The 72,089-nt window shown below is 36.9% G+C and overlaps 3 protein-coding genes, 1 non-coding gene and 1 pseudogene across 9 annotated transcripts; 2 read left to right on the top strand and 3 right to left on the bottom strand.

Annotated features, from left to right (window-relative positions):
* The first annotated feature begins 32,270 nt into the window (after window positions 1-32,270).
* On the top strand, window positions 32,271-33,582 carry LOC113286445 (formin-like protein 14). Its single transcript, XM_026535066.1, has 2 exons — window positions 32,271-32,520; window positions 32,741-33,582. Exons 1-2 carry the CDS (start codon window positions 32,433-32,435, stop codon window positions 33,454-33,456), a joined length of 804 nt encoding a protein of 267 aa, XP_026390851.1. The 5' UTR covers window positions 32,271-32,432; the 3' UTR covers window positions 33,457-33,582.
* Window positions 33,583-33,758: 176 nt separating this feature from the next.
* On the bottom strand, window positions 33,759-33,832 carry TRNAT-AGU. The gene has a single exon. It is a non-coding gene; the product is annotated as a tRNA-Thr (tRNA).
* A 12,267-nt stretch (window positions 33,833-46,099) lies between these two features.
* On the top strand, window positions 46,100-46,615 carry LOC113291831 (F-box/kelch-repeat protein At3g06240-like). The gene has a single exon (XM_026541319.1). The coding sequence runs from the start codon at window positions 46,100-46,102 to the stop codon at window positions 46,613-46,615; it is 516 nt and encodes a 171-aa protein (XP_026397104.1).
* A 1,120-nt stretch (window positions 46,616-47,735) lies between these two features.
* Window positions 47,736-55,589, bottom strand: LOC113290157. 6 transcript variants are annotated; one of them, XM_026539700.1, is made up of 13 exons: window positions 55,312-55,589; window positions 54,487-54,769; window positions 54,243-54,350; window positions 53,973-54,080; window positions 53,348-53,893; window positions 53,085-53,192; window positions 52,837-52,929; window positions 52,213-52,758; window positions 51,946-52,053; window positions 51,698-51,790; window positions 49,829-51,619; window positions 49,406-49,728; window positions 47,736-47,907 (listed from the first exon to the last, which is right to left on the bottom strand). In XM_026539700.1, exons 2-11 carry the CDS (start codon window positions 54,592-54,594, stop codon window positions 49,877-49,879), a joined length of 3,561 nt encoding a protein of 1,186 aa, XP_026395485.1. In that variant the 5' UTR covers window positions 54,595-54,769; window positions 55,312-55,589; the 3' UTR covers window positions 47,736-47,907; window positions 49,406-49,728; window positions 49,829-49,876. The 6 variants fall into 6 exon arrangements, with proteins under 6 accessions (XP_026395485.1, XP_026395486.1, XP_026395488.1 ...); XM_026539701.1 differs by having other exon boundaries at window positions 47,736-47,902; XM_026539703.1 differs by having other exon boundaries at window positions 47,811-48,163; window positions 53,973-54,083.
* A 3,710-nt stretch (window positions 55,590-59,299) lies between these two features.
* Window positions 59,300-61,156, bottom strand: LOC113290156 (annotated as a pseudogene).
* Window positions 61,157-72,089: the final 10,933 nt, after the last annotated feature.

Below are 72,089 nucleotides of genomic sequence, written 5' to 3'. Positions count from 1 at the left end.
GATATTCGCATACCAAGGTAATTGGGTAACAAAGAAAATTTTTTCATCAGGAAAACTATCCCTTATATGAAGGGAATCATCAGGGGAATCAACAACTAGCCTAGACAAGTGGTCTGCTACTACATTTTCGGCACAGTTTTTTGTCTCTAATGTTTGGAGAGAACTCTTGCAACAAAAGGATCCACCTAATCAATCTAGGTTTTGTATCCTTCTTAGACAAAAGATATTTCAAAGCAGCATGATCAGTATATATGACGATCTTAGAACCTAAGAGATAGGGTCTAAACTTGTCTAAGGAAAACACAATGGCTAACAGTTCCTTCTCGGTAGTGGTATAGTTCCACTGGGAATCATTCAGAGTTTTGCTAGCATATTAAATCACATGAAGTAATTTGTTTTCTTGCTGACCTAGCACAACACCAATAGCATAATCTGAAGCATCACACATGATCTCAAAAGGTAGGTTCCAGTTGGGTGCCTGGACTATGGGGGCGGTAGTGAGTAAAGTCTTAAGCTTCTCAAAAGCCTCTAAACAAGCATAATCAAAGACAAACTTAACATCTTTTGCAAGTAAATTGCAAAGAGGTCTAGAAATCAAGCTAAAATCCTTAATGAATCGACGATAAAAACCTGCATGCCCTAAGAATGACCTAATATCTCTTACGGTTTTTGGGACCTGTAAAGTCTTAATAAGGTCAACTTTGGCTTTATCAACCTCGTCATATTACCAAAAGACAAATTCATAATACCAGTTCGACAATTAATGATCGCATTGGATGTTGCTAAAAATGGGCGACCTAAAATCACTGGTATCTGGTTCTCTGGGTCAGGTATAGGTTGGGTATCTAGGATAAAAAAATACACATGATATATAAACTTGTCGACCACTATAAGAACATCCTCGATCACACCACGAGGAATTTTAACGGACCTATCAACTAACTGAAGCGTCATCTGGGTAGGTTTCATCTCACCAAGTCATAGCTTAAGGTACACATGATATGGAAGTAAGTTCACACTGGCTTCTAAATGAAGCAACGCTTTCTCAACACGGTATTTACCTATTGTGCAAGAAATGTTAGGGGACCCTGGGTCTTTATACTTAGGAGTAGTGGTATTCTGAATAATAGAACTCACGTGACTAGCTAAAAAGGCTTTCTTCTGGACACTAAGCTTTCGCTTTCGCGTACACATATCCTTAAGAAACTTGGCATAAGCGGGAATCTGCTTAATCGCATCTAACAATGGGAGGTTGATAGTAACCTGCTTAAAAACCTCCAATATATCATTAAAGTTGGACTCCCTCTTAGTTGGAACTAGCAGCTGTGGGAATGGGGCTCTGGGAACAAAGCCGGACTCGTTAGGACCCTCATTGGTCTCTTTAGAGACTCTATCAGTCTCCTCATTTTCTGGATGAGAAGGGTGAACTACAACATGTTCACCATCAGGCATGGCAACCTTATTGTCGACTTTCTTTCCATTCCTAAGGGTTGTGATAGAATTCACGTGATTGTACGATTTCTCTTCTTTTGGATTAGGATCAGTATGACTAGGGAACCTTCCATCTTCTCTCTCAGTAAGGAACTTAGCTATTTGGACTACTATAAGTTCTAATTTAGCAAGAGACTGAGAATTATTCTTGAAATTCTGTTTGGTTTCCTCTTGAAAATTAACCTGGCTCTTTACTAACGTTTCCTGACTTTGTGATAGCATATCCTGGCTCTTTTTTAGTATACTAAGAGATTCCTCTAAGATAGTCATTCTATTCTCAGAAGGGTTCTGGAACTGGGCTTGACCTAAAGAATTCTTATTATAACCAAAACCTGGGGGAGGCTGAGGATTACTAGACTGTCCTTGATTCTGACCCTTAGACCAAGAAAAATTAGGATGGTTTCTCCAACCAGGGTTGTAGGTCTCTGAGTATGGGTCAAACTTCTGACGGTTTTCAAACCTAGAGTAGTTATAGACAGCATGGGCTTGTTTTTCACTAACCTGACCTTCCCAAAACGAGTTATCGGGTTCTACTCCACAACTAGAGATTTGAGAGGCTCTAATCCTATCATCAGTTTCAATAAGAGACCTATGTTTCGGCTGATTCAATTCCAAAATTTCTAACCTTCTAAATAAAGCAGAAAACTTAGCATCTGACCCGAAGCTTGTATCTACCACATTGGTGCTACTTCTATTGACCAAGAGTCTTTTAGGGGGTTCAACACAAGACTCCCACTGTTGAGATTTCTCAGCAACAACTCCTAAGAAGGTAAATGCATCCTCAGCACTTTTACTAGTGAATTCACCAGTGCACATAGACTCGACCATGACTTTGGTCGAATAGTCTAAACCATCATAAATAATCTCTACAAGTTTCATCTTACCATCCATGGTGAGGACACTAGGATAGGAGATCATTGAATCTCTCCAAAAACCTATAAAGATACTCTCCCTCTTGTTGCACACTAGCACTAATTTTCTGCCTAACAGCTGCAGTTTTATGCTTAGGGTAGAATTTCATATAGAAAGCAGCAATAAGTTCCTGCCATGTTTCAATGGATTCAGATGATAGGTTGTTTATCCAGGTCTTGGCTTTATCTTTCAAGGAAAAGGGGAACATCTTAAGTTTCAAAACTTCATCAGTAAGGTCTTTTATTCTAACTATCCCACAAATTTCCTCAAAGTCCCTAATATGAAAATAAAAGGGTTCTCATCATCTTTTCCTAAGAATATAGGGATCATCTGAAGAATACTAGGTTTTATCTCGAAATTAGCCGTATTGGCTGGCAATTTAATGCACGAAGCTCGGTTGGTCCTAGGTGGGAACATGTAATCTTTCAAAGTTGCCATTGTTGGCACAGCTGAAGTACTAGGGGTACTTTCCTCACGAAGAGACAGATTTTCAAAACTGAAGTTTCCAAAAACAGGGCTCTCAAAAGAAGAGTCTTCGAGCTCCCTGTCTTCACAAGAAGAACTACTAGGTTTTTCACTAATCAAACGACTTAGAGTGTCTCTTTTCCAAGCCCGTTCTCTAATGACCTCGGGCATACACTACAAAAACAAAAGAAAAAGAAAAAGAAATCCTAAAAGGAAGGGAAGTTCTATGCAAACACAAACAAGGATGACTCTACCACAGCAAACCTACTGATTTCTAGCAAACAAAAAGCATGATGGCTCCACTTAGATTGTTTCTAGACCAGCTTCTAATCCTTCGAAAGGGAATTCGTTACAATTTAAGCAAACCCCTCTGGAATCAATCCGAGTCAAAGTAAGTTGAATCGAGACGAGGGAAGATCAGTGGATCTTTGATACCCAAGGTCTCACCGGTATTACAAGGCGGCGCAGTCACGCATTCAACTCACAGAAACCATCATGAACTTCGAAGTATGCTAAAAAGAGTAAACAATATTTTTCGAATGACTTTACTATTAAGCTCGTTACCCTATGATGTGATTATAGAAGTGGTAAATAAAGTTCGTTCAACTCGGACTTGATGAGATTGGTTAAGACTTAAAAATAAATACAAGGAAAATATATATACATGATTGTCACGATATCGAGAGGTACCGAGACTCAGGATTCCACCAAACTCATAACATAAGGTTCAAATATTAATTCTTTTAACAATTATAGCTCAATATATAAAGACATGGACTCTTATTTTTTCCAAGGTAGATTCTCAAAATATTAGTTGTAAATCCTAAGCATGGGACATCAAAACATCTAAGCAAGCATGACCCATCAGATGAGATGACAACTAATTAATCAAAATCATAAATAAATTTTAATTAGTGCAAAAGTCATATAAGAATTAAATATACTTACCCACGTATGATTTTAGGCTTTCTCCGTCATCCCAGTGTTGGGGTTTAGCTCTTCATGGTGAAAACACGCTCCAAAGATATAAACATGGCTCAAAAGGTGTTTTATTGAAGAAAAATAGTATTACAGCGAATCTGTAACAAATATAATTGTTACAGAGTCAACTGTTACAAAAATTGTTGCAAACTGAAGAGAACAGTTACTAATGGAGTGTTACAGGATTCTGAATTTAAGACCCTATGAAACGACTGTCCTTTACAGCCTTATGTTCTTCAGCTTAGTCTTCTTCCTGCTGCTGCTGCAACTTCTCCTGCAGCCTGATTCTTAGCTCTGCAGCGTACCCCCAACTCTCGATCCCTTCTCAGACCTCCCATCAGTCTATATATATATTCCAACAGGTAACATAATGACTCGATTTATCTAGTTTTCTTCTCTCCAAAGTCTCGGGTTTTTCTTTCACCGTAAGTCACGATAATATCTCCTCAAATCTCTTTACGCGTCTCTGTGTTTGATACACTCGAATCCTGGAAGTCATATGCTTGCACGTGTCTTCCATATTTACTCAAACAAATCCCGTAAACAAATCCTCTTTCCTTCCTTAACACAAACAATTCCCGTAATAAGTTATCTTCCTTGCTTTCCGAGAATACGATGGAATCTACCATTTTTATCGCAACCAACTTCCTTACCAACCTTGTTTTAGTGTAACAGGGACATTCCAACCAATTTCCGTTAAAATCTCCCATAGAATCTCGTTCAAATTCTCGCCTGAAGAATCGACAAAGCTCATACCCCTATTTTGTGTCGTCTAGATGATCCAACCCAACTCAGTCGGATTTAAACACCATATCAAGCCTGTTAATCACTATCAGGCCCAAAACAGTCCTTACCCGTCATTGAATCTCGTTAAAACTCCTTCAAAATTCGATCGAAATGTTACGCAGTTGAAAGCTTCCTTTTCCCACCAATTTCAAATTCAAACCTAGGAAATGACGACCTCCCCTTAACAGCTGCTGGTGTGTGAATAGCAGTAGGGTGCCCCTTAGTAATTGAAGTGCCCCTTATCCAAACTGAAAGTACGAATAGTAATTTTCTCCCACGAGCACAAATACCACTTTTCGAGCCAATTTTCCCGCAAAAGCTTATTTCTCCAAAAACACCTACAAAGACATAAAATGACTAAATAAGTACAAAATCGAGCATTATAATTACACAGAATTAAGATCATACCAGACACATAAATGTGTCTATCACTCTATCGGTCTCATTCTATTCCAAATTTTAAAGCTTAGGTTCGCGTTAAGTATCGTTTTCCTAAGGCGGGCAAGAAGAGAACGGTGATGACATCCGAACCCTTATCTTGTATGGCCAACCTTGCCCTTTACTAGGAAATTAAAGCAGCTGTTTTCAAGTCCTCAGCATATATTCACACGAAGGAAGACATTAAACTCGCTGACAGGGGATTCGCGAGTGTTTCGACAAACTTACCTCCCGTTCCAGACGGGGATGAACCGTTGTAGTCGACTCGGGCCACGACTCCTATGTCATGTACGAACCCTAGGGGCCGAGACGATATCGTAATCGTCGTCCTTCTCTGCACAAAGTTTATATTTAAACTACCCTTCCGTAGGGTTTAAAAAAATAATGTCCCAAAGTTTAAAGTCCAAAGTCCAAAAATAAAGTGCAAAAGAAAACGAAAGTCTAAAAAAAAAATCTAAAAAAAATTAAAATGTCTCTTTTTTTTTCTCTTTTTTTTTATAAAATAAAAAAAAAAACTTCTTCTTTCGCTCATTTCGCTTTGCCTTTTACTCCAAGTCTTTAAGTATTCACCAAAAGCTTTGGCAAAATTTTCTTTCGCTCCAAATTCTGCAAGGAAAAGAAAAAGACCCAAATACGTAAAGAAGAACAAATAAAATAAACACAAATAAAAACCTAAAAAAAAGAAAAAAAAAATCTAAAAAAAACCTCTAGCCTAAAGACAAGCCCGCGTCGGCGGCGCCAAAAATTGATGTGATGTTCAATTGAGTTGCAGTAAAAGGTTCGTTGAGGCTTGTGAAAGCAAAAGATTCTAGACTTAATAAAACTTAAAAGTAAAAAAAAAACTTAGATCAAAATTTGATTTCAAGATATTAGAAAATAACCAAGACACTAGAATCCACTATTACACATGAATGAATGATGTCAAATATTTCATAACTCTAATTAGCCCTTTAATCCTTTATTTCTTAATTCACAGATAATCAAACATATTCCCAAATATTAATTGTATCCCCTAAGCATAGATTATCTAAACAAAGCGTAACCTATCTTATTGAATCAAAACTAATGAAGAAAATTATGTAAACTTTTAAGAACTCTGCAAAAGCAGTGATTGAGTGAATTATAATTAAATATTAGAGAAAATGAAATAGTTACCCATTATTCATGTGTGAATAGCTTCATCCATTGCCTTGGTTACGCGAGAATTTAGCCTCTCATCATGTTGGAAACACGCTCAAAAATCATTTTTATTGCTCAAGGGGTTTACAAATGATGAATATGGGAGAAAATAAATAAAACAGGGTTTGTAGCAATTATTTTAGTTAAAAACCGAACTGTTACAAAGAACGATAGAAATGATGTGTTACTGTCACTGTAGATATACGACCCCCTCTTTTGTGTCGTTGTTATAGCATGAACGACAGATTTTTGTGGGCCAATGTTCTTCGTGTTCTTCGTGCAGCAGCAGAAATGGCAGCTCTGCAACTTTGGTTTCTTAAGATCTGTGGTGTTCTGATTCTCCCCAAACTCCCCGTCCTTATAATCTCCAGACCCTTTTTATACTCAACAGGCTGCGACAATCTCTGTATCTTCTCATAATAAATTCCGAGAATAATATGCTATCAAACACCTTTATTCTTCACTGCCAGTTATGGAAAGTCTTCTCTGTTGTCCGATGAATTGTCTCCACTGTCAAAGAATGAAATCCTCTAACAAAATATTCTCCCCTTCAAAGCATATCCCCCAAATACAAGGAAAGAATATCTGATGCTCTAATGGCTCTGTTTGTCGAAGGGAACTTTCTTTTCTTATCAATTCCACACGCCTGCATCCTCTAAAGACGATGAGACTCCTTGAAACCACACACAAACCTCTGTGAATCACTCACAAAACACGGGAACGCACAACAGAATCTTGTGTCCCTGTTTTGCCGAGATTTGAAGAAATATGCCTCCCTTATCGAGTCCGACCCATATACCAACCCTGTTTCGATGAAACAAGTGGATATCAATCCAAATCCACGAAGTACTCGAACAGAAATCCCGTTAAAATTGTCTCCAAAAGTTCCGCAGTTGAAAAACCATTTTTCCCGGCAAAACAGTTTGTAGTGAAGAAGAGATTGGTAGCCCCCTATCCAACGTCCTGGGTGCCGAATAACAAATGGGTGTTGTGGACAAATGGGCTACACATAGCCGTGGGTGACACATAGCAAAAGTGGGGGTTCGTATAGAAAATGTCCTCCGGGGTGCTCCAAGCAACTTTTCGAGCCGAATTTTCCAACAATATTTATTTCCAAAAAATACCTACAAACACACAAAACACCATAATAAGGACGAAAACGAGTACTAACAATATGAAACATTGAGGAAAAATTAGACACATAAATGCGTCTATCATTAGGCCCCCAAGAAACTTGAATTTTGATCCTCGAACTTGAGGTCCTTGATCATATAATTAAACCTGGTAACTATCTCAACTCTCAGCTCTAGGACTCTACAACTGTCAGTTAATGGTAGATGATATATTTTGTCATCTACATCACCAAGAAGATGTATATATGATGAAAAAGTCTTTATCCATGTCTAACATAACTCTACCTTCATCACTTTGGTTCCTGATCACTCTTTTCAGAGTATCAAAGATAAAGAAGTGTAATATAGTCGTGTTCGAACCACAGAGACTGTTGTTGTTCAAGAAAATTATTAAGCCAAACAATAATGTAAAGTTGATTTTTAATTGAGAACAAAACAGAAAATGATTGTAAAAAGTAACAGTTGATGTAAATCTACTAAGACACAAGGCTCCACCTAATGGCCTTCAAGTCTTATATCATCAAAAGATAACTCGAATAGAGACAAATAGTAATCTGCTCTACCAGAAGATACGACAAATATAATTCTCAGTGCAACTAAAAATACCATTACACAAGATTGATATTATGTTCTAAATACAAAGCCCAGTTGAGAAGTGTCACAGGGATTTCATAGCATTCAATGTATCCGGAAATCACACTAAATCTAAGAAGTTTATAGACACACTCAACACAAAACAGCAATCAAACAAAGATGAAATGGATCAAGCATTAAAATGATTTATTGATGATAACTTAAGAACATTGAACCCATTAAGTTTCCCCTCTTGTCTTGGCAGAGAGGGGTTTAGCTTCTCATTGTTGTGTAGATATCCATTAAAAGTATTGAATCAAAAACTCTCACACACAACACAAGAGAACTAAAAAGAACTGAACTAAATAGAAAGTAAAAGAAAATTCAGATTGCGGTATTCGATCGCACCCTCCTTGGTTGATTAATCTCATCCTTTATACAACAACAACTTGACTTCTTCTCTAACTACTTGATTCAACACTTCCTGGATTTGGGGAAAACACTCCACATAATTTTATCTCTTCCTCATATTTCTGCCTACCACAGCTGAAATCAGTTACCTGCATTTGACTTGATAGAAACAGCTCTCTTCCTAAACTGACCACGCACCAATTCTGATTCTGACCATTTCACCATGGACTGCACCCTTCTCGACTCAACTTTTGTATACGGCCACCACCAAAAATCCATTGTTGTTGCTGTTGAGACATTCGCAGCTCAAACAGTCGTGTACATAATGTAGATCGAACTCATGACACCAGCACCACTTGCCACGACCATTTCAGACCCATTAAACCGATGCAACACTGCCATTTCACTCTCCATCCCGTTAAACCAACAAACCCTATCTTCTTCATGTTGTTGTTGCTGCAAATGAGATCAAGCAACCAGTACTTCCATTAAATTCAGTCACCACACTGGTTTTAATTGATGCTTACATCTCAAGACTGCTCCTGTTTCATTTAACTTCAAAACCCAAGAGTTGCTGATGTTAAACCCTCACGAAATGACGAGACTCCAACCTGATCTCCATCATTAATAATCCATTGCTGCTGTTGCTTTCTCAATTGAGAAATTTCACATAAACCCAAGCTGTTGATCCATTAACCAAGTCATATGTCTCAAGAACTTATATTAACCCAAATTCCATCCCTTGAAATCTCAATCTCGCACCACAGATTCATCTCCATTCCTTTCAAGATCTAAACAACAACCATCTAATACCAGCACTGCCTTAATTCTTCACAGATGAATTCAGTTTCGAACCCCTAGATAATTCCCATCGTTGTTGCCTAGAAACCCCATCTCGAACCGCATCAAATCAACATCACGACCTAGTTTTTGCTGCCAATCACTTGTATCAACACCTTCAGCAAATCGATTAACCATAGAACTCATCTTAATCCATTGATTACAGCCCTGGATCTGAAGGAATCGTCATCAATTGATGTTGTAAGAACCATAGTCTTGAAACCCTGATTTCAGGTGCCTGGTCGAAATGTAAGTGATAAGGAGGAAAAGGATAACTATATTTGGTGTACGCCCAGGTGGTTTGTCCTCCCTTTAGTCAAGAATCACACAAATGTTTTAAGGACTACCAACACCTTGTGTGTACCGTTTTTAACTGTTACACGGGCTTGCACGTATCTTCTGGCCTTAACTGATTAGATTGTGCCGCAACATCAGTTAGGTGACCCGCAGTTAACTCTTTCTTCAGTGAAAATATATGTAGCACCGGTGATCCTAGCTGCGTACGCCATTTAGGCTTCCATTTAGCCATTTATCTTCTAGGTGATCGAATTCAATTGTAATTCCTGTAAAAGGCTTAAAACAGTATTATTAGACAATAAACGAGACCTAGCTAGTGTAAATATGGGTGTAAAAATTGTAGCACATACGTGCTTATCAGTTCCCAAAAAAGACCATATTGAAACTATCAAAGACTGTAGGCCTATATTCCTTCTTACAAGTGTTTACAAGATCATTGCAAAAATTTAGCCACTAGACTAAAGATAGTCATGGGTAAACTCATATCTCCTATATAATGTGCTTATATTGAAGGTAGGCAAATTTTTGATGGCACTCTAATTGCCAATGAATTGGTAGATTCCAGACTCAGATCAGGTAATGCTGGTATTGTTTGCAAAATCGATCTTGAGAAAGACTTTGTTCTTAATCAGATGGGTTTTAGCAGAAAGTGGTGCAAATGGTTGAGGTTTTGTTACTCCACTTATTTTTTTATTCTGTCCTCATAAATGGTTCTTCTTTTGGTTACTTCAGTAGTACCAGAGGTGTGAGACAAGGTTGTCCAGTTTCTCCACTACTATTCAATATTCCTATGGAAGGTTTTCAAGATATATGGACATAATCACTCATTTAAATCCTTTCAGTGGTTTTCCCTGTCTCCCACTAGTATTATTGTGAATCTATATTATGCTAATGATACTATCTTTTTTGTGGACAAAAAAAATGAGGAATTACACAATCTCTTCTCTGCACTTCAAAATTTTGAGTTTATTGCAGGATTAAAGGTAATTACCTCTAAAACAAGGCTTATAGCAATTGGAGATGTTCCTAACTTGTCTATATGGGCTGAAGAGTTTGGTTGTGCAGTTGACAATCTTCCTTTTAAGTACTTGGGGATGCCACTTGGTGCAAAACCAAATTCTACGCAACTTTGGGACCAATCATTGAAAGATTTGACGCCATTTTATCTATTTGGAGATAAATTTCCCTTTGAAAGGGTGGTAAGCTTGATCGGTTGAAATGTGTCCTGACTTCTTTACCTATGTACTATTTCTCTTTATTTCGTGCTCCTATTTCAGTAATTAAAATTATGGAAAAGAAGATGAGAAACTTCTTATGGGAATTTAATACTTGGTCAAAACTTTCTCATATTACCAACTGGAATTTGGTTAGAGCTACTAAATAGAAAGGTGGTTTGAGAATTTGTAATCTCAAGATAATGGATCAAATTATGTTGGCTAAATGGTGTTGGAGATTCGGAGTAGAAAAAAATAAACTCTGGTATAGGATCATCGCTGATAAGTATGGCATTGATTTCTCATGGTGGATACCAGAAAAATCAACTCAAATTTACGGTATTTCTTGTTGGAGGGAAATAGCCAATACTTCACATCTGGTTAGTGAAAAGTCTAATTTGATTTTGCATTCGGGAAGGAATATCACATTCTGGAATGACTTATGTATTGGGAAGGATACTTTATCTTCTATCTTTCCAACTCTTCATAAACTTTCTAGAAATAAAAATATCACAGTCGCAGAGATGGTTACTAATGATGGCAACTGGAATCTTGGTTTTAAAAGATTGTAATCTAACACCGAGACTAATCATTTCATTGAGATTCTAGTGCTAATTGATCAAAATCCTCGTACACTGGATACTTTACCTGATGTAAGAAGATGGTCACTGCACAACACATGTAAAATATCCGTCAAGACACTTTACCCTAAGTTGGTTGTTGAAGCTAGTTTAGATAACTTCCCCTATCTCTTTATTTGAAATTCTGCAATATTACCCCCTAAGATCAATTCTCTGATGTGGTGCTTGATACATGGTAAATTGAATACCAAGGAAATGTTGTTGCGAAAAGGTATGAGTTTATATAACTTGTGTGCACTGTGTGGCAATGGTGTTGATACACAAGATCACTTATTCCTGCATTGCAAAATTGCGCATAAGATTTGGTCTGCAATCATCTGTAGTAAGTGATGGTCTTAAGCTGTTCCTCGTTCCATGAATATGTTGGCAGAAACTTGTCATCACATCCATTTTTCTAATTCCGAGAATTATATTTAGGATCTAATCCCGGCTGCTGTAGTCAATACCATCTCGAACGAAAGAAATGGCAGGAATTTTGATGAAAAATATCAATAAGACAGATTTTGATTTAATTTTCGATGCTAAGTCTTCAGTTTTGACATGGGCAGCAACAATAGGCCACCAAATATGCCTGAACTTTGCAAATTCAGTGATGTCTAGCTGGATACAATTGTGATGTAATAAGTTTTCTGTTTTTTCTTTCCATCTACCTCTGGTAAAACCACCTATACATTCTTCTCTTTTTAATATATCGTCTCTTTTTGATTAAGAAAAAAACAAAGCCTTCATCCAATCAATTTTCACAGTACTATATAAACTAAGTATAGTTACTAATGTATTTCATTTTTCATTTGTACACCCAACAATAATAATGTGAATGTCTCTGTTGGGACAATTGGATCGCTCTGATACCAATTGTAGTGCCAAAGCCAGCGAAAGCGTTAGGTTTGCACTACTACGAGGTATCTCAATATCGCCAAGAACACAATCCCACACACAATAAGAACAAGTATTTAACAAGGTTGAATCCTCGGGAAGGAATAAGCAATTTTATATATCACACTGTATAGGTTGGAATATAAAAAGCCTAAGCAGAGAAGAAGAGAACATTTTTACTTAGTTCTGGTGTGTTTTCTCTAGTTCTCTCTATGGTTATTTATACATATCAATAGGGTTGGACACATTCCTTAATAAGGATTACTTTCCTACAAGTATAGGGTTTCCTAACTTAACTCTAAAAGACAAACCTCTTAAGTTTCTATACTTAGGACACTAGTAATTGGTTTTCCAAACCAACTAGATTTCCTAATCTAGTCTTTGACCATCCTACCAACAATTCTCCACCTCGGATCATGCATTCATCCATGAGACGATCAATAGATAAAATCACCTCCATCTTCAAACGTCGATTGAACCATCACTGGCTGCCTACATATCCTCAATAGGAATCAAACCCGACCGTAGTTCTCTCAAATGACCTTGCTAGAAGACCTCCACCAGGTTCCTAAGAACCTCTACCCCAAAAGGGCCTTTCACCAAACCGGAAGGATGTGGATCAATATCGAACAATGTCGAAACTTGATCCCAGATATTACTTTAGCCAATATATTAGCCGAATTTCTTTGGTATCGATCTTCACAAGTAGAATGTCTTCTTCTTCAAGAATTTCTCTTACAAAGTGAAATCGTACGTCTATATGTTTGGTTCTAGCATGATGCACTTGATTATTAGCCAAATAAATTGCACTTAGACTATCACAATGCACATGCAGTTGGTCTTGCACAACTGCTAAGTCATCTAGCAAACCTTGTAACCATATAGCCTCCTTAAATGCCTCAGTCACTGCCATATACTCCGCCTCCGTAGTTGAAAGTGCCACAATAGACTACAAGATTGATCTCCAACTTACTGGTCCCCCTGCTACAGTAAATACATACCCTGTAGTTGAACGTCTCTTGTCCAAATCACCAGTATGGTCAGAATCCACATACCCAACACACAACTGATTGTTACTTCTATCCTTCACAAACTCCAAGCCAACATCAACCATACCGTAAAGATACCTCAAAATCCATTTCACAGCTTGCCAATGTTCCTTACCAGGATAATGCATATAACGACTGACCATACTAATGACATGTGAAATGTCCGGCCTTGTACATACCATAGTATACATCAAGCTACCAACAACCTCAGCATATGGGACTTGGGCCATATACTTCCGCTCTTCTTCAATAGTGGGAGACATACGCGCATTCAACTTAAAATGAGCAACAAGGGGAGTACTTACAGATTTAGTTCCTTCGTAGACATCAAACTTCTGTAACACTTTCTTCAAATATTCCTTTTGAAACAAACAAACCTTACCCTTCTCTCTGTTACGTTGAATCTCCATACCAAGAATCTTCTTAGCTTCTCCCAGATTTTTCATCTCAAACTCAGATGACAACTTGTACTTCAAATTATCAATCTCTTTCTTATTATTCGATGCTATCAACATATCATCGACATACAAGAGCAAACATATGAAAGACCCATCACGTAGCTTCTTAAAGTATACACAATGGTCATACTGACTTCTTGTGTATGTTTGGTCTATCATAAACTGGTCAAATCGCTTGTACCATTGTCTTGGAGACCGCTTCATCCCATACAACGATCTCTTCAGTTTACATACACAATCTTCTTTTCCAGCAACCTTAAACCCACTCGGCTGAGTCATATAGATCTCCTCTTCTCGATCACCATGTGAGAATGTTGTCTTAACATCTAGCTGAACTAGGTCTAAATCATATTGTGCTACCAAGGCCAACAAAATACTGATTGATGAGTGTTTTACCACCGGAGAGAACACCTCATTGTAGTCAATCCCTTCTCTTTGGGCATAACCTTTTGCAACTAACCTTGCCTTGTAGCGTACTTGATTCACCGAAGATCCTTCTTTCTTAGCATATACCCACTTGCACCCTATGGACTTCTTACCGTTTGGAAGCTTCATAAGAATCCATGTTCCATTCTTGTAAAGAGGCTACATATCGTCCTGCATTGAACCTTCCCATTCTTTACGCTCTGCACTACATACAACTTCTAAATAGGAAGTAGGAGTACCATATTCAACAACTGGTAATGCATAAGCAATGTAATCATTCATCCAACCAGGCTTCCTGGTTGATCTTCTCGGTTTTCTGGTTGCTATGGTCTCCGTGACCGTAGCTTCTGTATCTTCTACTGACTCTTGTTCCTCTTCCTCAACAATGTCACTATCATTTGGAAGTTCAGTAGTTACCTCTCTTGCAGACCCAATGTCTTCAGAAGTATTCTGAACAGATACATACTTAACTGGAATTGGTGGAGTTGCATCAATCTCCACCTGCTGCAAAGGCTCATTAGTACTGGTGCTTTTGTTCTCCACCTGTCGAGAACCCCAAGACTTTACCATAGACATCTCATTAAATGTTACATCTCTACTCATGACTATCTTCTTCTCAACTGGATTCCAAATCTTGAACCCTTTTACTCCACTCTTCATACCCACAAAGATTCCTTTTACAACATGTCTGTCAAGCTTGTTTTCACTAACATGATACCACACAGGACAACCAAAGATATGAATTGAGTCATAATCATAAGCTGGTTTACCAAACCACTTCTCTGTAGAAGTTTTACCTTCTAATGCAGCTGATGGAAACCTATTAATGAGGAAGCACGCATACGTAACTTCCTCAGCCCAAAACGCCTTACCTAATCCCTCATTAGATAACATACATCGTAGCTTCTCCAGCAAAGTACGATTCATGCGTTCAGCTACCCCATTATGTTGCGGTGTCTACTTAACTGTGAATTGCCTCTTTATCCCCTCATCCTGACATACTTGCAAGAAAGGATCACTCTTGTACTCTCCACCATTGTCCGAACGTAGTACTTTGATCTTTCTGCCAGTTTGAGTCTCAGTTGCCTTTTTCCACCTCAGAAAGATTTCTAGGACTTCATCCTTATGCCTCATGGGGTACACCCATACACGCCTAGAATAATCATCAATGAACGACACAAACCAACGTTTCCCTCCCAATGATGCATTCTTGGAAGGACCCCAAACATCTGAGTGAACATAGTCAAGAACTCCACTAGTTTTGTGGATAGCTGTGCCAAAGCTTGTTCTTGTTTTCTTTCCCTTAACACAATGTTCACAAAATGCTAACTTGAAGGCAATAACACCTTTCAACAAGTCTTGTTGAATCAACCTATGAAACGACTTCTCACATGGATGTGCAAGTCTCATGTGCCATAACTTCGTCTTCTCGGTAGCTGCACTCTCGATGTGTTCAGAAAAAGACACATCCCCTATTGTTGTACTCCCAATCAAGTAATACAAGTTATGATGACGTGTGCCCTTCATGATTACCAACGATCCAGAGATTACCTTTAGAACACCATTTTCAATGACTATCTTATAGCCCTTAGCTTCTAAAGTTCCGAGTGAAATCAGATTCTTCTTTACGGAAGGTACAAATCTTACCTCCTTCATCTCTCTAGCCATACCATCATGCATCTTGATACGAACACTACCATTTCCAATCACCCTGCAGGTATGATTGTTTACCATACGTACTTCTCCATCAAGCTCTTCAAAACTTGAGAACCAGTCCCGATATGGACATATATGATACGTTGCTCCAGTATCTAATACCCATGTACCATCTGTAATAGTACAAGTTGATGGTGTCACAATTAGTGAGAAATCAGAAGCATCATCTGATTCTTCATTACCTTTAGCAATGTTCACCTCGGTATTACTATTATCTCCTTCTCTTGCCTTACGTTTGGTACAATCCTTAGCCCAATGACCTAAATCATGGCACCAGGCACACTCATATTTACGCATACGTGTTCTACTCTTAGAACGCCCTCTACCTTTACCATAACCACCAGTCTTCTTTCTCCTGTCTGTTGAACGACCTCTTGCAAGAAGCACATAATTATTAGCTTCACTTGCAAGGTCTTCACGGTCCATCTTTCTGAACTCCTCACTACGCAATGTTGTAGTGACCTCAGCGTATGTCATCTTATCCTTGCCGTGTATTAATGCTTTAATCACGGGTTCATACTTTTCTGGAAGAGAATTTATAAAACACAAAGCTGGTTCCTCGTCGTTGATCTTCTCATCGTAGTTAACAAACTCAACAAGAAGTTTATTATATGAATCTAGGTGCCCAGTTAGGGTTGCACCTTTCTTCATGTTATAGCGATACAAATTCCTTTTAAGATGTATCATATTATCCACGTTCTTCACAAGGTATTCTTTCTCTAGTTTTTCCCAGAGATCCTTAGCTGAAGTCTCGTGCTGATAATTAACTCTTATTGCAGTTGCTAAACACCCTCGTATCGAAGCAGGACATAATCTATTCATCTTGTTCCACTGCTTATCAGACATCTCAACTGGATGATCTTCTAGAGCTTCTTCTAGGTCAAGATGAACAAGAGCATCCATTACGTCCGTTCTCCATAAACCAAAGTTATTGGTTCCTGTAAACTTGTCTACCTTGAGTTGTGATCTATGTGAATGAAGTATTTCTTATTTTGTTTCTTTATCTTTACTTGTGGACTCCAAATGTTCTCCTAAAGGATCTTTCGGATCAACTGGTTTATCCCCGTCAACCAGTGTTCTTAAACAACCAAATATAGATAAAAATAGAACCTTTGAGATTAGTATTACCTCAAGCAGTCTTCAGAAAAATGCCTTCACTTCAACTTCAATCTGAGTACCCGTATCCAAGAGCGTCTCCTTGCTCCGATACCAATTGTTGGGACAATTGGATCGCTCTGATACCAATTTTTGCGCCAAAGCATGCGGAAGCGTTAGATTTGCACTACTACAAGGTATCTCAATATCGCCAAGAACACAATCACACACACACAAGAAGAACAAGTATTTAACGAGGTTGAATCCTCGGGAAGGAATAAGCAATTTTATATATCACACTGTATAAGTTGGAATATACAAAGCCTAATTAGAGAAGAAGAGAACTTTTTTACTTAGTTATGGTGTGTTTTCTCTAGTTCTCTCTATGGCTATTTATACATATCAATAGGGCTGGACACATTCCTTAATAAGGATTACTTTCCTACAAGTATAGGGTTTCCTAACTTAACTCTAAGAGACAAACCTCTTAAGTTGCTATACTTAGGACACTAGTAATTGGTTTCCCAAACCAACTAGATTTCCTAATCTAGTCCTTGACCATCCTACCAACAGTCTCTCCATTTTTCTTATTACCGCCGAGGAAAAATATGCAATATACAGAATCCACAAAAAAATTAAAACCATCTTAATGTTATCGAAATAGACTAGATCTTGTCTTAAGCAAGCTATGGAGAGAAAAAAAATACTAACACAAAAAGAAGATTGACACGAGAGAACGATGGCTCCCACATAAAAGTGGGACCCGTCATTTTTTTTTTTTGAACAAAGGGGATATATTCCATTAAACGAAAGCTCTAGAAAGCAACGTTACAAGACCCCATAACAAAGTAAACCAGTTGCCGAACGGCGACCCATAAATCGACAAGCTTCCATTGAATACCAATTGAAAATCCATACTATTGGAAATCCTCAGAACAAATCATAAGGGACAACTATCATCCATATTGCAGAAAACTAAAGAAGCAAAATCGAGACATAAGGAACCAACTCTGAGAACAGATTCCACTGAAAGAAGTGGAGGCAACACAGCCAATTTACAAACAGAAGAACAAACTAGTAAACGCCAACAGAAACAAACGCCACCGAGATCAAACACAAATGAAAACAGTGACCCACTCAACGAACAACTGCCAAAACGCTGACCGGAAAACTAGCCGTCATCTATAAACAGCAACACCAGCTACTCTAGCTCCCTGCCATCGAACCAACAAGATAGATCGTCAAGAGAACCACCAAAGTTCACCCCCATGGCCAACAAAACAGGAACTCCAGAAGCTATCATCACCACCATCAGAAGCTAACACCTCCACCATAAGTAATCAATAGTATCACCACCAGTAGCTGAAATCACCAAATGAAACGACAAGGTAAAGAATAATCGAAGTTTTCTTATTATTGAAAAGCTTGATTTACAAGGAGGGATCCATGTGACTAAATATCTAGAGATACAAAACTAATTTGGTTAGCAAATCTATATGCAATAAATTTCTTTCCTAAATAAAAAAATATGCAACCATATACATACTATACACAATAAATGCGTATCTCCTAATACTCCCCCTCAAGTTGGAGCATGGAGATCACGAATGCCCAACTTGCAAAGAAGCAACTCAAACTGAGGACGTCCAAGAGCTTTTGTGAAAATATCTGCAAGCTGAGCAATTTTACGAACATGAGAATTAATAACAACACCAGACTGAATTTGATCTCGCACATAGTGACAATCAATCTCAATAAGTTTGGTGCGTTCATGAAAAACAGGATTAGAAGCAATACGAAGAGCGGATTGACTATCGCAGTAGAGGCGCATAGGTTGAGTGAACCACACCTAGAGATTTCAGTAATGCCTTTAGCCATGTTAGTTCACTACAAGTATAAGTCATCGAACGATACTCGGCCTCAGCAGAAAAACGGGATATCGTGTGTTGCTTCTTTGTCTTCCAAGATATAGGTGAGCCTCCCAAAAAGATAAAGTAACCAGTAAGCGAACGACGACTAAGAGGGCAGGAGGCCCAATCAGAGTCACAATAGGCAGTAAGCTGAAGAGCACTATCCTTGTGTAAAACAATGCCTTGGCCTGGATGACCCTTTAGATAACGAAGAACTCGTAGTGCATCTTCCCAATGACACACCCGAGGATACTGCATAAATTGAGCCAATATATGCACCGAATAACACAATTCAGCACGCGTAATGGTCAAATAAATCCAGCATCCAACAAGCCGTCGATACTGGGATGAATCAGAATACAAAGGTCCATCATCAAGATCTAAATGATGATGTTGATCGATGGGTGGAGTAGCTGGTTTGGCTCCAAGAAGTCCAGTCTCAGACAGAATATCCAATGTGTATTTTCATTGAGATAAAAACGGTCCATCATCTCCTCGATACATTTCAATGCCAAAAAAATACGTGAGATTTCCCAAATATTTCATATGAAAACAACGACTTAAATATACTTTAAAAGCAGTAATAGCAGGGGAAGTGTTCCCAGCAATAATTAAATCATCCATATAGACAAGCACATTAGTAGAATTCTCACCTCGTCGTAGGGTAAATAGAGAATAATCAACATAAGACTGTACAAAACTAAATGCCTTAAGAGCACCAGCAAACTTAGCAAACCAATTACGAGGAGCTTGACGAAGGCCATACAGAGATTTATGGAGTCGACACACTTTACCGGGAGAATTATTCGAATATCTTGGAGGAAGTTGCATATATACTTCCTCATCAAGATCCCCATGTAGAAAAGCATTGTGAACATCCATTTGATGTAACTCCCAATCACGAGCAACCGCGACTGCTAAAAATGTTCTAACCGAAACCATTTTAGCTACGGGAGCAAATATTTCATGATAATCCACCCCTTCCACTTGTCTATTACCGAGGACAACCAAACGAGCCTTGTACCGTTCAACACTACCATCAGAATTATATTTAATTTTGTAAACCCATTTACAACCAATAGCCTTCTTTCCTGGAGGCAAATTAGTAACATATAACGTGCCATTCTTATCAAGAGCACTAATTTCCTTAGACATAGCTAGACGCCAACATGGAAGGCGAACAACTTCAGCATAACTGGTAGGTTCTTTAAGAGTAGTAATCACCGCCAAAAAACGAATATGATTAGCAGAAAAATTTGCACAAGATACATAATTATTTATGGGATAAGGCGTACATGAGGACATTGACGAGTGAGGAGTAGAGGAGCTGGAGTCTATTGCTTCAATTGTATTACATACATAATCCCTCAATCCAGTATTAGGAATCCGGGACCGAGCACTTCGCCTAACTGCCGCATTAGGAGGGTCACTGATAACTTCAGAATTTTCAGAAAACACACCTTCTGAAATACTGCATGAACTGCGGTGGTGAGATATCGGACCACTATAAGATAATTCCTGGTCTGACACATTTTCAGACCTAATATCACCTAACACATCATGTGAAGGAACCTGCGAATCTTCATTATACAAGACTAAAGTGTCACCGCCTGACACGTTGCATGAAGGAACTGCAGGTGAGACATTTTCTGAAGTCCCACCGGACACAATTTGTGTAGAAACACCAGACAAGACCAAACTGTCTCCTGACGCTGCTAATGTCTCTGTGACTGTTAAACTTCCCTCTGTGTCTTTTGGACTTCCACCTGTGTCTACTGGACTTCCACCTGTGACTAAAGTGTCTGCTGACGCTGCTAATGTCCCTTTGACTGTAGAAATTCCCACTGTGTCTTCTGGACTTCTACCTGTGTTTACTGGACTTCCACTTGTGACTAAAGTGGGTGGTACTGGAGTACTTTCAGACGACCACAGTTCTGACTGTTCTGCAGAGATGTCTGACCTGTCATGCAACCCAGTTTGACAGTTTTCAGCAGTACCACCTAATGAAACAACTCCATAGGGAAATTTGTTTTCAAAGAAAACCACGTCACCAGATACAAAAAAATTGCTTGGTCTCCAAATCAAACGGTCACCAATTCTCTTTTTCTGTAAGGATAACCAACAAACATACGACGTCGATTTCGTGGATTAAACTTGTTTCGATCACGAGGGATAATACTTGCATAACATAAACATCCAAATACTCGAATATGAGTATAAATAGGAGGCTTTCTATGTAATAATTCATATGGAGTTTTACCATTTAGCAAGACAGTGGGTGTGCGATTAATAAGATATGCAGCACTTAAGATACATTCACCCAAAAACTGAAGAGGTAAATTGGCTTGAAATCGTAAAGCACGCGCCACATTCAATATATGACGATGTTTGCGCTCAACTCGCCCATTTTGCTGTGGTGTATCCACACATGAAGTTTGAAATTCTATACCATGTTTAGCAAAGAAAGGAATTAATGGAAGAAATTCCGTACCATTATCACTACGTACCTTCTTAACCTCTTTATCAAATTGTCTCTTAGCCATAACACAAAAATTCTGAATATTTTGCACCACCTCAGTTTTATGTGCCATTGAATAACAATGGTAACAAAATAATGTGCACCACAAGAAGATGGAGTACGATAAGGACCCCACACATCACAATGAACTAAATTGAAGAAGTCATCAACTTTATTCTCACTTATAGGAAAACTAGCACGTGTTTGTTTAGCCTTAAAACAAGTATCACATGGTTCATTGAGAAACTTCTGACAATCAACTTTATTCATACCAGGAAGCAAAGAAATAATCTTATTAGAAGGATGACCTAAACGCTTATGCCATAAGTAATAATTTTCACCAGTAGTAACTCGATGTGCCATAATCTGCGCTCTATTGTGGAACATATAGACCCCATATCATTCCTCACCAACACCAATCAACGTCCTCGTAGTGCGGTCCTGTATCACACACAACTTATCAGTCAAAGTGACAATACATTTCAGATCTTTAATTAAACACGCTAATGAAATCAAATTGCAGTGAAGATCAGGGACATATAAAACACGATATAATCTCATATTGTTTCCAAACACCACAGTGCCTTCACATGAAGCAGCTGTGTACGCTCCGTTCAGAAGTTTTACAGAAGAAAAACCTATTTGATATGTTTTGCAAAAGAACTCTTTACTCCCTGTCATATGCCTTGAAGCCCCTGTATCAAGTATCTATTTCCTAGAAAAAATTTCATTTGAGCCCTCCTTATTTGAAGAATTAAACATATTCACAATAGATTCCCACTGTGCATCAGTGAGTGTATTAGCAAGTGGTACTCGATCTTGTGAATAAATATAGCTTCCATTTGAGTTCGCATCAATATTCATAAGTGCGGTATTGACAACAACTTGAACATCTTGTTCATAATTATCGCCATTTAATTTTACCGGATAAATCATCATACCCATACAAAAAATTGCAAGTAATATGGTGATTTTTTGTTGGGTTATAAACAGATGTACCCCTGTTTTTGTACCCGACTTAATAATGTACCCCCGTTTTTTTCACATTTACAAATATAGGCCTGTTGGATGTTTTCCATCCAAAACTGTTAGAAAAGTCAATTTCTCGTCACTGGTCAATTTATCGTGAGAAATTGACGCCACGTTTTTAAATCGTGTGAGAAAATAGTGCCACGTATTCGTGTACCACGTCCAAAGATCTCAGTCACACATCTGGGTAAAGGAGATCTCGTTGAAAATCAAGGGTTCGGATTTATTGTATTTGTTACCTCCGCCAACACGTGTAGTATTTATGTTTTTCTCCGCCAACACGTGTGTGATATTTGGACCGTTAATCTTAACATGTGGGCTAATGTTAACCGTATATCTTAATGAGATGAGAAAATGGACGGTGTGAAATTAAAGAAAAAACTAAGAAGGGGGAAAGAAGAAGGAAGGGTCGACCTAATCTCTTTTCTCTCATCTTCTTCCCTCGTCTCTCTCTTTTCTCTCTGTTTCAAGGACCAGTAAAGATGGTGAAGCTAAGGCGTGGAAAGAAGAAGGACAAGAAGAAACCAGAAAAAGAAAAGGAAAGGTTAGGGAAAGAAAGGGTTATGGTGTTAGCAACACCAATGTTTTCTTGTACACAGAGATTTAGGGTTTTCATTTTTTTTTTCGATTTTGGGAAAGAAAGGGTTTTCTTCTATTTAATGAAATAGGGTATTCGTGTATGACAGTGATGTAGGGTTTCCGTTAATTTGTTTTTCAATTTTGGGTATTATGTAAATTGTTATGATTATTTAGGGTTTTTAATTTTTTTCGATTTTGAGTCTTCTGTTAGAGTTCATGATTATTGAGTGAAATACAGTTTTAGGGTTTATTTCTAGGGTAATTTTTTACGATTTTGAAACTGTTATTGATTTATGGGTGTTCTGTACATGTTTTTGATTATAGGGTGTTCTGTTTAATTTAGAAACTGTTATTGTATGTATTTTTTTTGATTAAATGGTGTTGTGTGTATGACAGTAGATGTATGGATTTAGGGTTTATTTTTTGATTACTGTTGCTATTACTATTCTCTTTGAAAGCTGGAATGTTTAATTTACTCAAATGAAACGTGCAAAAATTGTTATAGAAACTGCCAGTGAATAATCTGCAAATGAAAATGTCTTTATGTATATGGCTAGAGCAGATATGGGTCTCCTTCAATTGAAAAACCAGAAATGATGAAGCCAGAAAAACCAGAAATGATGACTCTTATCTTCAGTGATGACTCCTTCAAAGGTTTGGCTAGAGCAGATATGGGTCTCCTTCAAAGGTTTGGCTACAGTGATGACTCTTATCTTCTTCTTCTTCTTCTTACTTCTTTGCAGCCAGAAAAACAAGAAATGATGAAGCCACCAGTAGACATTAGAAAGCCAGGCAGGCCAAGGAAGAAGAGGATATTGTCGTATGATGAACCAAGAGGTCAGAAGAAGGCTAGAAGATGTAGTAGGTGTAAAAATGAAGGTCACTACTCATAAAATTGTGTTGGTGGTCCAGTTGGAGGAAATCCTAAGGGATTCAAGCCTAGAACATGTGTTGATGGCACAAAGCAGACAACAGTTGAAGCTCCACCAAAGAGAAAGTACAAAGCTAAAGCTGCTGCAAATTCTGGAGGTGCATCTTCTGCAAATTCTTAACCTTGTGCTAGCAGATCTAAGACGCAAACAAGCGTTGCTCAATCTTCCCAACCAGCTGCAACATATTCTGCAAAATCCAAAGGTGTCATGAGAAAGGCAGGTGATGAATCTTGTTCTCAGCCCAGTTTCAGTCAGCACAACACCCATGTTGGATCTGTTAGCAACAATATAACCTATACAGCTCCAAACCCAAAAGGAAAGAAGAGAGGAAAGAAGTATATGAAGCTTTAGATGTACCTATTTTATGTTGGTTTGTGTTTATGATGACTCTATTTTATATTTGAATGTTAAGACAATTTCTGGAATGTTATGTTAAGATAAGACAGTGGAGAGTTACTGAAATAGATAGTCTTTTATTACTATTGCAGTTACATTTGCAGATTTTTCTTGAATTCCTTGCATACTTCATATACTATTGTTTCTATAACTATTGCATCTTACACAAGTTCAATTTGAGTTTGGAATTAAAATTATCTTTGGAGCACTGTTGATTGTTAAGTGAACAATTTTGAAAATAGTAAGGATTGATTGTCTTCTCCACAGGCTGAGACTTACACAAGTTCAATTTGAGTTTGGAATTACAGTTCTCTTTGAAGCACAGTTGATTGTTAAGGGACCAGCAACGTGTACACAACTTAGGTGGAAGAATAGACGAGTTGGCAAGTGAGTTGGATGATTTAACTGCTGACATGGAGGTTAACTTTCCGTTAGCCGTTTTTTCAAAAAAACGGTCAAAACAGGAGTACATTTGTAAATGTGAAAAAAAATGGGGGTACATCTGTATGCGCCCAAAAAAACAGGGGTACATCTGTATTTCACCCTTTTTTGTTTTAGGTTAATTCGATCCTGGCTCAGATGCCATGAAACGACAAGGTAAAAAATAATCGAAGTTTTATTATCATTAAAAGCTTGATTTACAAGGAGGGATCCATGTGACTAAATATCTAGAGATACAAAACTAATTTGGTTAGCAAATCTATATGCAATAAATTTCTTTCCTAAATAACAAAATATGCAACCATATAAATACTATACACAATAAATGCGTATCTCCTAATACCAAACAACCAAGGAGTAAAACAGCAACCCCACGAACATATACCGCCACCACCATCAAAACACGAAGAATCGAGATATTAACCCCAAAAAATCACCATCTGTAAGACCTAAAATATAGATTTAGAATAGATCTAAAAAGAGGTGCACCGCCAAACGATTATTCATGGAAAAGGCAAAACAACAATAAAAAAAACCTATTTATAACTAATTACAATAATTACAGATAAATCTTACTTAATTTGATCCATAAACAACCAAATCAAGCAAGATTCAAAGAAAATTATTTGGTCGGTGAAGATAAGAAAAGAGGAAAGAGAAAGAGAGTATAAGAGAGGATGCAGACGAACACGTTTGTGTTAATGCGGTGGTTAAGGATCCCTAGATCGGACCCGCCATTAATAGTTAAGTTTTGTGAGTATAAAGCTGGATCGAATTTTTTTTGGGTTGCTTTTTGCATTGTACGTTAAAATATTTGTTCTCCAAACTAAAACAAATTAATATTACTTTTTTTTTTTAGGACCAGAGGGAGTGCCCGCCAAAACAAAGCTTTGTTGTAACAGTCGGTTCTCATGAGTTTTACTTTCTCCTCAGGATTTGAAGTCTATGTGGGCTAAAATAACACTATGGGCTAAACATTAAATTTTTAGGGGGCTATTATTATTTTTCCCAAAAATAAACATGAAAAAATGACTTTGTTTTGTAGTGGATGGGAAAGATAAAGAGACACAAGAGAGAAGAAGATTCCATTTCCTAGAGTTAGTATGTGTTACATCCTTTATATACAATAGGAATAAGGCCCTCTCTACTATTGGGACGCACATCTATGGGCTAAAGCCCTACAACACTCCCCCTTGTGCGGTCCAATAGAACTTCATACGCAGTACTTCACACACAGTGCTTCAGATGTAGGTCTTCAAACGTAGTTCTCTTCTTGATGACTATTGTATCTAAGACAATTGCTCTATTAAAACTTTAACAAGGAAAAACCCAGTGGGACAAAACCTTGGTACAACTCTTCACATGTAGTACTTCACATGTTGTCTCGTATTTTACATGTAGTCCATCACATGTAATAAGATCTTCAAAGATCGACGAGTCTAAGTTAATTGCCTCGTTAAAACTTCGTCAGGGAAACCCAAAGGGACAAAACCTGAACTAAAGAAAAAGAATACAATATTAATTAAACTTAGAACATAGTTGGATACGTATACGTTGCCTCATTAAAATCTTGAGAAGGAAAAAAGAGTACAACGTGACAGATGCAAGTAAAGGTAATCTGTTGCAGATGATCACTTTGCTTCGTTGAAGTTGACTAGTTGCTTCACAACTTCTAAGGAAGAAAATCCTCGTGGGAAAGACAATATCCTTAGCTAGGAAATTACATTCCCGGTGTTTGTTGTTGTCTCATTAAAAACCTTGCCGAGTAACAAATCATGTGGGAAAAAGTAACCTCGGTGAAGGAAAAATAGTTCAACACACCATTAGATGCTCCCCCTGATGTCAGACAATTTTCATTAGTCTAATGCAGTCAGAAGAAGTTTACCACACTTTACTTTGGTGACTTGAATGTTTATAATACCTTGTTGTTGATTCTGGAAGTTACGTTGCTTAACAGACTATCGCGTTTCATTTCTTTGATTCAGATATTTTCAGTAATATCAACGTGATCTTCTTGTCTTTAATGTTCAATATACTTGATGCTTTTAGTATTGTCTCTCTAAAAACCTTGTCGAGTAACAAAACCCTTTGGGAAAAACTATTCTCGATCGAAGGGAAAAAAGTACAACACAACTTCAATTTCAAAGTAAAATATGTCGACATCATATCCTTGGATCCTCCCCATGATTACTTTCAGAGTTTTTCTAGACAATTCCTTTAGTCATGTACTTTTGGAAACTGAATATCGGTAATAACCTAGGAAATAATCTACCATATCTCCCTCTGATTACTTTCGTTGGAGAAGAGATTATTGTTCCTTCATAATAAACAACTTTTGGATTGCACTTTCATTAGCATTCATTTTAATGTCTTTGTAGGGATAAAATAAATTTATGTCAATGGTTACTTTAAGTACATGATTACATTCACTTTATCATTCCAATGACGTTGCGTTGGCGCGGAGCTATATCTAGCTAACAAGTTCCCTGAGGATGTAAATTTTAATCGAGTAAATTATCATACTAAGTACAAAAATGCGTCTATTGTAATTAGATATGGGAATTTCATCTCCCGACACATCTTCGTCATATTCCTTTTGACGAAATGGTTACTTAGATTTGAACCTCGATTAATCATGGGAGTGCTATCAGGATGCATGTCTTTGTTAAATTGCCTGACAACTTTAGACATATGCAAACTGGTGGAATAGTATACCACAAGCTCAGTATTCGATCGAGCTTTTCCTAGATTTTTCATCTCAAATTCGGATTTTAAAAAGATTTTAAGGTCTCTTATCACATCAAGAGTACGCATCATGTCTGTACCATTAACATAAATAGCTACAATTCCAAATCAGGAACTTTCTTATGAATACGAAAGGAAAAATAACTTACTTGTCTATCCCCTCCAAATCAAATAGCCACTTAGACGGATATATCACATCCGTCTGATTGCTTGAATCTATAAGTGAGCGTTCTATCTAGCTGTAAACGCACTCCGTGGTTTAGAGTCATTTGATTTGGGAAACAAAAGTCTATCAAGTACTTTTATAAATATATTTTATCTCTTAGTTCTTTCAGAGATACGTAACAACCACATACATATGTTTCATTTCAAGTCCTTTTGAAATTACCAAGCTAACTAAGTAGCGAAACACTATAAAGTTCATTACAAGAGAACAATTCCAGGGCTTTGTGAGAAACCTCGTGCCACAAGGAGAGTCTTTATACTTTAAGACTTATTTCTTCTCATTATGCTTTGTGACAAATTAATCATGTATGTCCAATAGGCTTTACACTTGGTTGGTTAGCACTACCACTCCAAATACCTGTATATTTGTCAAAGAACCAAGTCCTACCTGGATTGTATAGGCCAAATATGCTATTTATTTGAAATTAATCAAAATAAAGCATGGTTCGATCTCATTGTGCTCTACTTCTGGAGAAACTATTTATGGATTATATCATCACTGTGCACGCATGATCCTTCCATTTATCATGTGCATTCTCATAATCTGCCAGGATTTCATTGTTCTCTAGAATCATTTAAAACTTCGGAGCGTCCTCCAATATTGATTCATGGACATAGTCAGAGACAATCAAATGATATGATTTCATTAATGATACAAATTAGGTTGTGCCTTACTCATCTATTTCCTTTCTAGGTGAGCATTGATCGAACTTGGTGGTCTCTCTATCTTCCTTTATGGAGCCACAGGATCAAGTACGCTTCCACCAAGTGTAGTTGCAACACCTTAGTCTATGGTATACCCCATACTGAGGATTTCTAACCTTGAAGGAATATTTGCAGTCGATATGTGTGATCTTGTCACTTCAGCGACATCAGTGTACATTTTGAAAATTGATTATTCTTTGTCACTTCACATTTACATTTGTGGAGTACAAGAATCAATATGAGACACAGTGGGAACACACCACGACAATTCATGTCGTTCCATTAGAAAATACGTTTTCTTATCTCCCGCTAACGACGGGAAAACTGTCTCATTAAAATGACAACCCACAAATCTAGCGGTAAGAGATCTCCTGCCAAAGGTTTTGAAAAATGCGGATAATTGTTGGGAACTCATATCCAACATGACTACTTAACAGTTTTGAAGACCCATTATAGTATGATGTGGAACCGTTATGGCACATGTATGGTGCAACCAAAAATGCGTAAGAACACGAATGTCAGGCTTAAATCCAGTTACCAACTGGTACGCAGAAAAAGGTTGACTAATATCGGGGTCTAAAAATGAATTAAGTAAAGATGCGTGTAATACTGCAATAAAAGGTAGGTTAGTACGCATAATCTTTTTCTTAGGCATCATCTGTAAACTTTGATGGTAGCCTCTGCGAGACCATTGAGTATAAGATACTCTATATTGATCTTATTAATCATGCAATATTCATCAAGTCCTTTTGATTTAATTCTCTAGCATTAACAAGGGTAGTGAGCCTTTGCCCTTTGCTTTGTGTAATATGTGCTAGGAGTTCTACAAAAATTAAACGCATCGTTTGTTATGAACAATAACTGATTCAATGCGTCGAATCATCCACCAGAGTCATAAATCACTTGAATGGCCCGCATTCTGCATGGATGTATGTTCACTAACAACACTTTATTTCTTTGGAGAATGAGGTATTTAGCATTTGCATCTAAGTAAAACAGGAAGGTCTCAATCATGTTTCACTAAAGAGAGACTTTGTAAGATGAGTGACGTGCTTTCTTACTCTAAAGAATAATGGGGAGAGGCAGTGCAAATCTAGTAACTTTAGAAATCACTGATTTTGATAGATGTCGTAACTTCTCATTCTATTAGTTCATTTTCTTATATACTCAAATGAAGTGATGCTCGTGTTAGTACTTTAAAAACGGAACATCGTGTCACAACCAATGTGCCTTATGGTTATATCAAAGTCTTTATGAATCAATCCCAATCATTTCATTGTTGGGGTTAATAAGTATTCAGTAATTCAAGTTCCAGTGATCTACGATTCACTAGATTGACGCATTAATTTTCTAAGAATATGCTTCCTTCCACATTTATTAGAATTAATTTATAGATGCAATCAAATGCATTCTCACTGTAAGGGAAGAAATATGATCTAGTTCAATTAAATAGTCAATTGGCCACGCAAAGTTCTTGTTTCCATTAAAGTTGATGTGAAAATTGGTTGCTACTATGATACACACATTACATTGTATATATCAACACCTATGGCTAGGTGCATTTCCAACTCTTTCATTTATGATGGGAGCTAGAATTACATCTTAGCTTCATCCTATATTCAGTTGATACCGGTACTTTGGTGTCATTACTACTGGGAAAAAAATACATTTCCGTCTCATGATATATATGTCCCTTTTCACATGCTTTATATGAGTCATTACGTCTAACCCTTATTACTTTGGAGTTCTTTCCATTTTCAAATTTTGCTACATTTAGCTTAATTTGAGAAATTTCTTTATCTCAATAGGCCAAGAGAATCTCACTACACATGTCAACCACTTACTTTAGGTTGAATATATTATTAAAAATAATTAATTCTCTTGTTTTCATACTTCAACATATACCGGATCGTTAGTATTATGGATGAAGTAGCGAAATGAAAATTTTCTGACTCATATCATCTTTTGCGAGTTCTTCCATAAAAATTGGAATACATGTGATTTTATTTGAACATATGTTTTGAAACAACTGACAAATTTCAACGTATCTTTTGCAAGTGGATACATTTCAAGGAACATTCAAATTTTGGGAGAAAAATATCAAGTACACAATAATGGTGCTCAAGTCCTTTTAAATCCCAAATGAATACATTGAAATAGAGTTGGTACAACCAATTGAACAAAAGACATCATTTAATTATAGCCAATATCATTTTCAAGAGAACTAAATAACATTCACCAAAATTCTTAAAGAGCGAGGTCAACAGTCATAATTTAAATCGACTATTTATATAATGTGAACTTATATTAAGACCAAATAAACAAAAATAGGCACGTTCTAAAAAAATAAATAGGCCTAGCAATTACTTAACGTAAAAACCCACATTATAGTTACATGCCTCGAATTTTGGTTCCCGTTGTATATAGACAAAATCAGAACGGTTTTGATCGCGCAAGGAAAATACTGGTACAGACATGGTTGCCACATTCCAAAGTAATTAAATGACAATTTACTGATGAGTGGATCTTACCCGGACACGTGTGTTCTGCCAAGAATAAGAACAACGTCCACATAGTCCGCCACCTTTATCCTTCAAAGTTCAAGCGGAAATCGTGTTAATGCAGTTGCACGGACAAAACCAGAACGGGACAGGACAACTTTAACCGGGACAGATGGTTGCTGGAACAGGACAGATCTGGTCGGACCGGGTTAGATCGGGACAGGTTGGACCGGACCGAGTTGGACCGAACCGGCTTGGACCGAACCGAGGATTTTACTTTCACGGCTTTTCTTCTTCTTCTCAAACGCGAAGAGATGTTGCCGATCTGAATCCTTCAAATCAAACCCCATATTACGAACGATTAGAGATTGATTAACCTGATCAAAGCAATTCGTAACCCTACTTAGTTCGTACACGGTACCAAGACAACAATCAAAATAAATCCTGACCTGAGATTGATCAAAGTAATTCCTAACCCTAATTTGTACATATACAGTGCCAAAACAATAATCAAAATAAATCCTTATTGCAAGTGATTAATCAAAACAATTCCTAATTCCTGGTTAAATCAATATTCATCCGGATTTAATAAACCCAAACAATCAATCCACTTCCAACATAGATTTAATAAACCCAATTAATTTAGATATGTTAATATCAAAAACAGGGGAAGGGAAAATAAATAAATAAGAGAAAACTGATCTAACTTATCTGGTTTAATGATAATGATTCCATCGATGATAATGATTCCATCGATCCCAACATAGTGAACTTGTGCTCGATAACGTTTTGTAGTGGATGGGAAAGATAAAGAGACACAAGAGAGAAGAAGATTCCATTGCCTAGAGCTAGTATGTGTTACATCCTTTATATACAATAGGAATAAGGCCCTCTCTACTATTGGGACGCACATTTATGGGCTAAAGCCCTACAACACTTTGTGAGTTTTGAGATTTGGGGGTGGTTGGAGCACCCCTAAGCCACCCCTAGAATCGTCCCTGTTCTCCTCCGTCCTGCATAATTATGGAAGAATTTTTCTTTTCAGCACTTATTTATTTTATCACCCAAGAGTACACTGATTTTGATCGAAGTTGACAAATGTTGTATAGAGTGATCTATACAATCTTATCTCTTATCTTGCATGTTTCCAAATTGTAAAGAGCAACACTATACGGCAGCGGTTCCTGTCCTATACCCAGTTGAGAAGTCTAACAAGGCTGCCTCCCATTATTTCATGTCGGCATAGTACTTACAAACGATTCGATGAGAGTTTCTAAGGCTACGAATGGAGCCGTACATAGTATGATTTCTAGTAAGTCGATTAACGAAGAAAAGGGAAAAACCATTGAGTTCGTATAAAGTGCTATAAGTGCAGTGTCTGCTGTTAGAAAAATTTCTCATCATTCTTAGCCCTTCTCCAAAAGGATCAAAAAAAAAAAAGAGCAAGTCAGACAGTCTTCGATAACGAAGATGCCAATAACCAGGGGAAGGTCTCCTTATTTCTTTGAGGGTTCTTCGTCTATCGTGGCGATAATCATTTGCTTAATTGCCATTACAGGTTAGTTCTAGCCTTTTCTTTTTCCCGATATTATCTCCTGTAGTATGTTAAAAGTGCAAGAAATTTGAGAATGCGATTATTGAAGGACTCCTTTCAGTAATCGTCCACTCTAATGCGATTACTATTATTATTTACCAAGTTTTAGTTTACTGAGGTTCTCATGATCTAAGACTCTTTAAGTATAATGTGTGTTATTAGCTATGTATACTTTATTTTGCAGAAAGGACATCAGCAAGAGAATATGAAAACATATGCGCTCGCGGGGACATGTATGAAGTAACGGGACACGGGACCTGCGCCTTGTGCACAAATTGGTGTAAGAGCGAATGTTCGAGGATGGGAAGTTCGTCAGTGGTTGAGGATAAGTGTGCACCTACTCTAGTCCCCGGTGCTGTTGGATTTGAGTGCTTCTGTTGCTGTAAGAATATCAGACCTCTATCAACTCCACCACCACCACCCTCTCCACCATCTTCTTCAAAATCTCCCCCATCTCCTCCATCCTCACCCTCTCCCCCACCTCCACCAAATTTCGCAAAAAATATATGTCCGCAAGACCAAACATATATGGAGATTTTTCATACCAACTCCGGAGATTGTGCTCTTAAGCCACTTTGTGCAGCAAAATGTGCTGAAATTGGAGCATCAAGTGAAAGGACAGAGTGCATGGGAAATGCACATAATACAGGTAATGGGCGTGCTTTAAAATGGTATGAACAATGTTGCTGCAAACCTTTACCGCCAACCCCTCCACCCTCACCGCCACTACCATCTTCATTCCCACCACCACCTCCGCCGCCATGTACATGCCCCTCGCCACCTCCTCCAAGTTGTCAGGTGGAAATCAAGTTTCAGATCTCCCCCCCGACACCAGGCCAGGAACCATGCATGTACACATGCACGCTATCACGACCGTCACCACAATCATCTTCCCCATGAGCGCTTGTAATCCATTCTTCTTCACAGTGTAATAAATATAGTAATAATGCTTCCGCGTCATCGCTTGATCATTGATCGATATGTACTTGCTGGAATTTCTCAAAGTAAGGTTCTTTCATCATTGATCGACATGCATTAGTGTTCAAAATGTGCTAAAAGCAAGGTTCTTTTACTATGGATTGGTGCCCTGGCAAAAATGCATGTCTGGACGTAAAATATGTCCAAAGTTAGACCTCCTGGATAAGTCGAAATGGGATCGATAACCAAGTTTTTGAAGCAAAAGCAAAAATAAGTTGCCTTTTTGCTTTCATTAAGAGTTGAACTCAAGACCTCCCGCTTACTAAACGGGTGCTCTAACCAACTGAGCTATGAAAGCCTTGCTGTTTATGCCTTTTAGCTTAGGATAAAATTATTTTAATAGTGCGCAATAAGGCATGTCTGGACTCTGGATATGAAACATTCTCCTTTTACATGGCGAACAAGTACATGACTGTGATTAAGTTTCGATGAAAGTTACAACCACTCATGTAGAAATCCATCATCAATGTCCCGAGAAACGAAGAAACAAAGAAATTTAATTTCAAAACAAATAAAAAATAAAATAACTGAGGCAACAAAAAATTTCACTTAGGGGTTGAATTTAACGAACTTAACTTTCGGTAAATAGCTCCTACAATAACTCCAGCCGCCATTATATGACAAGAGACCAAGATCTTGTCTAGCCTTTCTATAACAGCCTCCTTGGTACTAGAGACGTTCCTGGTATCATTAGAAATTTGTTCTCGGGCTGTGTTAGTAAAGCTGTGACCTATACATTCGAGAAATCCTTTTGGCTCAGTTGATGAACCTTCAGTAGCCATGAATCAAAATGGTAAGACGAAATTCAAAGGCAAGAAAAAAATAAATAATCCAGGGTTCAGAAAGGATGATACGAAGTAAGTGGAATCTGGAAAGGGAAAATTAGGCTAAGGCCCAATCCATGGATAACCCACAATATGAGGCCCCTAGTTAAAAGAGTTTTATTACTAGGCCCTGAATTAAAAATAAATTTTAATTCGGTTAAAATGACCAGAATAACCTTCACTATATAAGTATCTAACCTAGGTTTTCTATCAAACCGACACATTCATTTCATTTCAAGAGAGAGAAACTGAATCTCACCTGAGAAAACTTCCGGTCGAAAACCTTCAAAGAAGTGCAAAGAAATTTGTTTCAGAGAAATTTTTTTGCAGATCGAAGAAACGAAAAACTAAAACAGGTAGATTTCGGTCAAATCTTCTTCTTCATGTTTAATCTTTTGTTTTTCTTCGTGTTTAACATATTTTTCGATCTGTTTTTGTAACTGTTTTCGATCTGTTTTTCGATCTGTTTAATCTCAGTAAATTTGATCTGTTTTGCGATCTGTATTTGATCTGTTTTTGATATGTTTAATCTCATTAAATTTGATCTGTTTTCGAACTGTATTTGATGTGTTAAATCTCAGTGTATTCGTTGTTTTTTGAAGACGAAGAAAGAAGAAGAAGAAGACGAACTGAGGTTTTGAATCTGTTTTCAAAACCCTAGAAACAGTAAGTTGAACTGAGGTTTTGAATCTGATTTAATTACTACATCAACTGTAAGTTGATTGATGTTGTAATTTCATTTATCTCTTGATTTTGTGATTATTATTGAAAGTTAGTGTTTCGCAATTTAGGTTTCATGATTTGAAATCAAATTGATTTGTATTCTTACAATTTGCACTGTAGATTCATATTCAGGAGATAATCAAACTAATTTACATTCAAAATGCCGAGAGGAAGAAGGAATCAACCTGAAGAAGATGCTGCAATAACGGGTATTATGATTCTTTCCCTTTAAGATGCCATTTACTGTTGTGGTGTATGTTTTGTGATGATAAAATGTAAGTAAAAACATTCAAAATGATATAGCATATGTAACTTTAGAAATAGAGCATGTGTAACTTTAAGTTACACATTCAAAATCTAACCATTGACTGTATTGTGGTTTGTATATTGAGTGTGTAAATTAGAGTTACACATACAAATGAGTCTATATAACTGTAAGTTACACATTCAAGATGTCACCAATGACTTGCAAAGTGGCTGTGTAACTATAAGTTACACATTTAGAATCTCATGTTTGTAATGCATATGCATGTGTAACTATAAGTTACACATTGAAAATCTAACCACTAACTTGTCAAGTGACTGTGTGACTAGAAGTTACACATGCATAATAACATCACTGATTTTCCAATTGCCTATGTAACTAGAAAGTTACACATGCAAAATATAACCTACGACTGTATTGTGTTTGTAAATAACAGTTACACATCAAAAAATGACGCATGTAAACCTTCATATGCATGTATAAGTTAAGGTTACACAACACAGAATAGAATGATTCAGTTTGTGTACTTGGAAAATACACATAGTGTGTAACATGATTTTCATTTTGCAGTTAAAAATGAGTGTATTTGATAAGTACACAACATACTGACTCATGCTATTTTTGTGTGTGATGTGTACAGGAAACCTAAGGCAGTTGTTGAATGCAGTAAAGGATTTAGTAAAGGTGATAAAGCCTATAGGACTGACTGATAGGGCTCAGAGATATCTTAGGAGAGCTGCTTACGGTGAACTCGTAATGATGTATTACGATGACTATGATACAGCTGTACCGAGGACAACAAGACAGATAAGTACCAACAAACACTGCGTCTTGAAGCTTTTGAACTTCTTTTACATGGATTGTGAGACACCGTGTTCATTCAAGTTTGGTGATGATAAGATTATAGAGTTTACACCGGCAAAGCTGGCTGGTATATTTTGCATGTAGAGGATTGGAAGCGGAAAGGGTCAGAAGCTGTTAAAGTACTATTGTCCTAGTGATTTGACTGACAATGTTTTATACAACAAATTCTTCACTGATATCAAATCTACAAAGCATCAGACGACAGTGACTAAAACAAACATTTTAGAGAAGATAAAACAACTTATGGCAAAAAGGAGCAAAAGTGAGAAAAGAAAGAAAGTTGATGAGAAGGATCTAGTTTGCTTGATAGGTCTTTATCTTTGCTGTGTATTGTTTTTTGGCGACAAAAATGCCAATGGAGTGAACGCGAAATATCTTAGTATCGTTGAAACTTATGATACGGTGCTCAAGGTGTCGTGCCCTGATTTAATACACGAGCACTTGTTTGAAGAAATTCATAATAATCTTGGTTGTTTGTCAAATGTGAAGGCTTGTGTGCAATACCTACTGGTAAAAAGCTTGTGTGTAGTTTCTTATTCCAGCAGTTTTAGTGTTACGTGATGGATATTTTTGTTCAATCGACTAATTAAAATTTATATGTTGCAGTTATTGTTTGATGAACACATGCCAGCAGGATTAATCCCAAAAGTTGAGAACCACGAAGAAGATATCCCGAGGATTGGGAGGTGAGATATATACCAGATTTCTGATTACATTTGGAGAACAAACATGACACAGTTTTTGGTAAGAGTTATATGTCAGTTGGTTTAGGTTTCGTAAATTTATGTTAATGTAATTTAGATAAAACTTTGATGTAATCAAAATTGTCATGTGTAGCTATAAGTTACACATTTAAATGTGCTTGTGTAACTTATAGTTACACATGCAAAAGATAACACAAGTGAATGCATTTTATATGTGTAACTATAGGTTACACATTTTATATGTGTAACTATAAAATGTGCTTATGTAACTATAGGTTACACATATAAAATGTGCTTATGTAACTTTAAGTTACACATACAACTGAAAATTTGTATATTTAGAATGTTCAACTGTTTTTGCTATCTCTTTTTAACCTCTCCATTGTTAATTGCAGCCAACTCCTAGATTTGTGGATGAGTTTTCACATCTTGAGAAGCAGCTAGGTATATCAACAGTGGTACCCGGCAAGGACGACCTGCAAAGTTGGCTGAAAGCGCAAACCATTGAGAATGGCCATCTGAAAGAGCAACTGCAAGCAAAGAAAGCAATGTTTAAAGCAGTGTATGCAATTGCCAGAGAAGGGATATCAGAAGGGGACCTTTCAGGAACAGCAGAATTCAAGATTCACAATTTTAGTTGCCAAATTATGCAAGCAATGGGTATTGATCCTTACAAAGTGACCCAGGAAGAGTTTATGCAACATGAAGATGATGGACATGGAGGTACTGAGCATGGAGCTACTGAGCATGAAGAAGAAGAGTTACAGTTAGTTGAGACTGAGCAACAAGGAGATGGAAGTATTGTGCATGAAGAAGAAGAGACCGAGAAACAGACTGAGCAAGAGAAAGAGAAAGATGACGCGGAAAATTCCTTCCATGAAGAATATAAGTAGTTGTTCATTTTTAATATGCTTCTTTAACTTGATAGAGGTACCCAATTAGTTGACACTAAGGTCTTTGAACCTTTTTAATTTCATATTTTAGTTGTTCATTTTTAATATGCTTATTTAACTTGATTATACTTAATAAATGTTGAATAAACTAATCATATGGATGTGTAATCCCTAGTTACACATGTTATATGCATGTGTAACTTCTGGTTACACTAGTTAGATGCATGTGTAACTCCATGTTACACTAGGTATTCATGCCATATTCATGTGTAACATGAAGTTACACATGTTCAAGCCAGTCGATTACACATGATATATATTCTTCTTGAAATTTTATTAAAAAAATTTAACATCATCATCATCATCCTAATTCTCATTTCAATCCTTGTGTAGTTCCATGTATGAGCCTTGCAGCTGGAAATACGCCAACAATTCTGCAAGCTCAAACTGCTGCAGAGGGGCGCAAGGCTCCTCTAAAGAAGAAGCCCACTGGTAAGAAAAAGCGCACTACTGCAGATGTTGTTGATGAGGCGCAGAAGAAAGCTGATGAAGAGACGCATACTGCTGATGAGGCGCAAAAGAAAGATGCAGAAGGTGGTGGTGTGGTTGAGAAGCATGAGAAAGCCGCAAGAGATGATGCAGATGTCATTGAAGAGACACCTGCAACTGTTGGTGACGGTTTGGTTCCGACTGCTCCAACTCAGCCAACACCTGAAACTTTTGAGGACAGTTTTGATTCGACACAGTTTGAGGACTCCATGGTGATAACTGCTACAACACAGCAAACACAGCCCGACAATGCTCAGACCTACAGCTTGGTGCAATTAGAAGCTAACCCTACTGATATGACGGATGTTCAAGTGAGTGAAATGCTAGATGAGATTGTCGGCGACATTAACAAAAGTGAACATGGACCTGCAGTGATGGAGAATGCAGAACCTAGCTCAAGTGGTAATCACTCTTCCTTCTGTAACTGCTATTCCGTTTTATTTTTCCTTTATGTTTTGTTCGTAATGGAAGTGTAACTTAAAGTTACACATTGTAAAAGGCATGTGTAGCTTGAGGTTATATACAGTACATTATTATTTTGGCTTGAGGTTATCTTCTTAAGTTACATACATGTGCTAATTTTTTAAATTCTTCCTATATTTGTTTGCGCAGCTAGAACACAGGAAAACTTTTTTAGCCTTGGAATAGATAAAACTCCAAGACCTGTAGGAGAGTTACTGAAGGAAGATGCGAATACAATAAGAGAAAACCAACTAGCATTCATGCAACAATGTGTGCTGAGGAATAGAAAAATTCCAACACAAGATCTGAAGCAGTATGAAAAGAATCCAAAGAAGATTAAGAAGCATGTTAATGAAGAAAGAATGGTCGCAGTTCCAGAAGTGGAAAAAGAAATAATGGACCCAGTACCAGAAGTAGAAGAAGAAAGAATGGCTGAGGTTGCTAAGGAAGATGACGGAACAATGAGAAAGGATGTGAAAGTTTCAGAAGTTATCGAAAGGCTGGAAGTCGAGAACAAGGAGAAAGTGTTTGAATATTTCAATACTCATCCGAAAACGTAAGTAGCTTGACTCCAAGTAGGCTTGATTCTGTTATTGATTGTTGTGTTTTACTACTTGGTTCTGTTATGTAGATTAATAGTTTACTTCTTTGTAAAATGCAGAGACATTACTTGGATTGAACGCAACGAAGATGGTAGCCACCTATTTGATATATCTGGAGAACTAATGCTACATCTTACCAAGAAAGAATCCTTCTTGGAGTCAGAATTCATCGACTTCTACATTAGCAGATTGAGGACAAAGATGAACACTAACAACAAGTATGACAAAGCGATATTCCTGTAACCAAAAGCATACATAAGTACTTCGATATATTTAAAATCTAATTGCATTTATAATGTGTAGTGTGTGTTGTAAGATTATGATAACATACTCTAGAGTTTTTTTATGTCGGAAAACAGTTATAATGTGTAATCTAGGGTTACAAATGCAGTCATAATGTGTAATCTGAAGTTACACAACCATTTATAATGTGTAATCTGAAGTTACACATCCTTATTTTTCCAGTGTAAAACCCAAGGCCCTATGTGTAACTTCTGTTTACATAATCACTTGTTCATTTGTAACTTTTGATTAAAAATGTGAGTTTGACATTACAAATGGTTTTTGCAGGCCTCTTACTTGAACGATTACGGAGAATTCAAGAGATTTTGGATTCCAAAGATTGCGAAGGAGTATGTCAAGTACAAGAACGATGCAGTCAGACTTTTCGCCCCAATGTGCAACAACAACACACACTACACACTGCTGGAGTATAAATTGAAGAGCTCTAATCCTTGGTCCTACATGAACTCGTCAAGCGTTAAGGAACTCAGGGGTGAACACCTTCTTCAAGCCAAGAAATATGCATTTTCAATTACTACAGAACTGAGACTCTTGTGTCCTTATGCTCTTGGGATGAATGAAAATGCCAAGAATCTCCCTTCGCCCCCACAAGGTTCAATTCCTGACTGTCTTCCATGTGTATGCACTTACATGAAGATCATGATGAAGAATAAACCGCTTGACAAAAAATTAAGCTCGGGTATGATGCTATGGTGGAATGACAAGCTGAACCGCATGAGAGGAAGCATGTTATACAAGATTTTTTCGGATCCATCCAGAGACGTGTAAAGCAGTCATTAGGATTATAAAAAATTCTATACTCGTAAATATGTTGTTAGCCACAAGCAGATGTTAGACTTGGAAAATATGTTGTTAGAAACTTTTAAATTTCATCAGTTAGTAGATTTTAGCAGTTCTTGGTTTTGAAAATATTTTTGGATTGAAATTCTTTAAATTAAAAACTTTTATCTTATTAGAACTTCTACTGTTGTGTGTACAGGTTTCAGAAAGTATGCAACAGGTTAAGTAACTACACATCTTAACTTGATGCAGAAGGTGTAACCAGAGTTTACATATGCATTTATCATGTGTAACCTAATATTACACATGCATTCACAACAGTGTAACTTCTGGTTACACATCCATATATTTGAGTGTAAACTGAAGTTACACAAGCCATTGATCGGACTTACCCAATAAATCAAAATAAAATAAAGTTACACCAGCATTTATCATGTGTAATCTAATGTTACACATGCATTCACAGTAGTGTAACTTCTGGTTACACATCCATATTTGAGTGTAAACTAAAGTTACACAAGCATTTGACCACTGATCAGACGTACATAAATAAATCAAAAATAGAGTAAAATGCATTTCAACTGTGAAATGACAAAATATAAAATCTGAATAAAAGATCCTTGCAGATAATCAACGTTGCAGAAAAATAAAAACGTTTGGTCCATGAGAACCGAAATGAAGAAAACTAAAAAACATATAATCCAAGACAAATAAGAATCCACACATCAAATCATTACTTGCAGAAATGAACTTTGGTAGGATGAAGCTAGTGGGATGTGAACTTCCAAGGATTCCTGCAACCTGCCTTGTTGTGACCTGTTTCCTTGTAATTGCTGCAACGAACTTTCCTCTTCACCTTCTTCTCACCTTTACTTATAATCTTTTTCCCTGGTGGTCTACCTGGTTGCTTCTTCACGGTAGGCGGGTTGATGGTGTCGTCTGGATGATATTCAACAGGCCTGTTGTAGTTGGGAATCGGCTGGATGGCATGCATATAAGTTTTCCTAAAATAGTCGCTTGTAAAATAAAGTGAAATGAAATCAATAGCCTCACGTTTAATCTTGCGTATGGATGCAAGAGCATGAACACAAAGAAAACCATATACGCGCCACCTGGAATAAAACAAAAATAATCAAAAAATCAGTTAGTTGCACATACAAATCATAAAACACTCAAAATTAGCTAGTTACAGGTGCATATACAGGATGTGTATCTTTAATTTACACTTGAAAAATAGATGTGTAACTACTATTTAGACATGCATATATCTAATGTAACTAGAAGATACACATTCTAAAAAAAATGAACATACAGAGAGAAGAAAAAGCATAAGAAACCAAACCTTTGACAGGTGCAAGTCTGGTGTTCGAGGTCCACCATGTGAGACCTTTCGCTAAAAACTTAAAACACGGTAGGACTAGCAACCAATAATTCCCAATCCAAACCTTCATCTTGAAGAGCCACAAGCTTTTCTTCATACTCGGGGGTTAATGGAGTCATCATATTAGCACCAATTTCACGACGCTCCGCCATCAAACACATTATTTTCCTCCTAATCTGAAAAGCAGAAAAAAAAACTCATGAATACATAAAGTGACAAAACATAAAATAAAAAGACAACAAAACAGAAAAACACACACACACACACACACTCAATTAACATGATCAAGAAGAGCAGATGCGGGCATCTTCTTGTGAACCAGAACCCAGCTATTGACTGATTCTGCTAGAGTACTAGATGTTCGTCCATACCGACAACCTTTGAAATAGGCATTCACATATGCTTCAGGTGGGATTGTCTCGATGTAATCATCCACCCAATCGCAGTTCAAGTCTCTAATCTTCTGTATGGCTTTCGCATGGTTTTCAGGTGAGAGTGCGTATGTCGCCTCTCGGAAATGGTCCATCACAAGCGAGTACCTAGGATCTGTTCCAGTGATGGGTATATTTTTAGTCAAATGATAGTAGCAGAAGCTGTGGAACCCATCTGGATAAACAAGTGGAACACCCTGCAAGAGTCCTTCATGGCGATCCGAAAGGAAGGTGATTGGCCTCCCATCACCAACAACTTCAGTCAAATTCCTTAAAAACCACTCCCAGTTGTTGATCGTCTCAGAATCGACTAGTGCAAAAGCAAGGGGGGGAAATCCTACAAAAAAATTATGCAGAATCGAAAGAATAATAAGTTTCACACAAACAGAAAACAATGTGTAAATACAAGTTACACATGCTAAAACAAATATGTAACTTAAGGTTACAGATGATATTTTCTTAGTTACACACTAAGTAAAGTAATGTGTAACTGAGAGTTACACATGTGTAACTCTCAGTTATTTATCAACTGAAGTTGTTCAAAAAAAAAACATACCTTTACCACCATTGATCCCAATAGCTGCCATCAAGCAACCTTTGAATGTACCAGTAAGGAAAGTAGTATCCAAGTATACCATTGGACGACAAAACCGGTACCCCTTGATGCATAAAGCAAATGCGATGAAAATCCATTGGAACTGTTTATTTTCACGTTCAAACTTTATCACACTACCATGGTTGGTTTCCCTTATAGCATCAATATACCATACCAAGTGCGAGTAGGACTTGACATCGTCGCCATAAATCGTCTCATAAACCTTTTTCCTAGCATTATATGCCTGATATTACTCCATGTTAATCCCATAGTTGGTCTGGAAATCAGCAGCAATTTGCTTGGGCTTCTTGTGAGGATTTCTGCGAACTTCTTCCTCAATCAAACTAGACGAGAAGCTGGTGGAGTAAATTTGGTTCAAGTTGCGCCCACCAGCACCACAAATGTGCTCAGGGTTATAAGACCTGACCTGAAGAGGTTCATACAAAATATAAACAATTCAACCAAAACACCATATGGTGCAAAAAACATCATGTGTAAACCAAAGTTACACATACTGTAACAAAACATAACATATACTAAGCATTAGATGACAGAACACGGAAAACCTACCTGAAACATTTCGTTCCTTTCATTGATAGAAGCTGCATGGAATTTCCATCCGCATTTTTCATCTGCACACTTAGCCGTGAACCTAGAACGCTCATTGTGAGTTACAATCATTTGGAAACCAGTGCGAAGACGATACATGGTGAAAGCAACCCTGACTTGCGTAAATCCTTCAACAAGCATATGACCAATTTCACCAAGAACCTTGGGACAACCATCCGATAACAAAGGTTTCGCAGGCTTGCTTTTATCTTCCAAATACATTGCAACAGTAAGATTGTTTCTGGACGAAGACGTACTACTAGACCCATTAGAAATAGAAGAATCTTCCCTAAAGCTGGAGGAAGAGTCCACACGAGGAACATTTTGCAAGAAAATATCAACACTGTTCTTCTGTTTACTATTTGTGATGGATATAAGAGCTTGCAACGAAAAATCACAGTCAAGCGAAAAATCTTTCCCACTTTCTCGGAAGAAGAAAGTAATACCAAGTGGAGTAAACTGCTTCCATTCCCTGCAAACTTGTTCCTTAAACTCTTCAAGTTTAATATCAGTATTAACACGCAGGGTAATAAAATCTGAAGAGTAGCGAACAACAGCAATGCAACTAACAGCGCGCAACTAACTGGATCCATGACAACCTGAAATATATCAAACACACAATAACAATATCAAAATTTTAAAACGAACGCAATTCACTCGGGGCGGTGCCCCCTCGTGAGAAGTATATTCTATGCGGCAAGCTAAATATGAGTAAAAGATACAGATGATACAACTATTTACACATAAACCTGTTACAGGACATATATATGTAACTTCAACTTACACATGCTTAAAATACAACAGGATATATATGTGTAAACTAAAATTACACATGCTACAACTAAAAAACATCTGCTTCTTCCTCACACATGCTTAAAATACAAACAGGATATATATGTGTAAACTAAAATTACACATGCTGCAACTAAAAAACATCTGCACCTTCCTTACACATGCTTAAAAATACAACACGATATATATGTGTAACCTAAAGTTACACATACTGTAACAAAAAAACAGCATGTCTAACAAATCAAATTGAAGTTGTTCTACTGAAACAAAATTGTTTCTTCATACTCCTCTCAGTATCAACAAAAATTAACAGATCGTACATGCAAGAAGAACAAATAATTCAAACTAAATTTTGAAAACAGATCTGAAATCAAAAACAAAATAAAATTCTTACCTAGATTGATTGTTTTCTTACTTCTGAAACAATGTTCTTACTATTCCTCAACTCGGTATCAACCAAACCTGTGTAAGCATCAACAAAAACATACTCAGTATCAAAACCAAATAAAAAAAGTGAAAAAACTAGATCGCAAGTCCCTTTTAACAATCAAAATCAATTGAATTGAAAACTAGATCGAAATCACAATTCGTACCTACGTTGATTTCTCTATTCCAAACTGTCTTCTTCTTCTTCTCGGACTCAATAAAATCGAAACAAAACAAAAATCCAAAAATCAGTAGAAGATAGAAATCAAACAATCAATCTGAAAAAGTAATGAATCAAACCTATTCGATACAAACAAGAGATAAAATTGATACAAACCTATTTGTTGTTCTTCAATGCATCGTCTCAAACTCGTCAGATCTGAAATCCACTGAATAACATCAATAAATTGAGAAAAAGCAACAATGAATCCTTGTTCTTCGTCTCCTCTTCAACACAGCAACAGACTAACGAACTCTTGTTCTTTAATGCAACAATTTCGTGTGAAGAAAAAACCTAATTCTGTTTCTGAAGAAAAAATCAACGAGAGCAGAGAGAATAGAGAGTTGAAAACTAATTTGATTTGATTTTATGTTTCTGTTACCGTATAAAACAGCTTTAAAAACTGGAGGGTAATTATGGTATTTTCACTTTTATTAAAAATCCTGATGACGTCAGCAATCCGGGAAAATTCAAAACCAGACCCCAAAAATAAAGGTTCTGGGCCTAAAAATATTAAAAATGAAAAGCGTGGACTTGATAGTGGAGGATCCATTTATTGGGGCTTGTATATGTTGAACCCATATAATAGGGGTTCTAGTATTTTTCACATCTAGAAACCACTTTTATTGCAGGAAAAAACTGATAGTCTTGCCAAAAAGTGGATTTTATTAAGGGTAACGTAGCCTTCAAGTAAACATAGGCTTGATGTTGGCACATCCGGTGGTTGCGAACTCAGTTGAAAATTGGCCCGATAGATTTTGGTCCATTATATAGACCAACAAAAAATACCGCAAAGTATAAACCTGGATACGGATTCATACAAGTCACTAAGAAGCAAACAAATCTTGTGCACAATCTTCTATCCATCCCAGTTCAAAGACGATCATGTCTTTGTCAAGCCTTCCCGGAATTCCATTGGGATTAGTAGGTGTGTATGCAAACCCTTTTCTTCTCTACTTTCTAGCCCTCTATTTATTAAGGATCATCTTGATCATCATACTACTATCCAACATAACAAAAACCTTAGGCTCGTATTTGAAGGTTGTACAATTGGTTCTGGCTTCGGGATTTACTCCATTGATTATGCTTCAGTTTCATCAGCAACAACATCGAAGTCGGTCGAATGCATTATCCTTTCGAATATGACAAGAATCTCAGGTGGTTTGTCAGAAGTCCGGTTCACTAAGGTTGGTATTATTTGTCTTTGGAATCCATTAACTCGTGAATATAGAAGAATACGTGATCCACCGAGGGATGATGCGCACTTGATAGGCTATGGGTTTGGTTACGATTGTCAGAATGACGATTACAAATTGGTAAGACTACTTCATGGTTCGGAAGCTGAGGTCTATACATTTGGATCGGATTCATGGAATCAATATCAATGCCCTTTTGTATTTGCTTCCGCTCCCACAGAATACTATGGTGTGCGTTTGAATGGAGCGCTTCACTGGAAAGCTAAAAAGATTATAGTTTCTTTTGATGTTAGCGATGAGATATTCAAAGAGTTTCCACTTCCAGAGCAACCCTTGGACGACGGTGGTGGTGTAGAATTGGGGATATTGGAGAGCTGTCTTTGTTTGGTTTCTTATAGTACCAGTGGTCGCTTTGATATATGGGTGATGCAGGATTATGGTGTGAAAGACTCTTTGGACTAAACAATTCACCGTTGCCGATAAGGGATATATTTTTGTTACTACGATTTGGTCTTTTGAAAATGGTGAGATTCTGGTGAATGCGCGTTGCAGTTTTTTTCTACTTGACCTAAGTATTGGCAGACGTAGAAACCCAAGTAAGAACAGAAGCTACAGAAACTTGCGGGATAATGGTGCAGTGTTGTTTATAACACAGCCAACTGATTATGTGGAGAGTTTAGTTTCGCTTAACTCGCATACTTATGTGATTAAAAGTACGTAGAAAAACATTTCTTGCATATGTACATATTTTGCACGTAAACTTAGTATTTATGCACAGGGGACTTGTTCACAATACTAATCCAGTTTGATCTGTTCATGAAACAGGTGAGAATTTATCCAAATGCAAGTGAGGTCGTCAAAAGAGCATGTTAGAGTTGGGTGAAACCATGAAGAGCCTGTCTTTGCCTGCAGGTCTCTATCTTCAACTTTTTAATTTTAATATGTTTATTGTTGTCATCGTTACAACAAATCAAGTGTTCGACAAGCATTTCTTGATTTTTACCTACCCATCCCAAGTACCAAGACGAATAAATTAAGTGAACTACCAGAACTGGCTTACTTACCCAAATCAAATGAATTAGGGTCACAGTGCACATACACACATGGAAATTTGGACAAGGAGACCAATTAGAGTAGCATTTATGGTATTTTTTTGGTCATGTTTAGCTCAAAAATTCTGGGTGGTTTTTGAGCTACATTTCAGGCTTCATGCCACCGTTGTAAGATGGAGTCATCGTCCAGATTTTTTGGGGTTGCAAAGATATATTTTGGGTTACCCCACAGATTTTGGCCTCGGGTCACGAGACAGTTGGGCTGTGACCTGTGAAGAGCTATGATTGGAGGGGCCAACAAAGAGGACACTAGTACACTACCCCCTTTGTGCAACAAAAAGGTTCCATCACTTGAAAGGTTGGAAATCCCGGTCATTTTACTAGAAAGTGGGAATCAAACATAGAACACCTAACTGTATGATGGACAATCACAAATGGGCAGTGAAAGCTTAAAACAAACAACAGTATTCACTGTGTCAAAAAAAAAAAAAAAAAAAAAAAAAAAAAAAAAAAAAAAAAACAGTATTCACTTCACATAACTCATCATTTGACCAGTAAATGTTAAAACTCTGGAGAATTCGGAAAGGATTAGAAGCTGGGGTTTCTGTTTTCTGGATCATGCATCTACTTAGTGACCAAAATAAGGAATGAGATCTGTTACTTCATTTAGAATCACCCTCCATTCTTAACACTCAGCCTGCACTGATGAGATAGTAGGCATTCAAAATGGGTACTGATAGAACATAATTACAGCAGGATATATAAATAACAGAGATCTAGGAGGACCTTTTAGAACCACTGAAAACCCTTTTAAATTTAAAAAGCACCAACACAAACTTGGTTAAAACTACATTCTTAAGATCTATAGAAACTTCTATGACCTCCACTCCTCTTCTAAGTGTGGCATTATGTTGCAGGTTTCCTAGAAATGACTGGAATGAAGCCTATTGACGTTCGTCTGCAATTGAAAGAAGAAGAATATGTCAGGCTATACAACGAAGTTCCACTTGTAATAAGACTTGTAGTGTCTAAGACCTTTTAACTTGACATAAAAGCTACAAGCTAAGAGAAGACAAGTACACGTTACTGAAGTGTTTATACATACAGAATCTGAAATTCATGTGACATTGGCCAGTGAGCAAAAGATAACACACACTTGATATCAAAATTCAGGATTGAGCAATCTTCAATCCTAAAAAAGGTTTTACTGGCACCGCTGGTTTGTGTTTTGGGTTTTTATTTGTTGCCATTTTATGGTTTGCAAAACAAATGACTAACATAAGTTAACCTCTGATTAGTTTAAGTTAAAACAGGGAAACTGACTAGTTGTCTTTTGCTCAAGGTCTGGTTATGGTTTAATCAACACTAGAGACTTAGCTTAAGGTCAATGCTTGATTCAATTAAAGATAGCTATTTTGTCCTACATAGCCACGAGTCTTTAACTTATGATGGAAAGATTAGAAAGACAAGTGGAAACATGAAACTGACTCTTTTCTAGCCTTTTGCAATAACGAAAAAAGAACAGGTTTTATCGTTCAAACACGAGTAAATATAAGTAGAAGCCTAAATCAGAAACCTAACAAGTTATTATAACCTAGTTCATCTTTATGACGTTGTTTTTGTACTCTTAAGGATACTGTGCAATTCATGTGAAATGAGAATTGATTACATGCTATTGCCTAGAATAAAGAGATCGAATAAGTATAAAGTTGCTGTCATTACTGTATTCTATTGAAAGGGTATGATCTGTTCTGGTATGTATTGTGCTGATGTTATGAGCTGTACAACACGTTTAAATATGTTATCAGCATAAGGTTAGTTATTATCATATTTAGGTAAGTAACAATGATTTAAGAGCTGAAATTCTATCATTCTTAATCATCAGACTTCAGAGTAGAATAAAATTTCTAGTCAACCAGCTAAAGTAATACTCTGTAGGTTTTTGTGGAAAAATAAGTTCATACAAAGTTGGTTCTTTTACTGCTCAAGAAAATCAATGACTATGTTTTTCCTGCAATGTAAGTTTTAGTTATTCCTATCCCTGAGAGACATGAAAGTTTATTCACTAAACATTTTGTGTAACATATGTTAGAGAGTGAAAATATATTATGTCAGGTTGAAAATGAAAACCCATGCACATTTTGAATAAATATAAGGGTTTGATAATTTGCCATGAAAAAAACTAACTTAAGATGTATACCTTATCAGATTGAAAGAAGCATAACGCAAGTCAATCCGTGTCAAACCAACTGGCATGGTGTCCCCAAATTCTCCGTAAACATCAACATTGCTGTAAACTTGATGAGACTTCCTGGCATACCCTACTTTTAAGTTGGCATCCTGATTCTGATTTCCAACCTATTGCAACTACAGCAGAAAACATATCAGTCTAATCTGCAAATGTGTTCTCAACTTCAACAACTCCAGTTTATTCTTAACTCCAATTCTAGCAGTTAATCCAACCATTAACTTGAAGACAAAGTTGTGCTCCATATATCATGCTGAACGTAACGAAGGAAACATCTTGCATCCAATTAAAGTCACCAGTTCAGAAAAGAAAAAATAAATGAAAAATAACAGGATAATCATAACCACATTTTGATCAACAGAGGTTACAACTTACAAATGCTCCAACATGCATCGAATCTGAATTTCCATCATTGAGTGTCATCTAGCTATCCCAAGATGACAAGACTTCTCTCATCTTCTCCTCCATTAAGCCTCGGTCAGATTCTGACGCTTCTATCCATCTTTGTTTTAGGAGTCGCACCTCGGGTTGGGAAATAAAATCAAAATCATAATCCACTTTGAGCACCATGGAGAGTTGCTTCCATTGTTGATCAATTGCAGAAAGAGGAATAGGGCTGCCCTCCTGGGTGTAGTGAAGTACTTCATGCACACAAGGAAGACCATGTGTATAACCAATTAGACAACTACAAGAAGTTATATCAATGCTTACGAGTGTTGATTGGTTCTTCAACTCTATATCTGCTGATTGATTGAGTTCCAATTGTATAAGGTCCAACGCATGCTGAGAGACATGGTTGTTCAACTCTTCGAAGGCAGATATCTCATATTTACGATTCATACTAGACAAGCTCTTCTCATTGGAGGCCCTAATCTGTTTAATCTGGCTTGCTACAATGCCGTGCATCGTCTCCCAGCAACGAAAGAAGAAACCCATTGTACCCATCGAGGACTCCATATGCTTCCTCAAATGATCATGCTCACTCTCATCCGTAGTTATTTCAGTGTATCCGAAGTGCTTGATCTTCTGTGTCCATGCCAAAATAAAGCTCTCCTTGTGCACCATCCATGTATCACGTATGTATGTAATGCATGTCGGATACCTCGCCACCCAAGTTGTTACAAACTCAGTATACGAATCCACAAAAGCTTCCTTGGTCTCTGCTTTTACAACACACTCCCAGTCACCATAGAAATTGTTCCACATATTGTCATCTAGAATCTCTTTTCTGCAATTGGTTACAATGCTTTCTCCAATGTGCAACGTACAGAGCAACCTCTTTGCTTCAGGGAACACAACGCGAACAGCATTTATTAATGGATGCTCCCCATTCATCAAACAAACAGATGGTAAAGTATCCGACATAAATAAGAATTTTAACTGTGTCAATGCCCAACTAAAGTGCTCTTTCGTCTCCTCCTCGATGAAAGCATATGCCACTGTGAAAGGTGTTCCTAAAGATGAAACTCCAGCTATGTGAAAGAATGGAACCTTGAACCTATTAGTCTTGTAGGTGCAATCAATTATTAGTACAGAAGGGAAACATTTTGCCAACAATGTGGATTCTGGGTGAGCCCATACTATATCCTTTAACTCATTCGTCTTTTCATCCTTTCTGTGCCACACCATGTAATGGTATTGGGTTGACAACTTAACTACCTGTTCCATCACTGACATTTTCTCTGCCTCCTGACGTTTTATACTCGACCTTTTGTTGTATATTGTTCTGGCGCTCACGAGACAATCTTTGTTCTTCTCCTTCAATGCCTGAAGTACCTGTCGAGGACGCGCACCACTTGCAGTCAATTCAGCCACTAGTTGCTCCTCATCTTCTTTCCACCGATTAAAGGACGGAATAGATGTGCTTTCACCCTCATGATTATGTCTTCCACAACTAACTCGAATTTTCCATTTATTTTCAGCAAGGCGTATACCTCTCAACGAAAAAGGACAATCACACTTCTTGCTTTCTCTTGACTGACGTTTTCTGGTATCTGGCGTGACTTTAGACCTGTAATATTTCTTTTTGCCCCTTTGACATCCAATGTCAACAAAGGCACGCCTATTCGCAGGGTTCATGTTTGACCTCATTATAACAACTGTTGTATTATTCTTTCTCGCAACTTCATGGCACCACTCGATTGCTGCTTCTCGTGAGTCAAATAACTAAAAGTAACCCGAAGTAAGTTTATAAACGTTACTAAGATTATACTCGTCCAAGAATGTCAGAAAATAAGATAATACCTGATCAGTCTGAAACGATTGGGTCAAATCGATTCCCACCTCTTCTACCATTAAATTGCTATCATCCGGTGGATAATCAAGTAGTTCTTTATCCTACTGACAATGTAAACATAAAATCAAGTCAAACCTTGAGAGAAAGCTAACAGTTCGTGTTATTCAATACAGATGAACCAACCTACCTATAACCGACATAAGTTTCCATGCAACATCATAAAGAATAAACACTTCCAATAAGGTAGGAAAAATACCTGATCAATCTGATCACATAGGGTCACATCGGCCCCCACCTCCGTCATCGGAGCATCTTCCTTGTTCATATTGTTGTCTTTCTGTGGATCATTGACTGGACCTTCACACTAATGAGCAAGTATACAAAATATCAACTCGAGACTTGTGATTTAGCTATATGGATGCATTGTTCAATCTTGAAAGACTAACCAACAATTAACCGGTGTATTGTGTATAACATTCTAGATAATCACCTCTTCAAAAAGCTAGGCGAAGAAAATTAGTACCTGGTCAATCTGATAACATTGGGTCACATCGATCTCCACATTCGAGATTGGAGTGTTTTCCTCCATCATATTTACATGTTCCATCACTAACATTTTTTCTGCCTGACGTTTTAAACTTGGCCTTTTGTTGTTCTTCTCTTTCAATGCCTGAAGTACCTGTCGAGGACGTGCACCACTTGCAGTCAATTCAGTCACTAGTTGCTCCTCATCTTCTTTCCACCGATTAAAGGACGGAATAGATGTGCTTTCACCCTCATGATTATGTCTTCCACAACTAACTCGAATTTTCCATTTATTTTCAGCAAGGCGTATACCTCTCAACGAAAAAGGACAATCACACTTTTTGCTTTCTCTTGACTTACGTTTTCTGGTATCTGGCGTAACTTTAGACCTGTAATATTTCTTTTTGCCCCGTTGACATCCAATGTCAACAAAGGCACGCCTATTCGCAGGGTTCATATTTGACCTCATTATAACAACTGTTGTATTATTCTTTCTCGCAACTTCATGGCACCACTCGATTGCTGCTTCTCGTGAGTCAAATAGCTAAAAGTAACCCGAAGTAAGTTTATAAACGTTATTAAGATTATACTCGTCCAAGAATGTCAGAAAATAAGATAATACCTGATCAGTCTGAAAAGATTGGGTCAAATCGATCCCCACCTCTTCCACCATTAAATTGCTATCATCCGGTGGATAACCAAGTAGTTCGTTATCCTACTGACAATGTAAAAATAAAATCAAGTCAAACCTTGAGAGAAAGCTAACAGTTCGTGGTATTCAATACAGATGGACCAACCTACCTATAACCGACATAAGTTCCCATGCAACATCATAAAGAATAAACACTTCCAATAAGGTAGGAAAAATACCTGATCGATCTGATCACATAGGGTCACATCGGCCCCCACCTCCGTCATCGGAGCATCTTCCTTGTTCATATTGTTGTCTTTCTGTGGATCATTGACTGGACCTTCACACTAATGAGCAAGTATACAAACAACTCGAGACTTGTGATTTAGCTATATGGATGCATTGTTCAATCTTGAAAGACTAACCAACAATTAACCGGTGTATTGTGTATAACATTCTAGATAATCACCTCTTCAAAAAGCTAGGCAAAGAAAATTAGTACCTGGTCAATCTGATAACATTGGGTCACCTCGATCTCCACATTCGAGATTGGAGTGTTTTCCTCCATCATATTTACATGTTCCATCACTAACATTTTTTCTGCCTGACGTTTTAAACTCGGCCTTTTGTTGTTCCTCTCATTCAAAGCCTGAAATACCTGTTGAGGACGCGCACCACTTGCAGTTAATTCAGCCACTAGTTGCTCCTCATCTTTTTTCCCCCTATTAAAGTATGAAACAAATGTGCTTTCACCCTCGTGATTATGTCTGCCACAACTGACTCGAATTCTCCATTTATTTTCAGCAAGGCATATACCTCTCAACGAAAAAGGACAATCACACTTCTTGCTTTCTCTTGACTGACGTTTTCTGGTATCTGGCGTGACTTTAGACCTGTAATATTTCTTTTTGCCCCTTTGACATCCAATGTCAACAAAGGCACGCCTATTCGCAGGGTTCATATTTGACCTCGTTATAACCACTGTTGTATTATTCTTTCTTGCAACTTCATGGCACCATTCAATTGCTGCCTCTCGTGAACCAAATAGCTATATATAACCCGAAATCAGTTTCTACAACTTTATTAAGATTATACTCGTCCAAGAAGGTAAGAAAATAAAACAGTACCTGATCAGTCTGAAAACATTGGGTCAAATCAATCCCCGCCGTTGCAATTGGAGCCTCTTCCCCTATCAAATTGCTATCATTCGGTGAATCATTGAGTGGTTCTTTATCCTACTAACCATGTAAAAACAAATTCAAGTCAAGCGTTGTGAGAATGCTAAAAGTCTGTGCTATTCAGTACAGCTAGGACATCCTATTCTAACCGATATATGTTTTCATACAACATCATAAAAAATACACACTTCCAGTAAGGTAGGAAAATAAAATTAGTACCTGATCGACCTGATACCCTCGGGTCAAATCGCTCCCCACCTCCGACACCGGAGCGTCTTCATTGTTCATTATGCTTTTTTTCTGTGGATCATCGACTGGACCTTCGCACTAATGAACAAGAATAAATAATATCAATTCGAGACTTGTGATGTAGCTAGATGGATGCATTGTTCTATTTAACTGGTGAACTGTATACAACAATACCTCTTCAAATAGCTAGGTAAACAAAATAAAAAATTACTACCTGGTCAATCTGACAACATGGGGTCGCACTGATCCCTACCCTCAAGATCGGAGTGTCTTCCTCCATCATGTTGCTATCTATCATGTGAATCGTTAACTGCTCCTTCATTCAAAGTGAACAAGTACAAATATAACCAATTCGAGCTTTGTTGGAAATCTAATAGTGCTTGTTGTTCAACTTCAATCCCGATAGACCAAATAATCTCTACATGATAGTCTCTTGAGATATGAACACCTACTACAAGCCAAATGAATCCTAGGACATCCAGTTCTCATTGGACAAACTGCAAAAGGAACCAAACACCCGTCAGCGCATTGTTTTACTTGCAACAATCTAACCTGATACAAACCAAATCCAGTGTACACACTACATTTTGCTTGAGAGCAAAGACTCGTCAAATCCAGCGTACACACTACATTTTGCTCGAGAGCAAAGACTCGTCGAACAACATACATCTTACTTTAAACATGATGATTTTTCATATCCCAAAATCTACGCTATTTTTGTTTTGTTAGGGTAAAGAACAGCTCCACATCCAATAAACTATCAATTCATTTCACAAAGCATAACATGATGATCTACCAATACAGGTACAGAGCATATCAAATTTATTAATCCTAATGAGAACAATTATGACCATAAGTTCAATATGACGTACAACATGATGGTATTAGAAAATTTGAAAGTTGGGGGTTTACAAAGCCTGATATAGAATTTTGTAAGCCCTAATTTGAGGAGAAAAACCCCAAACTAAGTTCCAAATGCGAATCTAAACGCAAACATTTTTGAAACAAAAATAACTTGAAAAATTACTAGAAACATTACCTGAGATGGATGTCTAAATTCACAATATTATCTCAATAATTATCCGCCCACTCAACGGTTCAACTTTTCAACAAAATTTCAGAGGTTTAACTAGTTGAGATAAGGGGTAAGTGAAATCTAGAGTGTTTGTAGTTGATGTAAATTTCACATGGAAAAAAAAATTCCCAAAAAAGTAGGCTATGCACTCGATTAGAGTTTCAGAAGTAAAATTAAATTATGGAATTGGAGAAAAGAAAGGGAAAAGAAAGAAATTTGGGGGGCTTGAGTTTAGGACAACATTACCCACCTAGGTCAGTCAGGTGGGTTGAAGGATTAAAGCCTGCTAAAAACCGGTGGTTTGCATCTGACTGGAAACTGGATCTGAGTCGGTCCCTGACTCGGCGCGAGTCAGATAGTTTATTTTTATTTTATAATAACTCTTGACTCAGACCTAACCCGTAACTTGAACCCATTTCAGTTAGAAACAAAATCTTTGGGACCAAGCCACGAACTCATGTTTTGCAGACAGTTGAATCAAATCTGACATTAAATCAGCACTGGTAGTCTGGTATCTTATTAGTAATTCGTCGAATTATTCGCGAACGAATCCGAATCGTCCGAATTACTTAAACCCCGCTCGTGGTACGGGAATTATATGAAGCTCCCGAAAATCGATCCTATAACCTCCACCTCCCGTTAACTACCTCTCAACCACTAGGCCAACGGCTTTTAGCTGATATGATTCGATGATACTTAATATATATCACATTTTTAGCACAAATTTTACTACCCCATCCTAAAATTCTAAAATTTTATTATTTCATAAAGGCGAATTCTGAGTGCTGAACTCACATTTCTAAAACGAATTATACACGTATGTATCCGTTCCGTACTAGTATTTGAACAACGAACCGTTGACCGACTTTTTGACCGATTTCGACCTATCCGAATCCGTATAATTCCCGTACGTATGTCGTCCCGAACTACTTCCCGTACCCCGAATTGCTAACTACTTCCCGTACCCCGAATCGCTAACCAGGGTCTGGTATGATGGCCTAATAACTTTAGCATTTTATACTACAGGAACATCCGCCCTTTGCAAGTAGTATAAAATGTTTGGTTCAATTATCCGTCTCATGGTTAATGTTTGAGCCACACGATCAAGATTGCAAGGTCAAGACATATATCTTATATGAAGGTGCAATTTTAGGTCACTGTTGGTCACACTAATCTTTGTATCACAGATTCAGTGTAAATGAATGCTATTCCTAAGATACGAAACCGAAGCGTCTGGCGGATAAAAGTCTTAAATATGTTTGGCCTACAAAGATAAACCAGCCAATGATTTCTTGTTTTCACCAAGAAAGATAAAAGTTAACAGTTGTGATGAGTCATGACAGAAATGGATTTTAACTGAACTAGCTACCAGGTAGCTCAGTCTGGTGTGCCTTTCTAGTCTGTTCTGTCTAATAGCAGTTGTACTTGTAATTTTATTATAACGGTTCTAAAAAACAAATTTGAGACAGTAAAAATCAAGTGAACAATGTCTGAGCAAAACACTTCCACTAGATAAAAAGCTCCAGAATAAGCTGGTTCAGTTAATCGATCCATCTTCTCTGCAGGATCGATAGACAAGAAAAACTCCATAATGCATGAGCTCTTTGCCAACTAGCACTGCACGTTCCTTGCTTAAGATCTTTCCTTGGGTGATCTCTGAATCAATTACACCTGGAGACGCTATCGTTATTCTGACCCCATCAGGTTGTAACTCAACTCTGAGTGTATCGTAGAAGTTATAAGTGCAGCTTTACTAGCCTATAGTTTAGTCGGTCATAATCAACTTGAAAGAACAAGTAACATACACTTGTCTATCAATTGAAATCAAGTCTTTGATGTATTTACAGCGTGCAAGGTAAGTCTTAGTGCAGGCAACCATACAGTGGCTGAAGCAATCACAACATTGCTAACTTCACTCTTTTGAACTTGTTGAATTGCAAAATGAGTAGTAAAAACTGATCCCCAGAAGTTAACATCCTGCAAGAATATACAAAACAGATTCAATTAGCATTGACCGCGAATCAATGGAGCAGACATGTGCATGCTATAGGATCAAGTGGCAGTGTCACCATAATTGGTGCAAACTTGGGTGTGTTCTTGGGTATCAGTAAATGGGCATAAACCCATAAACTAGACAACAACTCATTTTCTAGCAAGAATTAAAACACACTTTTTGAGCAAATCTAAGCAACCAAACATGGGCCCTCTGTATATGATGGATATTAATGGCAGTTATCCTTGTTTTCTTTGTGAATAGTCGGATGCACCCCTAACAGCATAGGCGAATGAACCAAGTCAATCAACTAAAAGCTCGACTGAGTAAAAAGTAATAGTAAAGAAAACTTAATAAACAAAACACACTTTCTTTCAAAGACTAAATAAACTTGAGAACTCAACATAATACGCAGACTGAATGAGGTGAAACAAAGAACTGAAATCAACTGATATAAGTAATAATATACTGATTATAGACATATAGAAATATTCAACATTAATGTTTCAAACCAAGTGATGAAGCAGATTGATAAGTCCTACGAACTATTTCTAAAAATAATTGCATTAATCCAAGGCCAAGCAGCAAATTATTAAGTACTGAAACTAACCCCAAAATGACTTCTACCAGCAGCAAAAATACTTATCGGAAATGAAAATGAAGATATGCAAAAGAGACCCATATTCAGATAGAAAGCTAACTTCACAGCAAGGAGGAAAATGAAGAAAGATGGAAGTTGTTATTAGAACTGGGATCCACAGATGGGACATGGCGATAATGGTAGTGCTAGATGTTCAAACAAGAGCTCTAATAATACTTGACTGGTTGGTTTTCCTTACCAAATGTGGATGTCTCAGTAGGTTTGTGCTGATTTGGTTACTGAACTGTTCAATTAACTTTCACAGAGTGGATGCAATGCTATCTTTGCTGCTACTTGTGCAGCCCTACTATACATTGCCGTGGGCCCTGCTTGGTATGGTGCAGGAATTTGCAACTGCAAAGTGTGGCATGCTGCAGATTTATGCTGTGATTTTAGATCTGCTAGTAAAAATGGTAAATAACGACAACAACAATAGACATATTGAAATTAAAGCTGAAGGTAGAGACCTGCAGGCAAAGATAGGTTCTTCATGGTGAGTACAGGTAGTAAAATGTCTTCACCCAACTCTAATATGCTCTCCTACAGCTCTTTTCCAGTTGCAATGGATTCTCACCAAACTGGATTACTCTTGTGGACTATAAATCTAAAATTAAAGAATTGTGCATATAAAGAAGAAGATGTTATGCACATACATTTAATCACATAAGTACGTGAGTCAAGTGAAACTAAATTCTCCACGGTATTTGGTTGGAGGTTGATTGACCATCAACTTGCCATTACTGAATGAATAAGAAGGTGCAGTGAACTATTTCTCTGTACAAGTTTGAGGAGTCATTGCTCAGGAAATGAATTAGCTAGAGAAAGAGAGATAAGTAACTTGGACAAGATTTGCTAGAATTGATGATGATGTACCAATAAGAGCCGCTGATGGCTACCTAGATTTGGTCAGGAAAATGGCCAAAATGCTTCATAGAAGTAATAACTCTCTATTATAGCCACGAATTTAGTCGCCAGAGCACATGTGCCACAAAATTTCCTATTAAATTCAAATCTCAAAATTTATGTGTTCTTTTTTCCTGTTAGGGTGAAGGATATTAGAACCTGCTCTCCCATGTGTGGGTCATTTTGAGAGGATGCAAGAATTCACTTGTTGGCATTTAAGATATCATCAAAACAAGAACCCTTATTGATAAACCAAGAGGGTTTCACATTGAATAAACCATCCATATAAAATTTTATCTCACAAAACATGTAATGATAATGAACATGATACCCATATGCAGAAGAAGCCGACTCCTATGTAGATATAGCAATACAAGTAAAGATCATACCGAATCTAATCCTAACAAGAAAAAATAAGACCTATAATTCAATATGACATATCATGGTATTGAAATAACGATAACAATAATAAACATAGTATTGAAATTAAAGCTGAAGATAAAACACCTGCAGGCAAAGACAGGCTAACAGGTAGTAAAATGTCTTAACCCATCTCTAAGATGCTCCCCTACAGCCCCTTTGAAACACCCTTGATCTCACTTGCATCGGATTCACACCTGTTGTTGAGTGATCAAACTGGATTAATTTTGTGGACTAGTACCCTATGTATAAATACTACTGTATTTAAATCAAATTATAATGAAATGTCCATATGTACAAGAAGATGTTTTACACGTACCTCTTATCACATAAGTATGTGAGTCAAGTGAAACTAAACTCTCCACATAATCAATTGGAGGGTTATGATTGACAATAACCTTTCCAACACAGCCACGAGTACCCAAAGCTCTAAGTCCGTCCTTACTTGGGTCAATTAGAACAAATCCCTTATCTGTACCTATCAGAATCTCACCATTTTCAAAAGACCAAATCGGTCTCCGGAAAGTATACGAAGTAAATCGTTCACTGACAGTGCTGAATTGTTTAGTCCAGGAGTCTTTCACATTATAATCCTGCATCACCCATATATCAAAGCGACGAGGATTATTATAAACCAAACAAAGACAGCTCTTGAGTATTCCCAATCCTATACAACCTTCGTCGTACAAGGGTTGCTCTGGAAGTGCAAATTTTCTGAAAATCTCATTGCTAAGATCAAAAGAAACTATAATCTGGTTGGACTTTGGTGTAATAGACACCCAGTGAAGCGCACCATTGAAAAAGAAACCACAGGATTCTTTATGAGGACATGCAAAAGGGTAGCGTTTATTTTGAATACTTCTCCACGAATCTGTTCCTAATGTATAGACCTCAGCTTCCGATGAATCAATTATTCTTACCAATTTGTAATCGTTATTGTGAGAATCGTAACCAAACCCATATCCCAAATCATACTCCTTGCTCGGTGGTTCTCGTATTCTTCTATATTCTCCTGTTAATGGATTCCAAAGACAAAAAACACTAACCTCTTCAGAAGAAAAACATAGAAAAATCAAGCCATTGCAAGAACCCAAAATTTGAAAGCGATCAGTGAGATTCTTGTCACATTCGAAAGGATAATACACTCGGACAACGGCTTCATTAGGTACGACTGACTTTGATGTTGTTGTTGATGAAATTGAAGCATAATCGATGGAGTAAAGCCCGACACCGCCAGAATCAATACCACACCCTCTAAATAAGAGCTTAGGGTTTTTGTTATTTTGGATAGTATGATGATTAAGATGAGTATTGAGAAATCTAGGGCTAGAAAGTAGAGATGCAAAGGGTTTACATACACACCTGCTGAATCCAATTGAATTTAACGGTAACCTCAGAAAGATATCTAATTAAATCTCTTCGGGAAGGCTTGAGAAGGACATGGTGTCTTTAAAACTGGGAGGGAAGAAGATGATGCCCTACCACAAGCTCTGTTGTCTTGTCTTGTCACTTTATTTTTGCAAGAATACAATCTGAAATTCTGAATCCCAACAGGTTTGCTCGCCTATTTTCTACCGAGTTCGCTAACCATGGTTGGGTTGGAGCCAGGGATGCGGGGGAGGTTGGCTGGTTTGGACACCATCATGGAGGTTGGCAATGATGGTGGCATCATGGCGGTTCCAAGGCTGGCAAAAGAAAATTTCTATAAACCATTGCATCTTGATTACAACTCTGAATATTGAAAGAAGTTAGATTTGTCCAAAGCATATTCTGTCCAGACATGTCTGATTGGGAACTTGTTACAAAAAGATGATACATTTGCTGCCAAAGTATGTTTGATCTCATAACTGAAACAAAAGATTTAACTAAAAAGTTGATGTCGAATTTATTGTTGTTGCAGACTCACCACTGATCTTGTATCTTTGTTGTCTCTCTTTTGCATACTTTCCTATAAGCAACAAAAGAGTGGGTTTTGAATCACTTCTGAATATAATTGTGTGTTGATCCATTCCATTTTGTGGCCCATTTGAAAGCTACTTCAGCACCTTCTATCTTTATTTGCTCTCTGGTTGTTGCAGTGGAATACAGTCCCCTAGCTTCTCTGGTAGGACCTGTATAATCACACAAAGTCAACCCAATACATGATTTAGCATCAAAATCCATCATTGTTAGAGCAATGTTGATTTGTATTTCCAATTGTCTCGGTGTCTCTTTCATTTGTTGGGTAGTCACGTTCAACGTTTTATCATTTAGAGGATTATAGAAAAGAGTTTGCATTATGTTGTACGCGGGGTTGATCACTGTCATGTAGCTATTCAAATATGTTACAATATTGTTAGATGTGATTACATTTTTTTGACTTTCTTTTCTAAAAGTTATTTTACATCTTGCCTTCCAAATATGCCAAATAATGACACGACATATCACCTACCAATCTATTCCATAACCTCCTCTATCTCATTGCTAAGATCAAAAGAAACTATAATCTGGTGAAATTTTGGGGTATCTGTAATAAACAACCAATAAAGTGCTCTATTGAAAAACAAACCATCGTTGTGAGGACATGCATTAGGGTAGCGTTCATATTGAATACTTTTCCATGAATCTGATCCTAATGTGTAGACCTCAACTTCCGAAAAATCAACTATTCTTACCAATTTGTAATCGTTATTGTGACAATCGTAACCAAATCCATATTCCAAATCATATGCCTTGCTCGGTGGTTCTCGTATTCTTCTATATTCTCCGGTTAATGGTTCCAAAGAAAAAAAATACTAACCTTCCTAGATTGGATTTCAAAGAAAAAGATAGAAAAATCAAGCCGTTGCAAGAGGCCATAACTTTAAATTAAGTTATCAGTGGATTTTTGTCACATTCGAAAGGATAATGAACTCGAACAACGACTTCTTTAGGTACCATTAATTTCCATGATTTTGTTGTTGTTGTTGATGAAATTGAAGCATAATCAATGGAGTAAACCCCGCCACCAGAATCAATCCTTCAACTTCTAAATAGGATTCCAAGGTTTTTGTTATTTCAGATAGTATGATGATTAAGATGACCCTTAAGAAATCTAGGGATAGAAAGTAGAGAAGCAAAGGGTTTACATACACACCTACTGATTCCGATTGAATTCAATGGTAATCTCAGAAAGATATCTAATTGAATCTCTTCAGGGAGGCTTGACAAAGACATGATCATTTTTAAACAAGGAGGGAATAAGACGAACAATGTTAGAGCACTGCTCGGTCGAACTCGCAAGCGTTGCTATATCAAGCTTGTTTGTCAAGTTTAGTTGCCAAAACAATAAGTCTTGATTTCTAGTCTACTTATAGCTATGTCTCGGATTAGGATAGAATGTGTAGTTGAGCTTTAGACTCCACGAAGTTCATCGATTGAAGACGAAGAACTACTAAGGGGAGCTTGTGGAACTTTATCAACAAAAGGTATGTGGAGACTTGAACTCATCTATCACTCAAAAGTCTATCTACTATATCTCCTATTTGAGAAAAAAGTCGTATAGCTATATAGACTTCGATTATACACATTTGATATTTCGAGTTGAGTTTAACACGCTTACATATTTCTCGAAATATGTGTTGGTAAGCTTTCGCTTTAACCAAGTTCATCTTATATTCTTGACGAAAGACAAAAGATGATCATGTGAAAATCGCCTGGCAACATCTTACATGATTTGTGTGAGACAGTCATTTGATGTAGACCTGGAATTTTTCGTATTGATCTATCAATCACTTGAAAATTGCTTCGAAGCTAATAGTTTGTGTGAGACGGCTATTGTCGTCTTCTAAGAATGTTTCAATGATTGAAATGGGATTTTAGAACAATTAACCATGATTGGATATATCACAGTATGCGTACTTGTATGCTAACTGTTGCAAGTTATTCCAAGTCCGGGAACCATAGTATGCATACTCGTATGCGTACTGGTTTGTTAGTTGAAATCCGGGAACTTAGTATGCGTACCGGAATTTCAAGTCCGGGAATTCAACTTAGTTTGGTGGTGTAAGACAGTATACGTACCTGTTCGCATACTGGCGAACCCAGACCAAGTCCGGCTACTTAGGTATGACTACCTGTTTGCATACTTGAGTAGGTTATGTTCTGAAATCGGTTTGTTCATGAACTAATACATTTACAAAATAAGGAATGCCATCTTTTGCAAACCGTGGATATAATGTTCATGAATTGATTCGAGTGAATCAAAATCGATTTTGCTTCAATTGTGTCTTGTATACTTCTATGAGAATATAAACAATTGAACAACTCTATAACTAGTTTCATTTAAGTCATTTGAACTAGTTGTGTTAAGATGAACTATTGTTGAGCCAACAAGGTGTACACGTTTAGGTACGGTTAACCATATCTAAATGAAGTCACTTTTCATTTGTGTGCAACAAGCTAAGTTCGATCTAACGGTTGAAAGATATTAGCTTGAGTCTAATCAGATTTTCATCTAATGGTTGAATATTGAATGCTTTGTTACCAATGTAATATTGATTGCAAACCCTGATTTGAAGACTATATAAGGGTTAACTCTAGCAACTGGGAAACCTAATTCCCACACCTCATGTGTGATACTAGTTGCGACTAGAGTCGATTCTCCTTTAACCTAGGTTTATCCTAAAACCATTATATGTTAACGACTTAAAGACTTTATTGGGATTGTGAAGCCAGACCCAACTATTTTCTCTGTAGTTGTGTGTTCTGATCTTTCTTTGTTCTATCGTATTGAGTACTATCTTCTCTAAGATTTTCTCAAGATTTAATTTCCGATAGGCAAGATAAAAAGTAGTCAAAACATCTTCTTCTTATCGTTTGTGATTCCACAATATCTTGTTTCGCTACCATAAGATAAAGATTATTGTGAGGTGATTGATATTACTAGGTTGTTCTTCGGGAATATAAGTCTGGTGTATCAATTGGTTCCTATTCACCTTGATTTATCAAAAGACGGAACAAAACTCATAGGTATTTCTATGGGAGACAGATTTATCTATTCAATATACTTTTCTGTGTGAGACAGATTTGTTTATCAAGTCTTCGACTTTGGGTCGTAGCAACTCTTAGTTGTTTGTGAGATCAGCTAGGGGAATCAAGTGCGTGGAGTCCTGCTGGGATTCAGAGGTATAAGGAACACGATTGTACCTTAATGAGTGTGAGATTGGTTAGGGCTCAACTACATTCCATTCTGAAGTTAACTTATAGTAGGCTAGTGTCTGTAGTGGCTTAATACAATGTGGTGTTCAAATCGGGATTAAGTCCCGGGGTTCTTCTGCATTTGCGGTTTCCTCGTTAGCAAAATTTCTGGTATCTGTGTTATTTCTTTTCCGCATTATATTTTCTATATAATTGAAATATCACAGGTTATGCGTAATTCAATCAATTAGATAATCCAACTTTTGGTTGTTGATATAAATTGATTGACACTTGAACATTGGTCTTTGATACCGTTCAAGTTGTTTCTCATAATAATCAGGCTCACGGATTCTATCTGTTTGATTTGTTGATGATATTAAGAACAGAGATATAACTCTTGGATATATTTCCATTGATTGAGTCGGACTGTGTAGTTGATTCTCTTGTATTGGAGTTTGTCCATACAGATTTCCTAAACGAAATATTGGGTGTGGTTGTTAGACCCCCGCTTTTTCAAACAAGATTTGTCGTTACTTCACTTTGTGTGGTGTTTTTTGGTCTAGAGACCAAAATCTGTAACGTCTATTTTTCACTTGTGCAGTGTCTTGGTGGTTGGACCCATATCCTTGCCTCCCTGGCGGGTCGACGGGTGCCAAAGAAAAATTGTTTATGTGACTTTCTGATGCAACTTCTAGAAGTTTCAGAAGCAGAAGTGTTGGTATAAAAGAAGAAAAAAAAACTATTAGTTATTTAATTTATTTATTTTTTTAACTTTTTTACTATTAGGTAAAGAGTATCATTACAAGAAACTAGTTGGAAGCCTAACAAGCTAAGCTCCAACAACGTACTACTATATTAGTTGAAAAGATTTCCGTGCTAGCCTACCAGCGAGCCTCATGAGGAACCAGCCAAGGGAGCCGAAGCGGATAGGGGGTTGATTATGTCGCAAGGGGGACAAGCTAACTCTACCTTCCATGTCAAATTCTGCAATATTGCGTCATCGGGGAATCAAACCTGGGACCTCCTAGAGCACATGAAACCTTCAAGCTACAGGGATGACCAGCTGAGCTAGGTACTCATTTTTTTTTAAATTAATATTATGATTGGATAAAGAGTATTGTTACATGAAACTATTTGGAAGCCTAACAAGTTGAGCTCCTACAGTGTACTACATTAGTTGAACGGGTTGCTGTGTTAGCCTACCAGCGAGCCTCATGAAGAAACATCCAAGGATGCCGAAACGAATAGGCGGTTGATTATGTCGCATGGGAGGCAAGCTAACTCTACCATCCATGTCAAATTCTGCAGTAATACTCCGTTGAGGTTTCAAACCTGTGACCTCTTAGTGCGCATCAAGTATTTAAGGAACGGGGATGAACAACTGAGCTAGATACCTGTTTCTATTTTTATTTTTGTTCTTTCCTTTGGCAAAAAGAAGTTGTATTTGATTTTTTTTCAATTACCTAAAAAGAGATATATAAAAATAAAGGAGATGTTTGCTATTCAAAGAAACTCCAACAAGCCCAAATGCTCACAATTGCACTCTTTTGAGGGTTAATTAGCAATCCAATATTAATTTCATAAATCTGCAGAGTGGGTAATGGTTCTCTGCCAATATATCATCTAAGAAAAACATATGAGATGTCACCATCTAATTGTTGATAGTAAAGCCTTATATTGATGTCCATTGTCGTTTTCATTAGGTTTGAGAATATTTTGCCACCAAAACGAAAAAAATCAAAGACAATGAGTACAGACCTTTGGAAGGTCTAAATCTTTTGGTTGAGGCCCCATTGATTAGTGAGCGTTGGTACAATAGTAATTTACTAACTTATCCATGCTCCTAATTTAACCCCAAAACCTTGATGGCTGTAATACATAGTTTGCCAACGTAAGTTGTAAAAGGGTTTTTTGTATATCCACTTTGCATAGAAGACCAATTTTTTTATTTTCCATCTTGAATTCATTAAATTCTCGGGATTTTCTTGGCCCTTATGAAATTTCAGTAATGACCTTGGGCAGCACCACGTTAAATCTTTCATCAAATATTTTGGTATAGCTTATAGACACCACCCACTAGGCTGATTGGTCTAACATCCATAAGTTAGTTAGATTTTTCTTTTTTTCGGTATTTGACTAATAAAGGAATAATTAATCCTCCAAGTTATTATCTCTTCTTCATGAAATTCTTGTGCCATTGCTATAAAGTCATTCTTAACAATACCCAAGAGGCTTTAAAGAATTCCATTTGGTATGGGACTTATTGTTCTTGTAATGCATTGTGTTTTTTACCTCTTCTCTTCTTATTATTCTTCGATATTTCTGTTAAACGACGGTTGTTCCTCATGAGATATTTTGGTAAATTACCGAGTGCCTAGTTGTGTTCTCCATGGACGTGCATTTTGGAATAAGTTAATAACCAGTGATTTGCGCTTGTTGACCAATTTGTGTACAACATTCCTTTTCATTTTTCCATTTGCTAAGCTATGGAAACTCCTAAAGTCATCATCACTCTCTGTAAAATGTTTTCCCTTAGCTCTAGAGAGAAATACCCTTTGATTATCAATAACAATTTGCTTGATCTAATTGTTTGAAATCATGCAGGTTAATGTAAATTAGCTAAATCTGGAGTTTTGAAAGCAGCCTGTCCAAAAAAGTCAGAAGTTTTAGCTCGTCTTCAAGGAGCAGAATGAGCGAAAAAGTTAAAATCTTGATTTTGTTTGGGTTGATGAGAGGTTGAAAAATTATAATTTTTACTCTGGGAGAACAAAGTTATATGAAATGGCAAAACCAGCTGACAGTGAAGGAAGCAATGCAGATTCCCTCAACATGTGATCATTTCCGATTCAAAAATAGGTTGGGGAATCACGTGGCAGATAAACTAGCTAAGAAAGCAAAACCATCTTGTTTTCATCACAATCGGGTATCAGATATGCCAAAAAAAGAATTCCACTTTTGAATTTTACATACTTTGTATATATTGTAACGATATTAACACTATAATCTCGTTTATAAACAAGATCAGTAAGGTTTCTCAGCGATGCAATTCAGTTGAAGGGTTTATCTATCTTCGCAATGTATGCTTAGATAAGGGAAAACAACTAGGGTTATTTTGTTGATGTGTCGCATATTTGATACCTAATTAAGGTATGGGTCGTAGAATATGTACTTGATGCATTAAGGTCGTCGAATGACTTTGACTGTCTGTTTTGTTACCAATATCCGTTTATGAAATGGTTAAAGTCATCATATCATAATTTATTTAAATACTTAACCAAGACATCGATGACATTTCATCGAACAGGTTAACTACTTTGAAGAAACTTTTTCCGCCAAACCCTGAAGATTACTCACTTATATTCTTCTCCATTGTAGTTACTCAGTAAATTAGGTCACAAAATTTGTAGTTTCATTCATTCATCTTTGCGGTTACAATGAATCAAGTGATTTCCTTGGGTTTAAGTTGGGTTTTGATGATTGCGTACTTGCATAGGTGTGTCATTGTTTGATTTGAGCAAGCACTGCATCTATTGAACTTAGGAAACGAATTTACTCCTTTTTTTCAGTTGGGGGATTATGATGGCTTGTTTGTAAAAATCTAATTAAAATTAATATGTTGATTTGTTTGTTTTCTTTGATTTTGGTGGATATGTATTGAATTGGTTGAATCTTAATTGAATAAAGTGTTCGATCAAAGGAATTATTGTGCTGATATGAAAGAAAAAAAAATGAAGGATGTTCTTAATGATAAATTGTATAGTTTAAATCAAGCGATGTTTCAATGGAAGCCATGGCTATGTTAGTGGCGATGTGGTGCAAACGAAGATGATGAAACTTGAAAAGGGAGGAAGAGAAAAATCCATATATAGAACCTCTCATATTGCTCAGAAAAATAAATGTACGCAAGAAGAAGTATTCCCCGAAATGAAAAAAAAAGATGGAGAAGGACTAGAGAACTAAATGTTTTGATTATTTAACTGTTAATGATGTCAACTTATGGCCAAGATATTTGGCAAAATAAATAAAAAAGAGCCAACTAACAGTCTTTGTCCGGTCAATGACCCTAATGCATCAAATGAATATTCCATGACACAGATTCTAATTTGACTAAATTTACGACATTTTTTTTGTAAAGTATCTCTCAAACAACTATTTATCTTTTTGGTTCCCTTTTTTTTGTAATGTATCGTCTATTTGTTAAAACATATAAATAGAGACTTGGGTTGCAGCCAGGGAAAGTTAAAACTTAAAAGGAGAATAAACGATCCTAACTCAAGAGAAAGAATCAAAACGACCTAGAATAATCCTAAACTTGTATATCCAACAGAAACAAAGAATCAGAACAAATCATCTTTCGAAGACAACTGATTTATTTTTTAAGGAAAAAAAACCTGTAATCCCTTATTATTTAATAAAAAAAATATTCCTAGATTTTTTTTTATCAAATAAGACAATTTATAAGCTTACTCAGAATTTCATGAGCCCGAATTTAATAACACAACAACAATAATGTGTTTCCTAAATCCATGAAATTTTAATTTGAGCTGGGAATAATTAAGCGAAGAATTAGCAACCATCAGAAGTACAAGTACGAAAGTACGTCTAGCATAAGTATATGTAATTAAAGAAAACACATATGTTTTCATAATTAAAACAATAATGATTTTTTTCAATTTTAATCCAATAACCTTCGAGTGAAAAAAAAAATCCTGGTTTCCAAGTTATTCCATAAGAAAGAGAAAAGTATTGAAAAGTGGGGGAGTCCTGGGTGTAGTTTTTTTTTACATAACAAATCGATTAGAAACCTTTCTTTTGATTCTATAAAAAAATGTGTATACTAAAAAATGCACAATGTTCATGTACACTATTTATAGACTTATATCTTTATAGATATCCGAACTCACATTCTTTATCTTCACTATTTTTCTTTAAACACACTTTCTATGTCTCATCCGGGCTAGACACTGAGCACAGGTAACTATATAAGGGTTGACTTCTTCCTTTCTTGCACTTGGATAATACCTTTGTGGAAGTCTTCCGGATATATTAATGAAAGAAAAACAATAATCCAGATGAAACAGAACTATTAGGTAGATAAAACAACTAATTAAGAAGCAGTAAGGATAACCAACAAGACCTCATTTGTCTATATCTCGATCCAAAGCTCTCATACCAGCCCCTACACAAACAACTCTCAGGTGTGCACCACTAAATTTTTTTGCATAATGAGCCACTTTTGTAGTTCAAAATATCATCCAGAGTCATCTTACGTGAATACATCTGCAATTGCGACATTTAAAGTATATAAGAAATTAGCTTTCTGATTCATTAATAGAGAATGTAACCAACTAAACAAGGAACAATTGTATAAAAAACACGGTCTACTAACCTCACCTTTAGGATTTTGAATCTTGTTACTTAATTTGGATGAGGAAACTTTATTTTAATCCAACCTTCCTGATCGTGCCAGAGCAGGATATACAATATCAACACGATTTGTCGTTATAATTACCTATGCACATTAACAGCTAAAACTTAGACCTTGTATTAAAGGTATGCTACACTTATAGGAGAAACTTATATATTTTTCATCAAAAAGATAAAGCTCATGTTAAAATAACATTCATATTTTTAAATAATATGGATGTTGCATCAAATTCCAGTTATTCTATTTAGTTTTAAAAGGTGTATTTCTATCTTTTTATCTGAAAAAGTTTTAACTAATATTCTTCCGGAATGACATGAATGTATAGAGCCAGATTTTGTTATAGGGTCTAAGCGAATAAACAAAAAAAAAGTGAAAGAATGATATTCAATTATTAATTTTATCTAATCATCTATGCGGACACCGTCAAGTTGATGAAGCAGTTCAATCATAGATCGTTTGACCTCCTTATTTCCATTAGTATTACTGCACAAACGTCATACAACTGATTTTTAGATTCAGAGAAATTCATTTAATTAAGGTACTAGTGCGGGTTAGATATGCTATTACAGAATTAGATAAAAAAAAGTTTGTTAAATATATTTTCATTCATTATGTTAACTGCACTATGGAAGCATGACAAAAGCATGATTTACCTATTAGAGCGCCTAGTTCCAATTGCATTGGCTTTCTCTATAAAAATTTTGCATATATCATTCGCCTTTGCAAACTTAAATCAATCATGAACAATTTTTGCCCCCCACCGATGTAATATGGTGCAAATATGATACGGCGCAGCGGAAACGGTTTGAAATAAATCGACACGCGGAGAATCCACTCTGGTAAATATGACCCAGAACGATAATAAACTCCAATCCAGGAGCAAATTGACAGATAAATGATCAAGACGATGATCAATCTCTTAAAGAGAACAACAGGTTTTAAACTAAATACTACTTTTCATAAACGAGCTCGCAAGCTAAATTACAATGATAATGTAATTGGCCATTTATATCCTCCAAAAATAAAACCCTAAAGTCTAGAACTTTCCTATCAAGATAAACTTAATAAAGAAACTAATTATCCTCATTAATAAAAGAGCAAAATGATAGATAAACGATCAAGACGATGATCAATCTCTTAAAGAGAACAACATGTTTTAAACAAAATACTACTTTTCATAAACGAGCTTGCAAGCTAAATTACAATGATAATGTAATTGGTCATTTATATCCTCCAAAAGTAAAACCCTAAAGTCTAGAACTCTCCTATCAAGATAAACTTAATAAAGAAACTAATTATCCTAATTAATAAAATAGTAAACTAATTAAAATTCTGATAAATATCATTAAATATGATACTAAAACTAATAGATATCCAAAATATTAGTCATATCTTGGAATGCACACGAATTCTCAGGATATGTCCCATATCAGGCTCCCTTCTGCGACAAAACTCGTCTCGAGTTTATATTGGAAATGACACATCAAAGAAAGAGTATTAGTATTCCCACATCCTTTGAAACAGCTTGACCTCGAGTTGTGCATATAAATCACCAAGTGTTCGCAAAAAGAATTAGATTTCACATAAGAACTTGAAGTTTGTGTCGCATGTCGATTGGTATCTGTCTTCAGATGTATAAACTCCCATAAAGAGGATGGCTGAACCTCACAGTATTTAGAAAATGAGTCTTTGTAATGGTAGGGAGTAGATAAACCAGCATCCATTGACATGTTCGTTGAACCTAACACGCCAATATGGTGAGAAACATTAATCCCAAACGTACCAGGAAGTGGAAGTAATTTGGAATATTCCGACACATCTCTTGGTAACATTGTGACAGAATCTGCCTCCTTTAGCTCAATTAATCATTTTGGAAACCTTTCTCCGTCTGTCTCGAACCTACTAGCCTCCACATTTTCAGTTTCTTCCTTTTGCTTAGGACGTGGTATTAGAATTACTTTAGTTTTTCCCAACATAAATTCATACATATTTTCTTGGTTGTTCCAAACTGCACAAACATCAAATAACCAAGGCCTACCAAATACGATATCACAAACATCCATGTCAACTACTTCACAAATGATTGAGTAGGAATATGCCTTACGATTGACAGTGGAAATCTGCAAACACCAAAGCAAGTAATTGATCCCCTATTGACACAGTCAATTTGATCCAGACAAAGATACCAATTCATCTCTAGT

Source organism: Papaver somniferum, chromosome 6, assembly GCF_003573695.1.
Source record: "Papaver somniferum cultivar HN1 chromosome 6, ASM357369v1, whole genome shotgun sequence".
Lineage (NCBI taxonomy): Eukaryota > Viridiplantae > Streptophyta > Magnoliopsida > Ranunculales > Papaveraceae > Papaver > Papaver somniferum.
This window is presented reverse-complemented; position numbering and strand designations above follow the sequence as displayed.

What these genes read in the sequence shown, in the direction of transcription:
- LOC113286445 (XM_026535066.1), top strand. Translation starts at nt 32,433, where the DNA reads ATGCCAATAACCAGGGGAAGGTCTCCTTATTTCTTTGAGGGTTCTTCG. An exon ending in TTGCTTAATTGCCATTACAG is followed by an intron (nt 32,521 to 32,740) that starts GTTAGTTCTAGC and finishes TTTATTTTGCAG; the next exon opens with AAAGGACATCAGCAAGAGAA.
- LOC113291831 (XM_026541319.1), top strand. Translation starts at nt 46,100, where the DNA reads ATGACAAGAATCTCAGGTGGTTTGTCAGAAGTCCGGTTCACTAAGGTT.
- LOC113290157 (XM_026539700.1), bottom strand. Translation starts at nt 54,594, where the DNA reads ATGAAGGAGCAGTTAACGATTCACATGATAGATAGCAACATGATGGAG. An exon ending in AATGTTTTCAGACTGATCAG is followed by an intron (nt 53,894 to 53,972) that starts GTACTGTTTTAT and finishes GGTTATATATAG; the next exon opens with CTATTTGGTTCACGAGAGGC. An exon ending in AATGTTATCAGATTGACCAG is followed by an intron (nt 53,193 to 53,347) that starts GTACTAATTTTC and finishes CTTGCTCATTAG; the next exon opens with TGTGAAGGTCCAGTCAATGA.